General features: G+C 40.2%; 4 protein-coding genes across 4 annotated transcripts; 2 read left to right on the top strand and 2 right to left on the bottom strand.

Moving 5' to 3' along the window:
• Positions 1-3,144: 3,144 nt before the first annotated feature.
• Positions 3,145-18,149, top strand: LOC140241355 (uncharacterized). Its single transcript, XM_072321089.1, has 2 exons — positions 3,145-4,708; positions 17,188-18,149. Exons 1-2 carry the CDS (start codon positions 3,145-3,147, stop codon positions 18,147-18,149), a joined length of 2,526 nt encoding a protein of 841 aa, XP_072177190.1.
• A 351-nt stretch (positions 18,150-18,500) lies between these two features.
• Positions 18,501-26,267, bottom strand: LOC140241354 (UDP-glucuronosyltransferase 2B7-like). The gene is made up of 6 exons (XM_072321087.1): positions 26,239-26,267; positions 24,348-25,143; positions 23,754-24,001; positions 22,745-22,960; positions 19,888-20,092; positions 18,501-18,557 (listed from the first exon to the last, which is right to left on the bottom strand). Exons 1-6 carry the CDS (start codon positions 26,265-26,267, stop codon positions 18,501-18,503), a joined length of 1,551 nt encoding a protein of 516 aa, XP_072177188.1.
• Positions 26,268-27,675: 1,408 nt separating this feature from the next.
• On the bottom strand, positions 27,676-35,524 carry LOC140241589 (transient receptor potential cation channel subfamily A member 1-like). The gene is made up of 5 exons (XM_072321322.1): positions 35,221-35,524; positions 34,297-34,446; positions 33,477-33,704; positions 32,382-32,597; positions 27,676-31,484 (listed from the first exon to the last, which is right to left on the bottom strand). The coding sequence occupies exons 1-5, from the start codon at positions 35,495-35,497 to the stop codon at positions 30,997-30,999; spliced, it is 1,359 nt and encodes a 452-aa protein (XP_072177423.1). The 5' UTR covers positions 35,498-35,524; the 3' UTR covers positions 27,676-30,996.
• Positions 35,525-37,900: 2,376 nt separating this feature from the next.
• LOC140241662 (26S proteasome non-ATPase regulatory subunit 4-like) lies at positions 37,901-52,212 on the top strand. The gene is made up of 11 exons (XM_072321405.1): positions 37,901-38,000; positions 42,046-42,186; positions 43,449-43,560; positions 43,881-43,967; positions 44,427-44,495; positions 45,224-45,285; positions 46,026-46,194; positions 46,895-47,003; positions 48,742-48,894; positions 49,531-49,622; positions 50,336-52,212. The coding sequence occupies exons 1-11, from the start codon at positions 37,975-37,977 to the stop codon at positions 50,510-50,512; spliced, it is 1,197 nt and encodes a 398-aa protein (XP_072177506.1). The 5' UTR covers positions 37,901-37,974; the 3' UTR covers positions 50,513-52,212.
• The last annotated feature ends 3,938 nt before the right edge of the window (positions 52,213-56,150 follow it).

Raw genomic sequence — 56,150 nt, 5'->3', positions numbered from 1 at the left:
TTGTAATAAAAAAAAAAAGAAATTGACAAGAAATGGTTTGGTTTTTCTGTGAATTTATGTGTTTAGTCCTTTTTTATGATTTTTTTTTAATGAGTTTCATGTGTCCGTGTGTGGTTATGTTTTTATACTCAGCTCTTGACTGGAGTAATCCTAGCCTATATAATTCACCAGGAAAAAAAAAGTTAGAAGTCCTCTACTTGTCTGACGTACTGACCCCCCCCCCCCCCCCTAATTATGGCTGATGTAGACATTAACATAGAGAACAGCGCCCATACCGAACAGGTCTATAATGGTGATTTGAAAACGTGCGACATAGCCCTTTATATAGGTCAATCACCGACTTCTATTTCCATCTCTCTATAGAAAGGTGAGAAAGAAAATAGTCACCGGATGACTGGCTAGGAATTGAAGCGTGACTGGCTGGCATTTATTTTGGCGGATAAATGACCATTCCTCCTCTTAGTACCAAACCAAGGAAATTTAAGAGACGGAGTTCCGACTGGCTGTATTCATTCAAACAGTTGTCAGTTTTCTATCGATGTACAAAAGAATTCCACAGGTACATTATGTGCCTTTGATGATCGATGTTCGATGTCGCCATCTTTGATGAGCAATCTGAGGATTCATTTTAAACGTTAACATAATGTTGGCTATATTTTGCTCGTTTATTTATCAAATGAAAGCAAATCTCACTTAGTGATAAAGCATATAAAACAAAAGTCAATTCTGTCAAGAAATATTTGCAATGTGTAAATCAGAGCTGTATCATGTGAAAGTGTCTAAAACTGTACCCTCCTGGAAAGCCGATTTTGTCACTTATCCACATAATTCCGACAAATAAAACTGATATAGAACAATATCAAGTATAATTCTTTATTAATAGATATATCGGATTGGAGCCCGGGCATGGCCAGTCGAGAATTTTTTGTTTCTATTTCATCATTTGCGCAATTTCTTTTCTCGCATCCACACCCAATGGCCCAAATTCACGAAGGTGGTACAAATGTAACCATGGTTTAAACCTTGGACAAAAACCGTGGAGCGCCAAGTGTCGCACGGAATATTTTGTTACGAAATTGGTCATTTCGTCAACAAAATGATCTTTTCGTTAACGAACGAAATTATCATTTCGTGGACGAAACGTTCATTAAATTACAAAATGTTGTCATTTCGTTACAAAATAATCATTTCATCGACGGAATGACTGATTTCGTAACGAAATATTCCATGCGACACTTGGCGCTCCATGGTTTTTGTCCATGGTTTAAACCATGGTTTCATTTGTACCACCTTCGTGAATTCGGGCCAATGTCTTTATATAATCACCCAGCTTTTGTTAGTAGGGGTAGCAAAAAGTAATTGCCATCACAAAGACATGATTATCTTCCTTAGAAAGTGGCTGGTGATTATGCAATGAGACGCGAGTTACAATTGTCTTCTTATCTACCAGATCCAGATTCGCACATGCTTCATATATTTTCGAGTGGCGGCATCGAATGAGGGTTCAAAGGAAATAAGGCAGATGTGACTCCATTTTTTTGAACCTCTTTGACCAAACACAGCACCGCACGGGAGCACACGATGAACTTAATAGAGAGAAGATCACTCCCTGGTCACTCCTTGACATAAACATGAGGATCGGACATGATGTTCCGAAAACGATTCAAATCCGTGAACGTTCACAGCAGACAAGACGCACTGCAAGAGATTGAGAGCAGTGCTATACGCCCGTTTGTCAGTACAACGTGATTTGGGCCCCATTTCATTAAAAAAAAAAAAAAAAAAAAAAAAAAAAAAATGCTCTGATAGTTACTCTTGCTAGAATAGAAAAATGTCATGGTGACGTCAAGAATCCAGCTTCCTGATTGGCAGTTGCTACATTTTAGCAAGAATTGCCTGATTCCCCAATGACTACTGAATGTCGAACGGACGAGACTGCGTTCCGCGGATTCTGAAATGCGATCTGAAAACCTCTTAGTTAAATCCAAAACTATACTCTGTTGTTGTCAAGTTTTGTCCGCTCTTTGTTTTATTGTTGGTGGTGTGGTTTTAATTGCGCTGATGAGGAGAGGGCCTATGCGCGTAGCTTTCTATAAACAATCTTTAAACTCCCTACGGCGATTGCTTCCATTATATCCAATAAGCAGATACAGAAATTGTGACGAGTGATTTATTCTAGAATTATGTTATACCTTCTCTGTCAATCATTTGTTTAAGTACACATCGTTATGATTTGGTAATGTCTTGCCATGCTTATCTGGCTAAAAGGGCTCTAATAAAAGATCTAAACACACACTTACACAGAGAAAAAGGAAGCACTACTGAGGAGTCATTCTCTCGTTAGGTAGGAATAATCAGCTTCAATTAGCTTGCTGGGTCGAGGGTTGAGTCAGAGCTATCTTTGTGGAAAACATCTCACCCGTGTTGCCATGTTGCATCCACAACATAAGCAATGAAACGGCCAAATTTCAGGCGGTCTGGCGTCACAATCAGCATTTTTGTGGATTCGTCAGTGTTGCCCTATCCCACTCTCGATCCAAACTCTCCCTCTCAATCTTTTCTACGATATCTCTATCCGAACGATGATAATAAGCGATTTGGCTGAAGTACCTCATATAATAGCAAAACCCATTGACGCTTTTTCTCATTTTCGGTCCATCGCAACTGCAACTCAAGCTTCTCTTTTTCCCCACAAAATCGATTCCTCTGCGGCTGAGAGCTGTCACAAAAGACGTCTGCTCGTTTGTTAACGCGCTTTTGCAGAGGGGCCAGCTATTTCGGCACCCCTTTTCTCGTCCATCCCTCGGCATTGTGCTCGGCCGTCGAGTCGAATCAAGAGTGTGGACTCTCTGATTGCCTCCTCTTCTCCTCCCAGGATCTCACCAAATTTCCTTTCTTTTAGATGCACTGGAAAAGGAGATAAATTAGCCTCTTTCTCAACTGTCATGAAGGACTTGATGTTTTCTTGGCATTGCTGATCTGAAAAAGCGGCTAAAAATAGGAAGTAGCCAGAAGTTACAGAGCAGGAGAAGCCGAGTCGTCAGGGAGATGAGCTTTGTTAAGACATTTTCATCAATGGAAATTACTGTGGACTTAGTCCATGTAGTCTAAGAATATATAACGACACGTTTGGGGACATTTATCATGGCGGAAGTCTCTAAGAAAGAGACGAAAGATTCTGAAGAATGCGAACCGAGCGACAAAAATGACGTTATTCCCTCACTGGACGATGCAATGACAATATTTGCCGAATACGACAACGTCGTGTCTCTGTACACCCAGACTACGAGTGAGAAAGAAGAAAGATCTGTCACCCCTGATCTTGAACTTCTCGTCGAGAGCGGCAAGCTCTATTGTGAAAAGCTGCCAGAGGGTGGAAGTGGAGAGGATAAAGCCGTAATTTTGTTTACTAATTCTCTCAGATGCGTGGATCAGCTAGCAATCGATTCTCGTCGCATTCAGGCGAATAACATTCAGAATACATTACCGCCTTCGGTGAAAGAGTCAAGGAAAGAGCTTGAGACCACCTACGACAGCCCGCTAAACCTGGCCCAGGTCCCGGCAGAGGACAGACACTATCCGGACTGCCAAGTTGCCTGCATTCAGACTGACGTGAATCCAGACAGAGAATCCAGCGATGTGATGTTGAGGAGGATCGGCGTAGAACCCGGTCCTTTCGGAGAGCAATTGATAACACCAGGCCCCAACGAATCCCGGCAAACTCCAGCTGAGTCGAATAGTGACGGAAATAATGTCAAAATGGTGCATACGGACAACGTGGATCTAGGAACAGGAAACACCGACAGAGTTCTTCACGGACCCGGCAATGGGATGACTAAAAGGCGACACTCTTCGGCTAACATGGCGGGGGATGATCTCATTGGTTTCGCTAAAAAGTTGTCTGCAAAGGGATCAAATGAAAAAGACTTCGTCAAATCGTCCCCAAGGAATGGCATGGATAAGAATTTTGAAAACGGACTACTTTCAAGTGTTACGAAGAGCAGTACCAACAACAACGATTCAGACTTCATAGATTCTATGTCAAAGAAAAGTCCAAGGCCTATAATCACTCCCCCGAATCACAGGTCCGTGTCCTTGCCAAACACGCCAAGGGATCCACCTCTCAACGACTCCAAGCCAACCCGTCGCCCTCGCCGCTACTCGCTGGCCGACATTAGTAACATGGGTCTGAGCGTCGTCCAGGACCAATCGTTTGCACGAGAAATCCGACAGCACCAGCTACTGCTGCAAAACAAACACCGTCAACCACCGATATGCGAGCAATCCGACGAGGCCGACGTCGAGGAGACAAGCGAATCAACTTGTGCACCGTCAAAGACTGCGGACTTGACGTCGCCCGATGAGCGAGCACGCTACCTACAGCGGCGCCGGGCGTCCCAGGGTTCGATCCCGCACATCCTCCCAAATCTGCATCTTCCGCGATCACCAAGCATCAGCAAAAGTTCCTCCTTGGAGACCGTGTCGACGGCGCCACCACTGATCAGCGTCACCGTGGATGAAGAGGTAGTGCCGTCGTCTCTAAAACAATCTAGCGACGACTTCACGATGTCAAATGCCGAGAGCGAGAGACGCCTTGCCATGTATCGACGAAGTAGAAGACGGTCGTCGTGGGCATGTACCGGAGCTCATTCGAATGTCAAACCCATCTCAACACTGACCCTTCTTCGAGAGACCTCTTACCACGGTGGTGAGTATATTCTATGGTATAACTATGAACTTACGTGTTATTTGCGCGTCTATGAAAAGTGGCTTCTCAATATAGTTACTCCGGCTGATACCAACACACTTCCAACAGATTAAGCAATTTGAATTGAAAGTATATGAATTGTATTTTATTCATTTTACTCTGACCCTTCTTCGAGAGACCTCTTACCACGGTGGTGAGTATATTCTATGGTATAACTATGAACTTACGTGTTATTTGCGCGTCTATGAAAAGTGGCTTCTCAATATAGTTACTCCGGCTGATACCAACACACTTCTAACAAATTAAGCAATTTGAATGGAAAGTACATGTATATGCATTGTATTTTATTCATTCATCGTGTAGTGCCCAAGGCATACCCCACTTGTCTTTTTATTGCATTGCTATCGTTAACCCAACCGTCTGACTGGAAGGTAAGAAATAATTCTCACCTTTGGGATTCTGTCACTTCTGGTGCACATTCAAGCTGTTTTATTCTTTTACATCTGCATTAATTTAAAAAGAATGATTCTAGCCAAACGTTATGAAGTATAATTCAGATTGCGTAGCTTGCGTGTCGAGCAGCGTTTTGTAACACATTCTAGTTGGAGAAATTGCCGCACTATCTTCACTACTTACATCTTATTATGGCATAGCTTTCACGCTTTCAATTTTGCCAGATGGATCTTTGTGGTACTCCTGTTTTGTAACCCAAACATGTGTTATCATGTCTTCCGTCTTTTTCACGCGTTGTTTCAAAGCCATGAACATCCAAACGTAAAAGTGCACTCTTTTTTTAATATCTTTGTCAAAATACAATTACAATTCAGTCCCTTTTCGTGCCAAAACTAATGTAATATGAATATACATGAACAATCTTCATATTGATAGTTATTGAGAAAGATCGAAAGTTTAATTGCATTTTATGAGAAATAAGTATTAGGGTTATAAGAGATGATTAAGATAATAAACAAAAGAATTACAGCAACCCGATGAAAGACTCGGGATTACTTGAATTACTTGAATGTCCTTAAATCATTATTTATAAAGCAGGGCGGATCCAGGAATCTCGTAAAGCGGCGCCCCCTTTGATCACAAAATTAAAGGGGCGCCCCCCCCCCCGACTTGATGCGTCACTGTAAAGATCAGCATTGCAAATTCCCCTGCCCCCTTTAAAAAAAAAAAATAATATATATCCTGAAAATTAAAAAAATAATATATATCCTCAAAATGAAATGGTGTTATCACAGCTAGTGAAGCTTTGCCACAAGATGAATACTTGAGGTTAACGTTTTTTGAATCGAAGATGAAAACTGTTATCTTCTTCAATCTCTTTAAAAGAATCGACGATAGTGGGCTTGTTAAGTATGCACAGTATCCGGCATATGATTCGCGAAGGAAAACTAACAATAAAAAAAAGAGAAAAATCTCGACAGAAAACATGAAATTGATGACACCCTTATCCCATACAATTAAAAAAAAAGATTCAAGTCTTTTCAAGTCAGGAACCGACTGAGAGGAAACGTGATTGGTTCACAGAACTCGACCTTGCAGAGTTAATGTGGTTGTCGATATCAGAACTGCCTTGAATACACGGCAGTTACAATACTTCTTGTATGAATCATTCTGCATCTGCTGGGCTATGGGTGTTCGATAGAGTCTGTTATTAAGAACCACAAAAACTCTGATTGATCCTTTCCAGAGACTTACTGAAGTTCTAATATTATGAAGGGATTAGTCCTGACTGTGTAACATGTCCGGTCCTGTGCACTGCTCTGTGTGGTTTTTTTAACCGCACAATAAGTAGACCGGAAGGCCGACTATCTTTAACTATAAATTTGACTCACTGGTCCGTGATAAGGATTGACAGCACTTATTAAGAGAAAGTTCTTCCGGTATAGACAAATTTAAAGCCAAATTCTTTGTAGATGTTTCGTCATAAAAAGAAAAATTCCAGTTTATGAAATCAAAGTTAGACTTACTAATACGCAATTTTCAAAATAATAAAGGAGCAACTGATTTGGACAGACCAAACGCTGATTGGCGATCGGATACGTGGTAACATTCCTTGTAATATTTTTCTCACTTTCAAAACTAAGATAACGTAATGATTACAAGGAAGAAGAATTTGGACCCGTCGCTTCTGATCTTCAAACAGGCTTTTTAAAGTCATTTCATTACTGCTGGAACAGGCATGCTTAAAGGACAGCGTGAATTTATGCGTGATGCATGCATGGGCAAAACTGGGAAATATTGGACAAAATTAGCCCTATTGATCGCTACGGTTTGAGGGACACAGATACAACATACTTATTGAGTACTAGTATATCACGAAGTGTGGGGCAGATGAATCGTGGCGTGGAAACGTTATGGAATATGGCGAGGCGTAGATGTCTGATGTGTTACATTGCACGTGTAATGGCATGTGCTGTTTATTTCTTTTAAAAAAAAAAAGAACAAGGAACAATGATGACGACTTATATCACTTGCGATTCAAAAGGTCTCTCTTCTCTCCACAATACGTCTAACCATTGAATACAATGTATTCACGGTTATTCAGTTGGTCGTATTTTCATGCAAGACGGAGAATGAACAGCGGATGTATGCAAATTACTCGCTTCATCGAGGAGCAGTTATAAGCATTACTTACGCCTCGAGTGTCATTTTTAAAACCCTTTTTGTCGCGCTTGATGACAAGAGAATACAGAAAAATCAGTATAGTCTTGTCCCGCAGACCGTGAGTGAACCTTATTACCCAGGAAAACTGACGTACACGGTTACCGCAGTGTTTCGTAAACCACCGGACAATCCACTTTTTTTTCTTTTTTTCTTTTTTTTTTTTTTTTTTGGGGGGGGGGGGTCTATATTTATTTGTATTTGATGGTAATATGTATAGTACTACTAGAATATTTTTCTTTTCCACAGCATGGCGTTTCTTCCAGAATTACGAACCGATGTTTGTTTTGTATACATAATGTTTTTTTTCTGCCTTTCATCTGCATATTCATATGTCTTGATAACTGTTGTATTAACTTATGAGTTTTTGTTTGGTATTTACTTCGTTCAGTTCATCTAGTTATACAATCTACGTAGGCCCTACTTATTCGTTCATGCTTCACTAAGTGATGACGCTATAGCAAGACCGATTAAACCGTCGTACATCATCATGCATGTATACTAATTGTTCCATAAAAATATAATAGAATGAGTTGAATACAGAAATAAGAGGAAGTGTGAGTAAAATTCCTTTATAATAGATACGTGAACTTGGGAAAAAAGAAGAAAACAGAATAGATGCGAGTTGATATTTTCGTCATATCAGAAGCAATGTGGCTAATTTCATCAGATGTGCGATGCGACTTTTACGGACAGACCACATCACTTATACTTCGATGACATCGTAACTATCATTTATCCCCTCCTAATTCCATTCCACATGGAGTCTGAGAATGTTGCTATCTTGAGAATCTTCGAGTGATATCGTCCTTATCTTTTTTTCTTTCTTTTTTAATGGAAATAACCTATTAATTGACATGCCATATACCTGGGATGTATATAATGAGCAGTACGCTCCCCCCCCCCCCCAAAAAAAAAAAAAATCCATGTCCCGTCATAGACCAATAAAAGACGAATCTGAATGTATTTAAACATAAATAAATGCAACCATTCTAACATCCAAATGTTCCACGTTAGGCAAATGGAAACAAATTCAATATTGCCAGCTGATTGCGTTCTCCGAACAGTTAAATGTTAAAAGCCAGTAATTTCTGTTGATTTCTGCAGGAAAATAACAATATTTTCTGCATTCAGAAACGGAAGAAGTCTGTCCTAAACATGGGCGGGGGGGAGCGGAAGATAAGTTGGAATCATCGCCAAGGGTCTGAATATCAGGCTAATTCGATCAATACGAAGCTACTCCGACTTCTTGCCAGTCCATTAACCAGTAACCACCCTGTTTCTGCCAGTAGCTTCTCGGATCGATGTTGTGCAGCTAACTATTGTGATCAAATCACAAACTCGTTTCGATCGTGACACATAGGGATTATCGACGGGATTAGAGGTATTCTTGCCCGGCTGAATAGGGAAAATTTATCGCAATGTCGTCGTTTGCAACAATTTCGATTTATTCCATCTTCACGGGCGAACTTTTCAAGGCCTCGATCCGTGGCGTTTTACTGGAATCGCATCGGGCCAGACCAGCAGACGCCATTTTGTTGTTACGAGGATAATGAATAGATTATCAGTACAAACTGTAATTATATCATCATAATTGAAAAGGGTTGAAATATTCTTCTGTCCAGCTATATGAGACTTCATTGATGGCTAACATGCCATATGATTTGGCCACAAGATGGGCAAACATTTGACCTTATTCCATCGTTCTTTTGTTTGAGTGAATATGGGGAATAACGACAAACGAATGAGCTCAAATTAAAATGTTCAACTGGGGGAAATCAACAAGCGAGCGAAGCTTGATTTAGCATGTATTTTCTTTGCACTGATGATCACGCATAATTTGAGTTTTGATATATTAAATGATTTGTGAAAAACTATAACAAGTTTCGCTAGATTCAGCCAAAATATCCTAAACATTAATAAACGCGAAGAAAGAAAGAAAAAAATAACACAACAAATTTTAGATGATCTATGTTGTTGCTTTGTGTGTGTTTTTGTTTTTATTTTTTTTCCTCTCTCAAATCTGACAGAAATAAGATATATTTTCATTTTGTCGTCAAATAAGGCAAAAATGTAAGTTTTCAACTTAAAAACTTCCTGCAAAGTATGATACGATTCCAATGTGGATTTTCCCCCTAATAGATAGATAGATAGATAGATAGATAGATGATAGTCTTTATGTAAAGGCAAATCATATTCATATCTGAATACATAATCATAATGAAGTTTTGAGAGAGATTTATTAAAGTCCAAAATAAGAACACACATTGATAATGATAATAACAATAATAATAATAATGATAATAATAGTAATAATGATAATAATAATAATAATAATAATAGTAATGACAATAATTATAATAACAATAATAATAATAATAAATAGTGATAGTGATGATGAAAATAATGAATGACTTTATCTATTACTAAAGTATTCCACTAACTTCCATAAGTTAAACAACATGTCTGATATTCAATGTCCTTCCTGTACGTATTTGTAGCGAGTGGTACGGTTTATTCAATGTCCTTCCTGTGGCATAGTGGATAAGACTCCCGACTCCCGACGGAGGACCGTGAGTTCGAATCCCGCCCAGTGCTTACATCCTTGGACAAGATGTTTTTACCCACAATGTCCCTCTCGACCCAGGTGTATAAATGGGTACCTGGCAACGCTAGGGTAATAATAATAGCAGGGCCCTCTGGTAGAGCAGTGGCAGCACTGAAGAGGCTACCGTGGGTAAATAAGACCTTAGTATTATTATTATTATTATTATTATTAGGTGATCCGAGTATCCTCTCAAATCACCTATTTTATCTGTACTGCTTCTTTATTTCTTTCTCCTCAAATGTTGTGCAGAGGTTAACTCAAAAACTCCTTCGACTATCAACTTAAAACTTATGTCATATATTCATCATGTCATAGAGACGACAGACCTGTTTTTGTTTTCTTTGTTCTCTGCTATATGTAACAGCAGCAGTGAAATCAAACATACAGATAAGACGATCGAGACCAGGGAAATGTGAAGTTATTGTCTTGTCCTGACTAACATCCCAAAGTATACTCGTCAACATGCTTACTACATGTCTTGAGACTGGCGACTGTAATAATCATGTTATGAAGTCATCGTGGATGGCTTTGTAGTGTCCTGTAATCCACCCCCACAAATCATTGCCTGCTGAAGGAAGGTGACGTGTCAGCTACCTCCATCGTAGAGTATGCATGGAAAATATTTAAAGATCCAATTCCGAGAATCGATGGCATGATAACTGTTACAGTTTCTTTCAGAGCTTAACAATAAATTGTCATGAATCGTTATTAAGTTTGTGTACAGTCGGGGGGGGGGGGGTAGGTATTGCCATAATAGCACCGGCCGTCGCAAAAATGCGTGCGTTTATATTTTATGAGACGACTCGCTTTAGATGTGTAAAGTACATTGTATCTATAAAAGAGGACGCCACATTGTTGAAGCATCATGAGCAGACACTGAGGCATAACCGACCTCCTCATCCCATTTTCCTCTCGCTCCCTTTTCACACTCTTTCACCCGCACTCTCTTTGTCTCATATTCACTAGATGTCCTATAAATATCTCTCTCAGATACACATACACATGCCTTGTGCCCTGGTGGCGTCGCACTGTCCCGAAATTGGCACAAGATGGCAATACTGACATGACTGATGCTGAATTATCAATTTCGTGCGAAGTTGGCCCCGAACATTGTCAAACGTATAGTACCTACACAAGGTCACACGATGGTACCCGAACCACCCATACACGAAGGCAAGCCATACGAAGATGTGAATATTTTTTGCAAGAAGTTTACCCGATGGACTCGCGCATGAAATAACACAACGCATTGCTACTAGAAGGTTTTGCCACCGCTCTCGAAGTTGCTGCTGGATCCTGAGAAACTCAATACCTTTTCGAACGACCCAATGCTTATACGCTCATAGCCGAACATGAACTTATCGTGTGTCCATCTTTGCTTACGATTTATAGGGACGGGTTGTTGTTGTTGTTGTTCATTTTCCATCTGTGAAGATGGCTGGATAGCCCATAATCAGCTACACTAAGCTGGTCTTCCATGGGGTCCAGTTGGATGTGGGGTGGGACCACTTCACCGGGTTAGACACCCTGCTCTTTGCGATGAATGAATGAAGCGGGATCTTTTACGTGCATGAGCTGTGACTCTCTCATACACGGGACCTCCATTTTATGTCCTATCCGAGGGACAGAGTGTTTTGCCTCTTGCTAGAGGGGACGGTATGTTTACACACAACATTGCTCAGTCCAGACTCGGGTTCGAACCCGGGCCGCGTGATCGTGAGGCAGACGCGCTACCGACTGAGCCAACTCACCGCCTGCTGTGACGCCTGCTGTCAGGAAATGGGTTCCGAAATAGACATTTTCTGTAATGTATTACAATGATAATGGACGATAATTTTCCTACAGCCTAGGGAAGCACTTCGCACACCTGCTTCACCTGTTCCCCTCCATTTAAGTTCCATTGGCAGAAATTCACTACTATTTGTTGTTATAGGTAGAGAAAGTCAAAGACTGTGATCCTGATGCAAGCTTTGTGGTTATTAAGGGCTTCTGTGAACAAAGCATACATAGACTTTGAGTACTCTATCGAAACCTATGCCAGCTGCGTATCCCCCATCGTTTCCTGGAAAGTTGTTCGATCACAGTGCTTTTATAACTTTAGTCATATTATCTAAGCAAAGGCCTATGAGAAAGGACTCCTATTGTGTAGGCCTACCCATTCGTTTGCTCTCTTCTAACAAAGACCCATCCAAGTCATTTATATTATTATCATCATCATAATCATTATTATTATTACCATCATCATCATCAACAAGAGCAGCAGCAGCAGCATCACATAAAGGGACAATCACACATCGCCGGTTTAGATGGCGGTTCACGGCGGTTTGAGAACCGCCGTGAACCCTGTCCCAACGACGGCAGAAAGCACTTAAACGCGATGTCTGACTACGTTCGCAACACGTTTTGAACACGTCGCTTACGCGATTGGCGCGGTAGTAACACGGATCTCCCCAAAAGGTGGAGGAGTCCATACCAAGCCCATGTAGTTGGATGCAATCAGAGCTCTTTTACCTGTATTTAATGGGTTACAACAAGGAGCGTATTGCTTTGTTAGGTAAACACAATCTAAAAGAAATTGCGAAACGTTGTAACCCCCTGTGTATTTACAGATTAACATAATGATGCAATAAGTAATTGTCTTCAAGTTACAACATGCTTTTTTCTCTCTCTCTTTTCACTTTTAAAATACTTGTATCTGTATTAACTCTCATTAAAAAGACATATCAGAATCCAACATAGTTTACAAAGTTTCCTGTTCATTTGCAGGTTTATGTATCAGGTGATGTACAAGTACATTGTACTTGTTTCAACATCTCTTTTCTTCTCTTTCTTAATCAAGTTTCACATATCTCTAACAACAGTCAATAAAAAGACATACATATAAAAGAAGAATACAGTATATCTACCTAGTTTCCTGTTTATTTACAGGTTCAAATAACACTATAATGGTGGGACTTTTTTAGTTTCAACATTGCTTTTCCCTCTACTCTCTTAAGTTTCAACATATCTGTCAGTATTAAAATGCAGTCTTACAAAAAGGCATACATAATCACGAAAGCAGAGCCCAACATAACTTTATTTACAAAAGTCTTCTGTGTATAACTCAGGTTCACGTAGGTGGCCATCTTTTAAGCTGTTAAGCTTTAACAAAATTATGAACACACCTTTTAATGTAACTGACTGATGTACTATTCAACATACCTATAACCAACTTTTTGAACATTAAACTTTCTTTGTTACTCTATGTGTTAAAATTTAAAAAAAAAAGTAATGAAACTTTGGCATTCAATATATTTACCCGACCTTGTACTATGGGTTCATCTTTGCTTTTTTTTTTTCCCCTCATTTTCTATTGCTCCGCCACGAAGTGTCGCCGGAGGCATTATTCTCTTTTAAGTTCAACATTTGTTTTTACATGAAAAGTTATGGCGGTGTTAACACTGTATTATCACGGATCTTGCGGTTCAAACACGGAGGATGCCGTTCTTTACACGGTGAACGGCGTTTTAAACACGGTCCATAAACCGCCAAGACCGCCACAAAAATGAATAAATAAATAAATAAATAAATAAACATGTTTAATTTTTCTGGCGGTTCCCGGCGCGGTTCTCGGGGTTTATGGCGGATGAGTGACGGATGACCAGGGTTTGTGTATGGTGTGAACACGGTATTTGGCGGAGCACGGCGAATTGCCGAACCGCCATGAACCGCCATCTAAACCGGCGATGTCACTCCCTCGTGAGGGGATAGCCAACATGAAATGCTTCCCTACATTCTCCCCGTTCGTTTAATGAGTGATACGCCGAGGCCGAAGAATTGGGTCTACAATTATGGTGACCGTGAAGGGGCATCATCAATCTAAATGTTACAATGGGGGTTTGTCACTTTGCGAATCAACAAGTGTCTCGGTATTATGTTCTGAGAAGTTGGCTCATTGTATGTTCAATGACGTCATTGAGCATTCACAAACAGGAAGAAAGGGAAAACAAAAGCAAACGTCTTGTTGTGTGGCTTCACTAAAACCATGCCACCCTATTACAGTGTTGTCACAGGTATCGTGGCAGCTCAAACAAAGCACAGCTAGCCTTGGCCTGGATACGCTGTGATTGAAACTCGCCTTCGCGTCACAGAATGATCAGATGCTATACTTTCGTCTCGGCTGCATATCATACAGTACATGCTTATAACATGCGCGCGTGTGTGTATGTGTGTAAGTAGGTGTGTTTGTATGTGATGTAGTTTTAAATATTACACTTTGTGATATGCACTTATTAGTCGAACACATGACTGTATGAATTATCAATCTTGATATACATCATTTTGATAATATGAATGAAATCTCAATAAAGATTATGGGACACTAAAGTTAATCGGCCCACGCCCTAGAATGCGAAAGTTTCGTGCAATTTCATTGGACAGTGATATTGGGCACAGCAACGACACTGTGAAAATTAGATGATTTGATGATATCCATACACTTACAATTCATATTGCGAAAGACCGAGTGGTTTCTAACTACGTGATTACAATGAAGCCACTACTTTGATTACAATGTAGGATCGTTGTAGTTGCATCATGGGCCCTGTGGCAGGTCCACGGTTGCAATAAGATTGTCTTCGACACGCTACTGATACCGCTGGAGTTCAGATACTGCTACATCATGTGGATGGAGATTATGACTATATGAGTTTGTTCTGTATTCTGCACACTCCCTCTATACCTCGAGCGGCGTTTTGTCAAACTATGTCGCAGATAGGCCTAACTGTCAGATAACCGGCTATCATTTTGTGATGTGACAAGAATCAAGAAGTCCGTCAAATCTATCGCCTGCATGTGTCCGGAAAATATTTCTGTTACTTTTGCCCCTTTTCTATCCTCTTCCTGCCTTTCTTGTTGAACCCAGCCTAAAGTCAGCTGAAATTGCATTATTTTTGCGACCGGATGATGAGAGTTTGGAATGAATGGAGTGTTTGAAAAGTTTGAAAAGAGATTGATAATATGTCAAAAGCAGGTTGATTGTGAGACGGTATACACAAACACCTGTCTGAAGCCGAGGTATATAGGGTATAAGTGCTATACATAGTCTGCCTTTCTATGGTTTCCTTTGGCCGGGTTCCGTATAATGAGTGTCAAGAATATAAAAGGGGGCTGAGGAAAATAGCCAGACGTAAATAATCACCACAACAATAGTTGCACAGTCATGATCACTTGGTGGAGACAACATGTAGTGTTAATAAAACCACGAGGGACGAAGAGCTCTCGCACTAGCCCACCTGCCTGATAAAAATTTCAACTTGCATACGCCAGTTCAGAGTTAGCTCAAGAGCACCCTGGGTAACAATTAATGATCTTATTTTTTTCTTTTCTCTGTAGACTAGGTATTTCGCTCGTTTTCGAAGCGATAGTGCCTAAGTTTGTCCGACGTATTTATGGATCCATCAATCATGTTCAAACAAAGGATGGACTTGAGTGTGGCCAGAATGGTCCGTCAATTAACGCCCTGGAAAGTATCTCTTTCATTGTATTGCATTGAATATATTATTAGCAATTGCCTTCTATTGATATTGCTGAATGCCACTTTTGCTCTCAGTTGGTTTGTGCTGGCCAGGATCACTTGAATATTTATTATATTCCAGATGCTTATCTCACTGAATTTAAACCAGCATGCCGTAGCTGTTGGTATGAATTAACTTTTTCTGCTCATGTGCAACATGTACAAAGTGGAACCCTGAACTGGCTTAATTAAGTTGCTTGCTTGTCATTGCACACTTTTTGTGTGCCTTTCCGTCTGCCTCAGCTGAAGATCACATAGCATTGTAGATGCCTGAATTTCTTGTATAGTCATTTTTTTTTTCATGAAGGTTTGTCCATTTGTTTTGCTTGCTCGTCATTTTCACATTGGTCATTCACTTGCCACAATTGGTTATTCACACATAAGATTGGGATGGTTTATAAAAGTATAACATCACTTTTTAAACAGGTGAATATGATGAAGACAGATCCACTGGCAGCGGTCTCCAAAGAATGTACTTTTCAATCGGTAGTAGGTCACCTAACTCGAACAATAAAACCAATTATGTTTCTCATGTCAATCTATTGATTTTTTGTGTTGTTGTTGGGACTTTTTTTTCCGTCGACAAGTCAAACCTGGTGTAATAGCAGAAATAGAGGTCGTGAGCAGGCATGACACCTTTTGTCTAGGTGTGATTTAATTTGCTGCTGACCTCCCTTGGAGGCTGAGAAAACCCATCGTGAGCAAGACACCGGCATCTTTCTTGATCAATGCATTGTGCGCCTGACGGGGGTATTTCGCGCGAGGCGATTGAGTTTGGGTGTGATTTGCGTCATTGTTGATGAGGCGTCGTTATTAGAATTCTTTGCCTTTCTTAAAAGCCTCTATGTACGATGAGTTGACCAACGCAAATGCACGAAGGTTAGCATGTTTATCATCCCCGTTCCCATGGCTACTGAAAGTTTAGTAGCGCCATGGAGAAAATGACATGAACATTTCATTACCGTCACGACCTTTTCCTGTTTCAGGTTCCAGAAGTAAAAAAGACAAAGTATAAGCTCTTGTCTTTTCGAGCTCCTTGGTTCTCGAAGGCGAGATCTAAGATTTCGTTTCTCGATTTCTCCGGTCCAAGAAGGCAAGAGAGTGAGTTGTGAGATTTCGTCTTCTCAATTTCTGGGCTCCGCGAAGGCGAGATCTACATCTCGACTTCTCGCTTTCTCGAAGACAAGATCTCACAACTCCTTTTTTTTTCACCTTCTCTGACCCAAGCAATTGAGAAGACGCGACTTCATATCTCTCCCTCTCGTGTTCTCGGACCAGAAAAGTCAAGAAGACGAGAACTTATACGTATTCTCCCTCCGTCTCCCCTCCCCTTCTCTCTCCCTCACTCTCTCTCTCTCTTTCTCTTCAAAGATGGAACCAGAGGGATAAAGGGGTTAAAATGGCCTCCATAATGCTGACATCCAAATGCAAGAATTACGGTTCTCCTTCATAGTTATTCACGTCATTTTTTATTGTTGAAACCACAATAATAATCATAATTTCTCGTAGGCCTAGACTAACCATAATTTATGGTGAAAATCACAGTAAAATCAACTAAACAACACTCCAGCTCACTAAAATTGTGTAAGGTCACAACATTATGTAAGTGATGTGTTTTATATCCTCTCTTTTCACTTGTTACAGGATCTGAGCCATCGTTGAAGGTGTCCCACGACCCCTACAGGCTCACTGTTCATTTCATCACAGACCCCGGTCAGTCGGACAAGCTTCGCAACCTTCTCCGGCCTCTGACGAAGGCGATCGTATCTCGACTCGCCATCTTTAACTACGCTGAGCGCAGTGTGAACGCACCCGTCCTTCCACCCGATGATGATCAGAACAGTATTTTGGCTCTCGCCATCGTCGTGTTCATCGAGGAGGAGGTCGGTGCCGATCGTCTGGTCGGCGCCCAACGGTACCTGCAGCATGAACCATGGGCACTGCACCACCGTTCGGAGCTAGGTCCCAACGCGGCACCGTATCCTACTAACAACCAGGACTACTATGCACACGCTGACAACATGCCGCTCTGGGCAGTCCGACAGGTACACTGCGGCAAGGATCGTCTGCGATGTCAACTCTTTGTCTCCGACGAACACTGGATCGGCATGATGCAGCTGTACGCCACCCTCCTCGGCCACGGGGTCCAGTACCGAAGAGAAGATTTCTGCTATTTCGTGGTCTACGAGAGCGTCGAACGAAATCTCGAAATCCAGTTGGCTCTGAAACGATTGCCTGCCGCCTATACGCCGCTTCCCTTAGAGGACGTCATCCTGCAATTCAAAGTCGACGACATCGGCCTACTCGTACCACTCCTGCCCAATGTCTGTAGTCCGATCAGCGAGAAGCGATGGCAGACGACCGACTTGGACGGCAACAAGATTCTCCTCCTCCTTCGAAAGAGCGACAAGAGCGGAAGGTCGACCCCGTGTCGCTCTGAGGCCGGCGATGTTTCCGTGTCACCTGCGTTATCTGGCGTAAGCAGCAATGGCAGTGACGAATCCGTGTCGACGTCCGATAATGAACGACATGGACAGACACGTCAACGTGGTAATCATCGCCATCTCCGTAACAGACGTAACAGAGACTTGACGACTACTGTATGATGAACTTTAACCTCTCGATGCAACACAAAACGTCATATTAAGATTTCGCAAAAGCGGATTATCAGTGGTTAGTACGAAAGATAGCGCTGTGGATATTTGAATATTTTAGACTATTTTTTATCAATTTCATGCCAATTTTCATTTTGCTGCTACTACTGATCATTGCCTTAACTGTTGTATTCATTGTCCCTGACATATTTAGTTTGGTAACTTTTGACACACAGAATTGGCTATCAGAATCAAAATTATATGGCAATTTGACAACGCATGATGCTACAGTAAATAGATATATAACAAGTAGTGAAATATAGTGAAATATACATAAATCCACCAGCATTAAAAGTGTGTGTCTTATTCTGTGGAACAATGTAAGATCGTGTTGTTCACAATGAAGTTTGATGTGATTGTCTGAATGTGAAGATGTGCCAAGAGTGAATGACTTGCTATGCAATTATGAGAAGCTAAATCATTTAGCTATGACATGAGACTATCGTCAAGTCCATTTACAGATTAAATTTGTGAAATTTATTGTGGGCCTTGTGCAGAAAAGCCAATACTCTGAAAAAATCAAAACAAGTTACACTGAACGAGGATGGTACCATACGAGACTCATATATTTCAGAAATATAGCAATGCAATCCCAATACAATACTGCTTGATTAACAAGTTCACCTGTGTAGAATTTATTCGTTTTTTTTTCTTTTGTTCCGCTCCCTTGAGCCCCACCCATGCATGAGCTGCCAAGTCATGATTCTTGTTCATTGTGATTTGTTATAAATTTTGAAAGCATTCTTATTCCTTATCCCAATCACTATAGATTCTGAAACTCTGTACTAAGTATAACTAATCTACAATTGTTCAAATGTACAAAAGTCTCAAAATCATCCGGAGGTCTCCTTCAAACCCATAATGTTCAGATTCATCCCACGAGTTATACAGCCCACGATCTAGACATTGGAAAAAAAAAGGTTCATGACCCATACACCACAAGTAATACAGCCCACAAGACATACAGCCCATGAGCTAGACACCAATTAAAACATGCCCACTAGCTAGATACTAAGTAAAACAGACCCATTAGCCAGACAGTGGGCAAAGAAGGCCCATGAGCATGACACTAACCAAAATGAGCTCAACACTACTTACAAAATGTCCCATAATGTAATATGGGCCCGTGGGCTTATAACTTTTGCCTAATATCTATAGCTCGTGGAGCGTATAGCAAGTGGGCCTTTTTACTTAATGATGTCGAGCGCGTGGGCCTTGTTCATTTAGCGTCTAGCTCTTCGGCTGTATGACTCGTGAGCTGTATAATTCGTGGGCTGTATGACTCGTTGGCTGTATGACTCATTGAGTGTCGAGCTCGTGACGTGCACCCGATTATTCACTGTAACTCCTCTGCATAAAAATGCATCATCCTGCAGTCTTGAGTAGTGACTAAAAGCTTCGCATCGATGTGATATAATGGTGAAAGAGATATTCAAAAACGTGGCATACGATTGAAATTCCCTCCATGTACAGATCAAAGTATTTCACTTTATACACCAAACTCTTTTAAAGGTCATTCAAACAGAAACAAATAGTACAACTCCAATAAACTTTACATCTGAACATATCCATTCATAGTAACTACAAAGCGTCAACATAAAAATCAATTATATTTTGCCTTGCGTTCTTTATGTTTAAATAGACTACTGTATCGGCCGAGTGTAAAAGCTGATTTCCAAGAGAGATATACTATTATCAACAAGATGAACAGCAGGGAGGATAGAGCATCTAGACACGCGTATTTAAGGAAGTTAATTACTGATCCAGTTCCCGACTGCCTGAGATGACTGCCGCCATTTTGCATGACGTGCTCTACCCAAAATGCAATTCGTTCCCCAGCCGTTTCAGGCTTTGAGCGAAATTTCTTGGATGCGTGGAGGGCTTGTTCTTTGAAGCTGCAACAAACCGGAAGATGAAAAGTCTGATGAATTCTGATAATTTCAAATACAAATATAATAGGAAGGAATACTCTCACAAACAAACACACACGCGCTTTTTATGGTATTCTTTATTTAAATTTCGTTCAATATCAGCATCATTTTCACGACCAAACGAGTATAGACAAAGATAAGCAGCTGTATTCTTCTCAATTTTGTGCTGCTGAATCACATCTTTGTTTAACATGTAATAGAATATATCATGCACATCATACCGTGTATACAAAAGAGATATAAATTCTGCATAAATCTCATAATACAAAACACACAAACCGATGTCTAGAGGTAAGAACAGAACATTTCTTGAAATCAGACTCCTAACGACAATGCAGCATGAAGAGTTGGATAGTTTCCTTGTCATTGCTTACGACAGCAAGGGAGGAAAAAGAGAGGATGACGAAGACATTAATGGAATAGTCTCGGTTACTGTACAGCTGATTGGAGTTTAACCTTTAGATGATACCAATAATCAGGCGCGCCGGAAGCAGTTTTGGATTGGGGGGGCAAACATTGGAGGGGGCTCACGATAGACCATACATAATGTTACACAATATACACATACACACACACACACATCTATATATCAATATACACATATATATATATATATATATATATATATATATATACATATATGTGTGTGTGTGTGTGTGTGTGTGTGTGTATATATATATATATATATATATATATATATAAAGTGGCGTACGGTGGGTCGAAACATTGGGGGTGGGCACCTTGTGGAAAAGTAATTTTGACGGTGTGTATGCATGTGCGTGTGTGTGTGCGCAATAATGGGACTACAATACATTGCGGAATGTGATACATTCAACAACGCAGTCATTGAGCAACATTGTAAGTTTTCCTTACATGGATTATGGAATGACGGTGTGAAACGACAAATTATATACTGTCAGTAACATCAGGAGAATTGCATAACAATAAAATGCGAGCGAGCGGAGCGAGAGAGCTTGAAAATTTTGACATTTTACAGTCCCAAAACTGCCGTTTGTAGCTATATCTTTCGCTTTGGAAACTAAGGGGGGGGGGCATCGGGCGCAACTGCTGGCAATTACTGGCGGCAACATTAGGAGAATGGCATAACCATTCAATGCGAGCGAGCGAAGCGAGCGAGCTTGAAAATTTTGACATTCTACAGTCCCGAAACTGGCGTTTGTAGCTATATCTTTCGCTCTGGAAATTAATGGGGGCGCATCGGGCGCAATTGATTGCTGGCAATTACTGGCAGCAACATTAGGAGAATGGCATAACCATTCAATGCGAGCGAGCGAAGCGAGCGAGCTTGAAAATTTTGACATTCTACAGTCCCGAAACTGGCGTTTGTAGCTATATCTTTCGCTTTGGAAATTAATGGGGGCGCATCGGGCGCAACTGCTGGCAATTACTGGCTGCAACATTAGGAGAATGGCATAATGATTCAATGCGAGCAAGCGAAGCGAGCGAGCTTGAAAATTTTGACATTCTACAGTCCAAAAACTGCCGTTGCAGCTATGTTTTTCGCTTTGGAAATTAAGGGGGAGGCGCACCGGGCTCAACTGCTGGCAATTACTTGCTGCAACGTTAGGAAAATGGCATAACGAATAAATTTGACCATTAATTTTGACATTTTACAGTCCCCAAACTGCCGTTTGTAGCTATATATATATATATATATATATATATATATATATATATATTTTAGCTTGGAAATTAAGGGGGGGGGGGGCGGCCCAGGCGCAACTGCTGGCAATTACTGGCAGCAACATTAGGAGAATGGCATAGCGATTGAATGCGAGCGAGCGGAGCGAGCGAGCTTGGAAATTTTGACATTTTACAGTCCAAAAATTGCCGTTTGTAGCTATGTTTTTTCGCGTTTATTTATTTATATACATATCTATCTTATTTCATCTATTTTTATTTATTTGTTTATTTATTTATTTATTTATTGTTTTGGGGGGGCTTTTTGTTTTTGCCCCCCACTTTTTGGATTGGGGGGGGGGGGGCGGCCGCCCCCCCCCTGCCCCCCACTTCCGACGCCTATGCCAATAATAACGAATTCTCATATTACTGAAGAAGTGGGAAGTCGTTATGATTAATAAGCCAGTTCGAAGTTAGCTCATGGCACTTCATTGATACGAATGACCTTTCTTTTTCTCAGGCACTTCACTCGTTTTCAAAGCGACATATATGCATAAAACTTTACGGAACAATTTATGGGATTCATCAATCCTGTTCAAACGAAGAATGAACTTGCCTAGACCAGATGATGACCAGAATAATCCGTCAATTAATACTTGGGAAAGCATCCATTTCATTATTTTGCATTGGATGATTAATAATCTCTTTCTATTGATATCAAAATTGTATATCAAATACTACTTTTGCTGTCAGGTGGATGCGCTGTCAAGCAGCATTTATAAGTATTAGTATTACATGAATAATCATTTCATCACAGATGCTTATCCCAAATGAAGTCAAAAGCCAACATGCCTGGTGGTACGAATGACCTTTTTTTTCTGCTCATGCGCAAAGTAGAACTCCGAACTGGCTTACACTGTAATCACAAGATAGGCATAGATATTGAGAATGACAGGAGAAAGACGCAAGTCACACCTCTTGTTGGTGGCGAGCTCCAAGATAGCTTTGTGGACTTCTTCGGTAGAAAACGACTTGACATCGATCACTTGGGCCATGCCTAGTCGGACCAGCTTGGCGCAGTTCTCGTTGTGCTCCGAGTAAAGGGGAAGGCACAATGTCGGCACTCCGTGGTAAATGGCTTCAAAAGAACCACAGCGCCCTCCCGTGGTAACAAACACCAAAGTGTTCGTCCTTCCTGTGACGAGATTACACAGTACTAGTAACCATCAGTAAAGGAACAAGAAATTGTCCTCAATACGAAAGTACTTTCTTTAAGTAACAAATATGCACAATCCCACTTGACAGTGGACAACATACCCACTACCATACAGCATTTCAGAACATTTATCTGATGAATACAATGACGAATGATACAGGGCCGGCGGAAAGGGGGGGGGGGGTGGGGGGAGAGCGAAGGGGCTTGGGCTCACCCGCACAAATATTTTTTTTTCACGATACGTAATACCACCTTTTACCCCCCCCCCCCCCTACACACACACACACACAAACACACAAACGCACAGTTTTTTGACCCCGGAAGTGGCACGAAAAAACAAACAAACCGTGGTTTAAAAACTTTTTCCGATTGCAAGTTGCACCAGAGCGATTTTCGCTGAGGGTTTGTTTGTTTGTTTGTTTGTTTGTTTGTTTGTTTGTTTGTTTGTTTGTTTGTTTGGGTTTTTTTTTAACGCTCACTTTCGAAAATGTGGCGCCAGCAGTGTGACATACAGTTTTGGCTTTTTTCTTTGTTTCTTTCTTTTCTCGATCTTCAAAGGGCTATGTGGTCTATCACAAAGATGATCTTGTATGGGTGGGTATACTAGGTGAGTCGCTGATTTCAAAGTAACTTTTTTCCCCTCTGTTTGATTTAGCTCTAGCAATCAAAGTCTATGCTAATGTAAAGTTTACGTGCGTGTGTATGCGCGTGCGTTGTTGCTGTTGTTTCACTTTAAGAGTTAAGAGCACTTTACACTGTGGTTAATACACACCAAGCAGGTCGTTCATATCGTTGTGTTCGAGCCAGCCCGTGAAGTGTATCGCCTGGACGGAGCGGTTTTCGTCAGCATCCAGCCGTTGAGGTTTCGACCTCCGCCACACCACCTGGAAGGGCACCCTTCCGAGTCCGGCGACGAAATCATTCTGCAGTTTCGTTGTCATCAGACCCTCGATGCTGCTCACTGCCACAACGACGATGCCCGTCGACTCCTTCCGACTCAAGATCGAATTCAGTTCCTGAAGAAATTGGATTCTTGTTATTTTTATCATTAGCCACTGTCTTGTTACGTATTGTTAATCAATAAAGTATTAAGATTGTTAAGATTGTGCACCTGCTTCACACGGAATTATGCCTAGACATCTTTTGCTGATTAATTATTTGTTTGGTCTATAGGCTAGCGGCAAATGTATATTTTGTGAACAACTTTACTCGAAGTTAATGAAATCTCAGATAATGTATGATGTCTAGATGTTATTGCCGGTTAAGATAAAAGACTTCTGAGTTCTCTTTCTCACAGCTACATAGATTACAAGAGTGAAATGAATCAAATAGAAACAGAGCTTCTTGTCTGAGACTTCTTACTTCGTTTTGAATCGGCTTGGCAGATCGAACACCGAGATCCGGGAGAAGAATGACGTTAGGTGGGATGGGAAGGGCGAAGTCGAGGACGGGGTCACTGTTGCTGAGCCAAAGAGAAGCCGAACCGTAGGACGCAGAAAACTCCGAATGACTATCTAATGATGTCACATTGAAATTTCTGGCAAGTGTGACGTACCAGCTAAAGAGTCGCTGATAAAAGATATGGACACTCAACTGGTGTACGAGGGCTTGGATCCTTTGAAAGTAAGAGCGATCGTGCATGTAGGCCATCGTCTGCGGAAATATGGCAGGAGGAAGCATTTCCGGCGAGGTTACCAGAAAATGAGCGAAGGGGATGCCGCCAAGAATGTCTGCTAGTATCTGGTAGCATGGTCCGAATGACTCCCCAATGATTAGGTCTAGATCTAGTTCTCGCAGCTGTTTCATCGCCGTTTCGTTGCGGAGTAAAACGTCGCATCCGATCCACTGCGGCTGCAGAAGATTTAAAAGTTGCTGTACGCCGATTTCCTTCCGAGTGCTCACATGGAAGTGGGAACGACACTGTGTCGAGACCTTTCCCGAGTTGATGAAAATTTTCTGGTAATCTCTGAGTTCATCGTAAGCAGACGTGTCGTTGGTATGGGTGACAACAAACGAGACGTTGAAGCCGTGAGCGTAGAGTGCGGCACCTAACCTCAGTCCGACATTGAAGAGACTCGTTTTCACCCCGCAGCCTTGGAACATCAAAAGAATATTTCCCCTTGCGTGTGATCCTGACGCATTTAACTCTGCCGCACCACTGTATGATGAAGAAATTAAGGCTAGAGACAAAATCAGAATCAACATGACAGATACTGTATTTGTTGCCATGTTTTGAGACACGCACGGCGTCATGCGAATGACGGAACTATACGAACACACAGATGTACGTTCCTATAAGAGCATTGATACTTTCCATATTCCTTCGAACTGAAGTAACTGCACGATGATTGTTCATCAGACTCCTTCAAGTTGCAACCTCACAAATTCGTTGCCATCTATATCGACAAACACGAGGACTCAAGGAATATGCATACCAACAGCTTAGATTGTGTGCTTCCCTTGGCATATATGTTGCAGAACTGACGACAGTATATCACTGCGATATAACCCGCTCTATACATCCTATGCAAAAAGAAGGAGAAAAAAAATGACTTAAAACTCTGCATATCTTTTATGTTGGATCCAACGTAATCTTCGATCACTGCCTTGCGAAATGCCCGCACATTTCTGAATGATCCAACACAACGCAACTATACCAGCAGAGTTTTGCAAGTTTCTTTTGCTGTACGAGGTGGAGTGTTTTCTTGATGGTAGGCCTCGGTAGGGCTATCCCTCCTTGAAAAAAAAAAACAACAACAACAACAACAACCCACAGTTGTGATGATAATAATAATAATGATAATAGATACTTAACAAAAATACAATATTATGGATTTAAAAGATATAAACGCTCAAGATTGCTGAATTGCAGAAAGGCATTTATGAGGTATTCATCATCTTGAAGTGAAGGTTGTGACTCGAAGTGGGTGGAGGCAATCAAACTTATCGGGGAGTCGATAACTGAAGGAAATTGTCGCATATCTGCGATATACACTGGAAAAGATCTTACAATACTTTGTATTTCCATCATACTTTAAGTAGGCTCCATCATATGTACTTTTTTTAGCATTTATTTTCAGATTCCAACTTTCATAGATTGACCACCATGTTCTGTTTGTCTGCAATATTCTATTACGCTTCCTAACTGGATAATACGTGTTATTTTCATTTTGTCATATTTGATGTACTTTTTACTGAGAAATATATGAAAATAAATTGAAATTGAAAATTGAAACACTAGCGCGCCCTCTACCTTGCAGAACCACGCATCTCCTCCCCCATTTTAGCGTTTTCACACTAGATGCGTCACAAAGATTAAATTTTTCATACTTTCGAAAATAAAATGTACAGCTAGATTGGATTATTTTACTTTCTTTGATAATTTTTGTTGGTCATGAATCAAAAAGCACAAAAACGGGTAAATTTCGATCTGTTGCAATGGTACATGTACTTTTAAAGTGAATTTTAATACTATTTTGATGAGTACATATATAAACCACTTCAGCAGTTGATGACATTTGTAGCCTGGATATGAACAAAGTGCCCTGGCCTCACAGCTTGGAACGTTTTTGCAGCGAGAGTAGTAAGTTCCTAAAAAGTAATCTAATCCTCCAAATTAAACATTCTGTATGTGTTCACTTCTTCATCTGTACCGTAGGCCTATGTCCCCTCCCCCCCCCCCCAAAAAAAAACAAACAAAAAACAAAAAACAAAAACAACAAGACCCTCCACAAATAGTGAATTTATTCAAATCCGATTTCAGGGTACGAAACTATAACTCATTACACACATCTTGAATACAGAAAACCCCATCCGATTTGCTTCAGTGGTCAATGAGAAATGAGGATCTTTGTAGAGCATGTCAGGAATCCCTTCCCTTCAAGTTCTGTCTGTGTTCACACATTAATATGCAACTCCAAGAGCATCAAAGTGCTAAACTTGTGAGATGACCCATGACATGCTTCACAACGATCCACATTTCTCTGTGACCACCTAACCAAATTGAATGGGATTTTCTGTAAAATATTGGTAAGATGTTATATGTCTATACCCTGAAATACGATTCAGACAGTTTATGACAGTTTAATCATACTGAAACTGAAAGTTATCAATGCGTAAATCCGATGGTCATTTTTTTTCCCTACATACTGTAGTCTAGGATATATGTCTGTATGGCACCAACTCTGCTGCTTTTTCTCCATTCCTAAGAATCAAATATTTGTGTAGAAGGAATGTATGAAGCCACATAATCATATGACATACTCCCACACACCAAGGAGGTAGATTCTCTAGTCCACCTCCCTGCACACACTATCACATATACCACATCATAAAGAGAGCATAATAAAACACAACCCTATTCTGACAAAACAACTTTGCTGGTTCAAGTTATACGTATTCCCGAGTATTTTTGTGTTTCACTGAGTAACATGTCAGAATACTATAACATAAAGTTTGCAATACACACACACACACTCGCGCGCGCGCACACACACACACACACACTCGCGCGCGCGCACACACACACACACACACACACACGCAAACACACACATGCAAATACTCACACACATGCAAATACACTAGCTAATGGATAAACATAAAGCACATTACACTGTATACATTTTCATCATGAACACTCATGGTCAAGCAAACATAAAAACAGAAGAAAAAAAAAAATCCACCCATTTACTCTGTCATAGAAAATCTATAAAGAGGGCTCACAAAATTTATTTTTTTCCAAGCCACACACAACAACAATAATAAAATCTTCCATTCACTAAGACAGATATGTCAGTTTTAATAATTTCTCTTTGCTATTGCACAATACAAATGTATTCCCTACATGACTGCCCGCTACAACAGCCAACTTTCTCTTATGGGTCATTTATGAATACATCCTCAGTATCTTTTCATTGCAAGTCATACCAGTACTTCTCGGGCTTAGCGAGAGAAAGTCCACCCCTAGTCAGCCTGTAACATACAGAAAAAAAGAATATAATGTCATTTGCTTTCATGCTCCATCGTACTGACTGTGCTGAACATTGTAAGGCCAAAAGATATAAAGACACTTATGTGCTTAATGATTAAACATCAAATATTTTCTGTCATTGTGGACACCGTAGGTGACACATGAATGCAAAATATTCTGGCTGAACTTAATCTATCCAAACACAAATTCTGCTCTAATACTGTATACTAGTAAGCTGTTATTTTCGCGGACAGATATTTTCGCGACACCGAGGCTATTGTAAGTGCACCATTAGTCTAGTGTACTGTGACATTTTTGCGTATTGTTAAATTCGCGGTGCAGCAGTGTTTCGTGAAATTCGTGAAAATTAAATCCTCGCAAAAATAACAGCGTAAGAAGTAATCTTTAAGCCTTGGTCATCAAGGACATTAATACAACACAGGCTTTAAATCATTTTGTTTCCTCACACTTCACTGAGCATCATCTAAATTTCACCCATACATGGCAAAGATGGAAACGTTATCAAATCTTGTCATGCTGCATGCAGCCATGCACTACTATGCGGTCTTGGTCTACATTTCTACTTGCTGTCATCCTCAATAAACCTCACTTTTAATTTTCTCTTTTTTTCGTGCGTTTCAAGGTTAGTTTCTCATCTTAAGACTTCACATATCGTTGCTTGGGTGACAAGCCCTCATATTTACAAAATGCCAAATGTTCAGGAGAGCAAAAAGAAAAATATGTCAGCCAAAGCACTATATCAAATGGGATAGCCTTTCCCTTGACATGCCGTGGTGGCTTCATTTTTGGGGTAAGACAATTAGTATTTGGACAGGACATCACTTAACCGATTATCTGACCATTAATCCAAAATAGTAATTTTCACCAAAATTTGAGATACAAGGTCTTGTCACCCAAGCAACAATATTTTGGCATGTGTAAAGTAATGAATTTTATGAAGACTCTATTGAGGTTTGACACTTTGAAGCCCACTTAAAATTTTATTCAATTTTTAAATTTCTAATGAAGTTTCAGTTGCACGTGGCAGCAAACTATGACTTAAAGGGATGGGACAGCTTCGGTTGAGATGGGGCTTAATGTTTTCAATGTTGTTTGATGATGATTTTTTTTTAGATGATGAGAAACTTCTGACAAAATATGAAACAGCATATAATTCTTAGGGTAATCCAAAGTTTATTTGATGAAAATTGGTTTTGAAATGGCTGAGATATCCAAATCAAAGCAAACTGAATAAAAGGTGGGATCCATCTTTAATTAGGATGGCTTTGTTTTACTTTGTTTTTAGACATCTTAGCCATTTCAAAACCGATTTTCACCAAATAAACTTTGAATTCCTCTTCGAATTGTATGCTCTTTAACATTTCATAGAAATGTGGGCTTTTTTTGTTAAAAGTTAAAAGCTGAATCCTCACCTTAACCAGTATTATATGTGAAGTCAATTGTTTCTTAGCCAACTGAGAGAAGTGAAAAGCCATGATGCAACAGACATATCATAAGATTGAAAAAAAAGAAAAAAAGAGGTGTATGTATGACGTTTGTAGCAACCTTCAGCATCACACAAAAATGTAGTGTGAGAACAATGAAAATTGCAGTTCCTTCTATCCAAGTATGACAGTGAAATACAACCATCTCCTGAATTTTTGTATATGAGCTTTGAGAAGGTGGGATATTTCAGTCATCCCAGTATGTATTAATAGATAGATAGATAGATAGACAGGCAGACAGACAGACAGACAGACAGACAGATAGATAGATATATAGACAGATGTCACAGTTATCATTTAAATGTGACACTATGACCATGCTTTGCATAAAGCCAATAAAGCGTCATACCATGCAAAACTATAAAGAACCCGTATATTAGACCCTGTAATGTACTGCAAACTGGGTTCTACCAAACAGGTTACACAGTGCCTCTATCAAGCTGACTTGTACACCATAATATTTTAACGAAAAACAAAAACAAATGTAATGATGAGTAAAGTTGAATACTTTGGCATATGATGGAAGGATTTCTTGGCATCTTTCAGAGGAGGTAGCTCCTTATATTAAGATATTCCTATGTCAATTTCCTCTTCCCTTCATATTATGACATCATGCCTGTATCAGAGTTGGGTGTAGTAAGTGTCAGTTTATCCATTGGTAAGGAACTAGAAGCTCTGTGAACTTTGGTTTCAGTGTGTCCCTGCAGTTTAAACTCAAACTGGCAAAGAATATATTGCCTCAAAATTTATCTACACACAATTTTTTATTACATTTTCTCTCTCTCTTTTTTTTTTTTTTTTTTTTTTTTTTTTGGGGGGGGGCTATGATGACATCATAGTTCACAAATCACTGGGAAAATAGCAAGTTCACGACATCAGCATTTCAACCACTGGTAGTTTGCACGTTTGAACCAATGTCATTGATTATGTGATGAACGCTTGCAAGATTTTATCAGTTGAAGTAGAATTTTGATGAAATTTCTACTACTTTCTTTTGTCTAAGTCAATGTGGACATGGTGCAGAAATCACACTTTGATGCATCCTCAGCTTGCATAATGACAAGACACTCTCTACCATAAAGTTTTCTACATTTTGACCACACCGTAAATCTTACCATGTATCTCCCCCACAAGACCTTTTTTTTTTTTTGCATCAACGATTTCAATTATGTCTCAGAATGTGTGCAAAGGTTTGTACATTGTATCAAGTGAGATTATCTACTTTTGTGAGTACAGTTTTGTACTTTATTCTTCTGATTTCGCTCACTAGCAAAGCCCCTACTTATACTCTGTTTACTGTAACTTCGCTCTACCTTTCTAGATATTTCACTTGCTCATGTGACCACTTTAGTACTAGCATGGTGCATCTAAGTACGACGGCTACCGCCATGTGTCCTGCAATGAAGCATCACACTGAGCTGGGAGTTTGATGGCAGATGTGGTTGTTGTCATGCCAACCACATTGGGTCTCCTGTCCATCTGCATTTCATGCAGAACATAGAGTAAGAGAGATATGTATGATATTCGTTCTCACTCATGATCTGAGTAATATGTAATCCTTGAGTTTCTCTGGAAGCCTCAGCTCGTTCAGTCTGTTGAGACGCCGCGGAGTGAGGAGGCGTCGTATCAGCAGGTGGCACTGGTGCTGTAGTGTCCGGGGCGCCCTGAAGAACTCCCTCAGTCTGGCCACCCGCTTCTCCGCTCCCACCTCCACTGCTCTCGCGAACGACACCTGCTCCGGCTGATCGGGAATCTCAAAAGAATGGGTGACAGCAAGTATGGCATCAAGGATGGTGTCGTCGGACTGGGAGTAGATTTCCTGCTGCAGCAGAGATACACCGTGGTATTCCACTTCAAAGTCTGCTCCGTACGCGATGAGAAAGCGGGCCAGGGCGGGGTCACGATGCGGTCTCCCCGGGTCACAGGTGATGTGGTCATTGGACATGCGGTACTCAATGGTGTGGATGTGTATATGCGTCGCTCTGTCAGGTTCAAAGGCTACAAAATGGAGCGGTCTCAGACCTTGAGAGAAATGAATCATGAACAAAGGTAAAAATACAAATGTACATACCTTGGCATCCACAAACTTTAATTTCCATCTATCAGTATTTCACCAAGAAACACTATTGCATCTGCAGTACTACAAGTCTGGAAGACTTGCTATACACTGGTATATCTACAAAAAGGTCTATCTTTTCCAGTATGCAAATGCAAGTCATAGATTACAATGCCACAATTGTTAATCCGTCTACATTAATATTTTCAGAAAAAGAAAGTGTTGGCCAGCGGAATGGGACTGAACCTTATATTAATGATATCATCTATGATATCTTTATACAAGTTTAGACTCTTCAGTATTACCACTGCTCTACCACAGGGTCCTGCCATTATTATCACCCTAGCATTGCTAGGTACCCATTTATTCCATCCAGGTTGAGAAGAATATGACGGATAAAAACACCTTGTCCAAGGACTTAGGCACTTGATGGATTCAAAATTAAGACGTCCCATTGCAAGTCAAGAGGCTTATCCACTATGCCACAGTGCCCCCAAATCATAGAAATATGAAATTCCTTTTTGACATGCTACCTGCTCCAACTATGACAGTTTTCTATTTGAATGTTGCATACTTCCCAGAAGAGACCAAATTTCACTATAAGACAATGCTTCTTTGATATTGTACTTTGTCACCTACCATGACATTGAAGCAAAGCATATTTGATTCAATATTAGCAACCTACTTAAGAAGGTAAGGAAGAGACATTCATCTAGCAAACCACAAAATTTCTACACAAACTAAAGAGATGATCAAAACAAATCAAATTGACCAATAATCTTCTTGTAGAGAGAAAAATAATATTTGACAATACAGTGAAAAGGTATATGTTTAGTCACTAAACCTGGTTTAATATAACTCACTTCCTTTGCCCATCGGAAGGTTCAGGTCCACCCCCTGGCTGTGGAGAATGAGGGCTTCCGTGATGTCCTGGGCGGTGGAGTCAGTCTGTATCAGTGCAAAGTGGAGGGGTGTGTACCCTGTGGGATTGGGCCGATTCACATCAGCCCCTCTTCTTAGGAGGGCCTTGGTGGCCTCCAGTAGACCCCATCTCACACAGTCATGGAGAGGGGTGTTGCCTGCAGCCAGTAGAATAACAATGAATATTACAATGGTCATAAAAATCAAAATCACAAATTATAAAATGGGCTTAAGAATGTAGCCAATCAGAAGTGCTGAAATGAGTCACATGTGAGCTCTTTATTTTCTCACTAACATGCACAGGGCTGCAGAAAATGTGCAGCAAAAAAAAAAATAATAACTGCACACTCACTGAATTCAAGATGCATAATTTTGCAGCACGCACTCAATCACTTATCTATACAGCTTCTAAGTTTGTGTTCAGGATGGGATCAGAGTGTTTGGAACATCTTCGAACATCCTAGCTTCTGAGCAAGTTCTACATGTAGCTAACAAATATTCACCCATAGTAAGGTACATGAAAAATGTAATTCATAGACCCATTTCATAAACCACACAATGCATAAATTTAAGTTTATGATGTTAGTGGAAATGCAGCTCACTCAGGCATTCACAATGTTGTGCAACATTCATTCTGCTGTCGTGCCTCATGCATGTTTCAAACCCTCTCGTGCGCTGCATCTCCACTAATGCAGTGCAGGTTCCAAGAGTGTGCAGAGATGTAACATCCTCTACAAAGGACACATCAATAATCATGCCTTCCAGAGGTAAACTCAAAACATTCTTCTCTGCCACCAGAAAATTTTTGACGTTTCACTGCTTATATGCATCCATAAATGCATTAGAAGTATCGCAAAATGTAATCATTTGCCAAGCACAAGATGTTCGTGCTGTGCTTCCTTTTGTGCATATTGGTACTAGCACCTTGTATGCCTGTCTTCAACCGTGTCATTTGATTTAGCAATCTTAATCATTAGTGTTTAAATACACTGTAGTATTACATGTTTCAGGAAAAGATGTGGGGGTACAATGCTCACCAGTGCCAATGGTCATGCCAGTCCCAAGCTTCTGCCCTTCAGACAGTCGAAGGATGGTTAGAATGCTCTCCTCGTGGCCCAGCTTGCAGGCCGTGTTGAGGCACGACATCCCGATCACGTCTCTCTGGTTGACATCCGCCCCGCCATGCTCCACTAGCTCCTCGATGCAGCCAACATGGTTCAGCTTGGCTGCCATGTGCAGCGGTGTGGTGCCACGCCGAAAGGGCTCTTAGATGAGAACCATGGACACAGTGGGATGTTGCTCATTCTGGGATGACTAAACTTATGGTGGACACTTACGCAGACTATAGGATGGACCTTATACTAAGCAAACAGATTTTGTTTGTTATGAGCTTGCTCTACAACAAATTGTCATTAGTTTATTATATCATATCTGACATTTGAAACATAGAGTAAACCTTTCCTTGATACTATAATGCAAAACCAAATTAATGAACAGATACTGATGTAGACCTTGATTCAATCATCCCCGGTGGTTCAGAAGTTAGATAACCTCCGGTCAACTGGATTTACCTAGAGACATTAAAAGAGGACAGTTTCACAACTCATCTGAGTCATATATTCAGCTTCGGTCCATGGTCTAACCACCAGGCAGAGCTGAGGAAGAAAAGGAGGGCGGGGCATAATCATATTCACAATCATATCTGAATGGTGACTGGAACTACACACACACACACACACACACATACACACACACACACACACACACACACACACAAACAAACATACACACACAGGCACACACAGAGGACACCCACACAAATGGAAGCAAGAAATAATGAGATGCATCAATCCTCACTCTGGTAAACTCCAATCTTGTTAAAGTCGCCCGTTTCTGCGTTGGCACTTGCCCCTGCATCCAGCAACAGCCTCACACAGTCTCTGTGGCCAGATTGGGCAGCGCAGTGGATTGCTTGCACACCATACTTATCCTTCCCACTGGTATCAGCTGTGAAGTTTTGGAGCAAGATGTCGTGAAAGTTGATTTAAGAGGTAATGCACATACAACAACAAACGAAAACTGATCTACAAAAAAAAGAAAGGATACTTCAAAGACAATGAATTTTGTTACCGTGGTATGTCATAATCAATTCTGTACTCTGGTATACTCTGACCTTGACCTTGTTCTTGATGAAACTAACCCTGAAACTAGGTTTCTCTATCTAGTGTGGGATGGGATGTGTGATGTGACAATAAATGAGGGGAGGGGAGGGTGTAGAAAACAAAAAGTGATGCAGAATCAAATCTTCATTCACAATGAATGTAGTGATAAAGAACTAGATCTACACTAATAATGTCCAATCTTCAGGCTGTCATTATTACCATTACACTGCATTAATGACATTACATTACACTGTATTAACTTTACATACATTTGAATAAAGGAAATATTTTAATTTAAACAAACAGTGGTAAATTACAAAACTGCTCAACTACGTTGTGTGTCTACAACAGGTCTTCTTCTTCCGTAAGAGTGACCACAATCAACTTGCTGATTATTCTGTCACTTTCGGGTCCATAACAAAGAGAGGAGTAAGTTAATGCCCGTTGTCTGCAGACCCTCCTCCCAAACTCTTCATTAAGATTAAAATAATTAAACTTCATCTGAATACGCGTACGGATATTATGAATAAACCACAGCACATGCACAGGCACAGACCGACCGATTTGGGAAGTAACATAGAAATGAATGAATGGGACTACGTTCACAGAGCTTGCCTACCTCCATTCTCAATAAGCAACTGAGCCATTTTCTTATTGCCGTTGATGACAGCGGCCATGAGTGGTCGTCTGAAGTTCTCACCACTCATTGCCTGTGCCACAGCATAGACTTCTCCCTCGGGGGAGGCTCCCTTTTGTAGGAGGTCGATCACGGCATCATCATCGTTCCCAAGGCAGGCATCCACAAGCGCTTTATCGAGTGCTCGTTGCTTGTTGACATCACGACTCTCCGCTAGCTCCTGGAAGAAATTCATGGGATTGTAACGTTTCTTCGACATATTATTGCTGGGTCAGGGCGATTGCAAATATTCTACAAATCTTCTTTAGCGGATATCCAGTACATAAAATCGAATACTAACGTGTTAGTAGATAAATACATGTATTATACCAAAATCCCAGAAATATTGTTGACTGCCGTGTGGGCTACCAAGCAGTGCAGTACAGTTGACGTGCGCTCCTTGTTTACGTTTGGCTTGGTCATCTTCCGGGTGGCGTTTTTTTTTTTTTTTTTTTTTTTTTTTTTTTTTTTTAGACGGCACAGATTGGGGCATGGCGCGTCTATGGGAAACACGTTGGGTTAGGGTTAGGGTTAGGGTTAGTGTTAGGGTTAGGGTTAGGGTCCCCAATCTGCGCCGTCTATTGATACTCAGTCCAATGAAGTGTATGGGAGCAGCTGGTAATGGCGCGCCAGCTGTTTACAAGCAATACATATATTTAACTAGGAAAAGAAAGAAAGAAAAAATAAACAAACAAACAAACAAACAAACCAACTGACGTAAGGCCATACAATTTTTCAGATTTTGTAGCCCGATTGTTATGCCAGACTTTGTTGTTGCCCTTGTTTTAATTTTGTCTGTATACAGCAGCTCGCTTTGTTTCTCTTTAACTTTGTTCTGATTTTGCTTTGCCTTGCTTTTATACTTTAGTTTGCTATAGGCCCTACTGTAGGCCTATGCTTTGTTTGACAACCATCTACGTAACAAGAATCCTCCTTCCCAACTTGCCAGCGCTCAAAAACCGCGGATGTGGGAGGAAACAGCAGGCCTCATATAATTACATTGTTCCTCTATATATCACCCCCATATCACCTATAAGTTAATGGGCCATACACATTTGTCTCTTTTTCCCGGATAATGTCCGTCGTTTGAACGCCGGCCGAGCGCTTTTATTCCTGAAATATTCTTACACCAGCTAAAGCTCATCTGATGAGTGTCTTGAATTTTATCACAGCAAACTCTGCGAATCATTTAAACCCATCTGAATATTGACAGAGGTTGTAGGGGAGGAGACAGTGGCCCAGGTGCCAGGGCCGGGTAATGTGGGGAGGAGGGCGGGGCTCCACCCCTTTAGCTTTTAAAAGATACACACACAAAAAGGAGGGTATCACAGTAATATCATTTGTCTGTGCTCCGAAACGATTCACGGGCTCTAACTGTCCTTGTATAGGCCTAAACGAGAACACAGCGTCATCTCTCTCTCCCTCTCTCTTTTTCAACAATTGCAGACAGTCAAGCATTGAGGGGCCTACCTATACAAGCGCCTCAAATATTCTAATTAGTCAAAGTGTTTTCTATACTTGTAGGAATTCACCTTAAGTTCAAAGTGTGAAGTTAGGCGTGCTGGTGATGGTGACGGTGAGAAAATGATAAAGACGATTATTTTCTCTTTGTTTTAATGTTAAGAACAATTTGAATACAATGACCAATATGTATATAGGACTGTCTATATTGTACTGCTAAACAGATGTGAGTATTTCTGGTCATCATGTAATGAAACCAGTTTGTAGGCTATAGGCTTAGGTTTGTTGAGTTTCCTGTTCAAGTTAACTTTAAAGAATGCAACAAAATGAGACCAAAAAAAAAAAAACGGAGGAGTTTAATCAAACTGAATATAATTGAATTTTTAGCTGTTGTTCATGTCACAAAAAGTATGGATTAGAAACAAATGTAGAAAAAGTACCGTAATGAGTTTCCCTCTTTTTCAGAATAAACCAAGTCCTTGGCATCGAAATAAAAATAGGCCAGCTATTGTAGAGTTGTGATTCATTTGTAGTAAGAGGGTTTTAGTCGGTAGTCATATGGTTGTTTTGATAACAAAATCGGCCTAAAAGGAGATTATCGATGATAAATCATTCCTCATGCGGTTGAAACTGACATCAATGTTCAGAAAACAAACAATATCAACCGTACACGCTTGTTTGATTTTACTCTAATCACCAAATTTCCAACATTAGCTTTATAATCTCATCAATGATGGTTTTGCGTTTTACTCAAAAGTTGGCATTTATTTGATACAAGTTGTGGAGAATTGTAGGCCTGCAGCAGGCAGAAACGTTAACTCTGCCGACAAAGGCTTTCATAATCATCGATCTATTATCTCTCTTTTTATGGACCTTTGTGAGATTTTGTGAAGTGCATGTAGCAGTGTATAGGCCCCTACTAGTCACGAAAGTGCAGTGAAAGTGCATCGAAGAGTGAGAAATATTACATAGAAAAGTTCCTGAAGAGGCTTTGAGTGACAGGAATCGCAGTAGAAGTAGAAGTAGAAGTTTAAACAATCATTATTTTCAAGATGTTCAGCAAAGAGCACTGCGTGCACTAGTCTTATAGCTACCATGACTGAATCTGATGAACATAAAAATTAGCAGCAGTTAGTTGATCCTGCCTGTAATTTGAAGGATAGCGCCATCTACAGTTGTCTTCGTCACTCTTCGCTCTCCTCATTCCGCTGAAAATTCAATCGAGAAAGATCAACAATGGTGCTTGAAAGTACCGTAATTTGGTAAGAAACACCACCTATGCTTTTAGAATAGATGAATATATGGTTCTTGATCATTGGAAGCGATTAAGTTTGTTTCTACAATAAAGCGAAAGCTTACCTTTTAATCCTTGGTATGTGTAGATAAGTGATGAAGCAATTTCGTGTAGAATTGTGTAGTCCCATATCTTGCATATCGTGTTAGTATCGAACCTATGTTTGTTAAGTAGTTGGGCCTATGCTCTGCCTATGATGGCTATGGCATGGCACTGTGCGGCATGGTGCTACACTGAACTTTATACTAAAGTGCTACAATTGTCCGTAAGTATCTAGGCCTAAGTGTAATAGATTCTACTTGTAGATCTAGAAATCTAGACTCTACACCCATAAATTCACGTGGAGTTAACAAGTTGTTCAATGCACGTAACGTATGCATGTGACTTTATATATAGACAATAGTAATGCACTTGTCAATGTAATGACTCACCCCACTACCCCCGGACATGGGTGCGTCATTTCCTCGTTTGGTCCGTCAAATTTGTGACCCAGGTGTCCGTCATTTTACCAGCTTTGTCCGTCAAATTTTTGACCGAGGGGTGCGTCAAAATCCCATCATTGTCGGTCAAATTTTTGACCGAGGGGTGCGTCATGGTACGTCACTTGGCTATGGAAAATAACACGCATTATTCTGAACCGAGGGGTGCGTCACTTGGCTACAGCCTATGGAAAACTGCACGCATTTTTGCACGCTACCAGTACCGTATACACGTACCGCGAGTGAAATTACGGTGAGCGTTTTCCCGCGGCAAGTGAAAATCAAAGTCGGGAAGCATTTTGGAATAAGAGGGAAAAATGCTTGCCAGAATCTGGCAAGCAAATAATTTAAAAGCCACCCTTTCTCCTCACATTTTCTATCCAACAAACCCATGAAATCACGCATAATCAATCTCAAGTCAAACCAGGGACTTGTTTAGCGATGTAACAATTTCTTAGTACACTGTGCGAATCTCTACGTACAGCGACTGGGCTGTGTATACTCGCGGGAATGCCGTGGCGTGGTGTGTACCTGCGCTGCAGTATGCATCCACCGGACTAGCAATGGCCGCGCACACACAGCGCATCTGCACACAGTCGTATGGATGGATTGCATGCACAGAATACATACTAGGCCTACTGTACGGAATATCGTAGCAGCAGCGTGATGTACGGTGAATGACGGTACGGTGCTTGCAGAGCCAGGGTAAAGGGAAACTTGCCGAAACTTTTACAAATTATGTTTACGAACCAAAAGAAAATGAAATTGCTTGAATAAAACGTATGCAAAAATCGTTTCAGTATTTTCGGGGGTGCGTCAAATATGCCGAGGATGTCCGTCAAAAAAGTGACCGAGGTGTTCGTCACTTTCAACGTGTTGTCCGTCAAAAAAGTGACTGTGGTGTTCGTCACTTGCAGCCTTTTGTCTGTCAAAAAAGTGACTGTGGTGTCCGTCAAAAACCCCGTGTGGTCAGTCAAAAAATGACCATGACGCACCCATGTCCGGGGGTAGTGGGGTGCGTCATTACATTGACAAGTGCATAAGGGTACTAGGTCTCGCGCAGGGACTTAATGATCGCGCATAGCGTAACTGCATATAGCAAGCAATATTACGCGTAGGACTAAGCGCAAAATTTGCCGATACGCCCATGGAATAAAAATACCTGACAACCGCTAAACATGAGAAGAAAGCAGGTAAGAAATTTTGATTTCAAACAAATTTTTCACTAAATTTCCAATTTTTTGGAACAAATTTTTCACTAAATTCCGATTTTTTACCTTATAATTTACCTACCTTAGCTTAAAATCTTTTTTTTAAGGATGTTGTAGCCTAGACGTGTCGTCTCGCTTATCTCGTTCGTATGATCGTAGCCGATAGAATTCGTAATTTGTTCGATCGATCGTTGATAATATTCTACGAAAGCCGAAGCACGCTACAGCCGCAGAGAGGGGCAGACACTTTCACGCATGAAACTACATAGGGCAGCTGTGCGATCTTTACATACCCCGAGAAGGTGAACGCATAAAAAAAAGTCCGACATACAAACGGCGACAGCGCACTACTCCGGCATCGTATCATCAGGAGATTCTGGGAGGTGATTTTTCTGCATTTTCGTGATATTCATTGAGAAATTCAGGTACGATTATGGAATAACTTCTATTATAAGAGCATTTCAAATTTTCGTGCGCGATATCTAGACCCCTCTCTACAGCCCAGTCGCTGTACATGGTACGTCGCGACAGGGCTGTACGAGCGCGACCACCAACCACTAGGAGAGCGACGTAATCGTATCACGATAGCTTTGAATTTTGATACTTAACATCATTTTTGTCACCTCAAACTCATCGAGTATACTCTTCAATATTTACTCTACATCTGATGCTATCAGTATTCAAATGTACGCAATGAAACTTACCGAAATTGATCATCATATCCAGCATGTCCACACGGTACACAATCTTTCATGCCAGGCCTAACTATACACAGCCCAGTCGCTGTACATGGTACGGCGACGTACCGGTTGGTGGTCGCGCTCGTACAGCCCTGTCGCGACGTACCATGTACAGCGACTGGGCTGTGTATAGTTAGTGACTCTAGAAAGCCTGTTCTTCACTTGTTAGCCCCATTCTAACATTAGTTCTATTTCCAAAACTTGAAATAAATTTACTTCTTTTTTTTTTGACAAAATCAAAGTATGGTGGAAATCATGTTTTTAAGCTCAATTTTCTTGAATTTTTAGATTAGATTTGTAGAGAGTCACTTCCTTGTCTTCACAACTCAGTTCGGGCAACCTCAGAATTCGGAAGTTTTCCGAAATCGAAAGTTGAATTTTAAACTTCCGAATTCAGAAGTTTTCGTAGATTTTCGGCTTTCGGCACGCATTGGCTAACAACGGCATGCTTCTTCTTACCTAACTAACCACTCTCGCCCATAATCACAATTCTCAACTGCTTTCAAAGGAACTCGCCCTACAAGTTTGACAGATATTCCACAATCCACACATCAAGGTATGTAAAATTCGAAAAAAACATGTTGATTTTGATATGAATTTCTGAGATTTTTCCTTGCTTTGTGTCGTCAGTCTCCCTGCCTCGCCCGAGTGCTGTGTAGTAATAGGAAAGCGTGCATGCAGCTGCATTGCTGACGGCCACTACTGCATCGGACACGTCCGAATTCGGAAGTATTGAGCGCGCTCTACGGCAGGCTTTGGCCAGGACTGCCGATATCGGAAAACTTTCGAATTCTGAAGTTGCCCGAACTGAACTTGGTGACCGACCAGAGGTTGCACACATTGATAATTTATTTTCATTGCTTGTCTGTCATTGTCTAATTGCATCCATTATTTGTGTCCCCAGTTTTTGTTTGAGAGGGCAAATTTGCTGACATCTTTACCTTTACCTTTACTGAAGATACAGGAAGATTCCACAGGTCCAGGTCTATCCTCTCCTGATTAGTCTCTATCATCAGCCCACTTATTGGTGGGTGGTTTCTTGTCTATGAGACTATTCAATAATAGAAGAGTTTAGTTAGGTCACTGTCACTTTTCTCTCGTGTAACTAAAAGTGGAGAACTCACTAATTATGTGAGTTTGCTTTCCCTCTTCAAATCCTGGACAACAGCCAACACTTTACATAGACCTAGAACTTGTAACATGTGAATTTAAGTCCCATCATAGGTTTTTTTTTTTGTTTTTGTTTTTTTTTGAAGGAACCCCCTATTGAATATCAGAAATTTTACCAACGAAAAGTTGATGGCATCAATCATAATTATATACTTTGTGATGCTGTAAAGCTAACTGTCTCTGCACCTCTTGTCATCGGTGATGGAAGGTTATATCTTGACCTGTGCCAAGATGGATTTCATGATCATGATTTCATGGTGTAATAATTTTTCTTCCTTATCTCCAAGAAATGTTATAACAGGAGGAGGAGGAGGAGAGAATGGAACAAATTCTCAGACAAAATTTATTAAGATCTCCATCCCACTTCATGTGTTTATACATTATCTATGTGCATTTATTTATTTTTCCAATAGTGTGGACACAAGTGAATTTATGCGGAATGGAGACTTCATACCAACAAGGATCCAGGCTCAGCAAGATGCCGTTAATCTGGTGTGCCTCTCTAAGACCAGATCTAACCCTGAGAACACAGTTGGTCTGATAACACTGTCAGAGTAAGTTGGCAAGTAAACGCCATTCTGTGAACAGCAGAAACACAGCCTAGATAAGATTGTTGTAGGGATTGATAAAGACGTTCTGTCATGAGATTAGTCTACACGAGATGGAGTGTTTAAAGGGGCATTCCAGACAATTTTCAAAATTTCACATCATGTAGTTCATAAATCGGCAGCTCCATGTATAGATTTGTGGAATTTATTGTGGTCCTTGAGCAGAGAAACGAATACTCTGAAAAATCTTAAACAAATTACACTGAACAATGTTGATGACATACAAGCCTCACATATTTCAGAAATGTAGCAGTATAATTCTGTTACAATATCGCTAATGCTTAAAGTTCATCTGTGTAGAATGTATACATGCCTTCTTCTTTTGTTCTGCTTCCTTGAGCCCCAACTTATGCATTCATATGGTGAGGCTGTCATGTCATCATCCTTGTTCAGTGCAATTTGTTTTAAATTTTGAAAACATACTTATTCCTCATCCCAATCACTATAAATTCTGAAACTCTTTACTCATTATAACTGATTTACAGTTGTTCAAATGTAAAAGTCTGAAAATCATCCGGAGATCTCCTTTAAATGCCACCAGATTGTCTTGTGATGTGCTTTTTTTTTTTAGTGAAAGTGCAATAAGATTCACATTAGTGGATTTCCCGGTCATAGAATCAGAGCAAGACATTTCATGTGATTTGTAGTGAATTGTGTGGGATAATCTCAGTGATCTCCTTTGCTGTCAGTATGTGTGGTTTTTATGAAGAGTGAGAACATCATAAAATCATTTTATTGTATAAATTCATTCTGAGATGTTACTGCTGATCAGTTTGATGCAGTGATCATCATGATTACCGGGTAGTCATTTCATTGACTGTGGATCCCTACAATGTTTTAAAATGCACTGTATATTGAAAGTGTGCTTCATACCCCACTCGTTTTGTCCCTGAAAACAGTATACAATGGACTCCCATTATAGCAAAGTCCTTGGGACCAGCAGTTTTCTTTTGTTACATTGAAATTTTGTTGTAACCGAAAAAATTAACAATAAAAAACTAGAGCGGATAATGTTGCGGTCTGAATGTTCATTTCGTTGTAACCAGAATCTCATTATTACTGTGTTTGTTATAACATGAGTACACTGTAGTACAACTTGGTTTTCTTCAAAACATTTTTTTGTGGACATAGAAATTGAGTTGACTTTTGAGCCAAACAAGCCTTAAATGAAGATTTGTTTCCCGCCTTATATTCATTCTATCTCACAGAGTGAAATGCCTTGTCACCATGACTACGGATGTTGGGCGTATTCTCGCAAGGCTTCATCAGGTCACTCCAAAAGGGAGTCTGAGCTTCATGACTGGTATCAGGGTTGCCCATGTGAGCATGTGTAGCAATTGATCCTACTTACATTTTTGTGATCAAAATGTACATGATTATATTAACGTGGAGATGATTTTTCAGATTACCGTTGCCTTTTTTTAAAAATTATGTATATCTTCTTCATTAAAGAGACATAACTCATTTAATTGGTAATAACATTTGATATAATTAGAAATAAAAACGTTCTACTGTATATAATATGATGCTTTGCGCGGTCTAGTACCGTCTTTACTTGTGGTTGTTTCCAATGTTCATTGTCACTCAATGCAGCCCATGTCTTATATCCCTGTTTTGCTTCAATCTCACATCATTTCCAGCTGGCACTGAAGCACAGACAAGGGAAAAATCACCGGATGAGGATTGTAGCATTTGTTGGCAGCCCGGTTGAGAATGAAGAAAAAGAGGTTTGTACTGATGATCTTGATAATGGCTGTAAAGGGCTCTCAGAGTTTACTCTAATCCCACTGATGCATTCATGTTTGTGCTTACAATTGCAGTTCAGAACTGCTCAAGATGTAAAAAAAGAAAAAAAAATGTTAGTATGTCAAGTGTGTAAACAGAGACATGTGTCTCACAGATATAAAGTTAATGATATCATTTGTCATTGCATAAATTCCATTGAGGTAAAACAGACGTGCCTCTGTACTCGAATGAGAAATGTGCCATTGTTGTTTTATATCGTGGACTTACACTCAACATTCTGCATTTTATGCATACTTTGCATATCAGTGTAAATCATATGGTGCTGTTTTTAGGACTGATCATGTCAACCACAGCTCTTAAACAAGGACTTTAGTCTCATTACACCCCAGAATATGAAATTTGGTTATGTGCTCTTTGCAACCTTTTCCTCCACCCTCTAGCTTGTGAAAATGGCAAAGAAACTGAAGAAGGAGAAAGTTTCTGTCGATGTCATCAACTTTGGAGAAGATGTAAGTTTGAATATGTGATCCATGATATCTTAAATTAGTACTGATATTTAGGAAAACTTTCTTTGGTATGTATTCATATTATTGAATGGACACTCTACCCATGTAGTGGGACTAGAGACATCTAGTACAATGTTATTAAAAGTTTTGATTGACAGTTGATGTACATGTAGGTGGCTGGTGTTTATCGCTTTTACTCTATAATTACTTTTCTTTCTGTATGTGTGTTTTTGTTCTGCTTGTGTAGTGCCGTTTGTTCACCATAGCGTGATGTGTTTTTTACAGTCTAGGTACTTATTTCTTTAATGTATCATATGGACTGGTATAAGCTTAATGCTCCAGAATGTATTGGTTGTAGCATATTTATTCTTCTTAAATGTTGGGATGGTTAACGTTTGAAGGAAAGTGAGTACTCGATATTCTGACACACGCATACATGTGCCAGACCAGTCTTCGGCATGTAAGAGTTTTTCTTCATATCTTGAAGCTGTGGTCCAGAGTTTTACATGCTATTGCAGTTTTGCTGAAGGTCTAAAATGCAAGCATTTTTTCATGAAAGCGTTTCATCACTTGAATACAGACTCTTGAAATCACTTTGTGAATGTGTGGAGAATATATAACAAGTCAAGTTCTCCCTCCTTTTCACCAAAGTGTTTGTTCTTGCCGTTTGAAGAGAGTGGTAGGGATATTGTTATTCTTTGTTTTCTGTCTTTTTTTTCCCCCCTAATCAGAGAGTGAATACAGATAAGCTGACTGCATTTATCAACACAATCAATGGAAATGAAGGCACAGGGTAAGTGGTTGTGTAGGACTTTCATGCTAAATGTGGAAAAGCAGATACATAGCACAAAAGGCAGAGACTTTCCTGTTAGCTTTCATTTCTTACAGTTATTACAATTTCCTAACCAGCAAAACTTTAAACCAAGTATTCACAGCATGTTCCAATTATAGACACTCACTGCTGGATAGGTACATCCTGCCAGGGTAGTACCAGAATTTGGCTTCACAAGAACTGGACTTTGCAAGCCTCATCAATCTCCTACCACCACAACAGCCAAACCTGTTAGAAGTGCAATTTTATTGCATGATTTGAGTGTCATAAAATTGTTTAGTATTCTTTGCTGATATTGTAATTGAATGACCACCAAGAGTATAATCGGTGAATTATTGTAATTGGCACAAATTCAAAAAAAAAAAAGTGTTAAGAATTTTGTGAGCATAAGGCAATCATTTACAAAACCAAATGTGCCAGGGGCAATGTGTGCACAGAGATGAATAGGAAGGGATGAAATGTCAGATGAAGAAACAGAAACCTCCATGGATCTCTTGGTAAACATGACTAATGTGTCAGAAGTTATGGCATTATTTGGCCAAACTTTCTCCCTTCAAGAACCATGCAATTTATTTTGTCTTATTTGTTTTATGTAATGTCTATTTGTATGTGATGCTGGAGTGAACTGCGCTTAAACATCAGCATGATTATAAGAGTGTTCTTAGTTTATTTATTTATCTATTTTGTCTGTGATCTGGAAGGTCCCACCTCGTCACCATTCCACCGGGAACTCTGCTCTCTGATGCCCTCATGAACTCGCCCATCATCGTCGGCGAGGATGGCTCAGGGGCAGTGCCTGGTCTACCAGGGGCCACTGGTGGAGAGTTCGACTTTGGCTTTGATCCTTCCACAGACCCCGAACTGGCAATGGTGAGTTCTTCAGATGTTGGTCGGTCTTATTCCTTTTGAGTCATCATCATAACTATGCTTCATTCTCTACAGTGAATCTGATATTGTATATACCCTCGTGTTCAGTATGTGTATGTGTGTATGTGTGTGTGTGCGATCTGCCTTCTTTTGCTATTTGTTATTTGCTGATACTAATTCTACTTGAATTAAATACTACTGCCACTCCACTACTACTGGAGTTTCCAATAAGCCAGTTCACGATTAACTCATGTGCACATTAATACAAATGACCTGTCTTTTTTCTTGGTTAATTAGGTACTTCACTCATTTTCAATGCATCATTATGCATTAGCTTGTCCGACATAGCAATTTATGACATTCATGTTCATACAAAGAATTAATTTGCATTTAGACTAGGTGACCAGAATCAGTTAATTTAAAAACCATCATGCCTGATAGTACAAAATAAAATGGACCTTTTTCAGCTCCTACACAGAGTGGAACTGTGAACTAGCTTATTGCTCATGTCAATTTTTGTTTTCTAACTCTTTCTAATCTCTCTGCCTCACAAAGTTGTAATAAATCTGAATGGGGAAGCAGAGATGTACAAATGAGTATGGACTTTGAGGGTCAGATGTTTAAAAAAACAAAACAAAACACAACAACAACAACAACAAATTGCACCAGCATAAGGATTGGATGGTGTTATCCCTTCTCCCAGGCCCTTCGCATCTCCATGGAAGAGCAGCGGCAGAGGCAGGAAGATGACACCAAGAAGCCAGAGGATGCAGGTGCTGACCCCTCCCTCAAGCCTGCTGTCCAACCCTCAGGTAGGTCAAAGGCTGAACTCAGCAGCAGAGTGTGTATGGAAGACTGTCTCATCGTTCAGGTAGTTTGTGATATGTGCCGTGATGGAGCACGCTTTGTATTCTCACACATTTATTTTACTTATTCAAAGGACATCTTGTCTAGGGACTTGTAAATTAACTTTGCAATATTGAAATTTTGTCCTCTCAGAAATTTAAACAAAATGAAATACAAAGAAACATTGAACTTTGGAGCTATGAAACAATTCTATTGTTTTAAGAGGAATTTGTTCTCTCAGTGTTCCTTACAGCGAGAATCCACTGGATCACTCAAAATGTCTACTCTTTTGTTCCAATATGATTAATGTATTATATATACTGAATTATATGTTCCTCTGTTCTTATCTACCAAGCGTAAGAAAATTATCCTAAAGTCTTCATATAGTATTGTACATGTTAGCAGCATATTGGATCTCTGGGTAAACAATACAAGAGAAAGTTCGTCATGTAGGATTATAGGCCAAGTACAGGGAAGGAATTAATGTACAACAGTGATTTATACATGTAAATCCATCTAGACACAGTAACTCATTACATCTAGTATATCCCACATCTTACATTTACAACTAGAGAAGCACTCTGAGAGCGCAGACCTCCGCCAAGCATGCTGCCCATTTCCACCCGCACTGATCTTGTTCTTCCACAGAGATCAGTGATTTCCACCCATACTTACTACATTGTGTGCTGAAAGCCGCCCGATTTCCCAATATAGAAGCCTTTGTTACGTCATAAACCCTCAGCTGCATGGCGCGCCTCGCCCTAGCAGAAACTAGAGCACTCACTGTAGTGCGCGCATGCAAATCTCAAATATGCGCAGCCTTAACTCGCAAGTTCATTGACCCTACCTGCCAAAATATCAAAAATCCTTCATAAATTCCCCCAAAATTATCTTATCTCTACCAAAAGTTAATCGTTTGTAACTTGTGTCATTCTCAACCTTTCCTGCAAGTTTCTTCCCAATCCGTTAACTACTTTTTGAGTTATTTTGCACACGGACAAACGAACAAACGAACTAACTAACTAACAAACAAACCAACGGAAACAAAAACATAACCTCCCCCCTTGGTGGAGGTAATGACAAGGCAATCCAGTATGTAATAGAAGTTAGGCAAACCTGATACAAGGACAAGAGGAGTTACTTTTGGCAGTCAAACTTGAGATATTTTTGAAATTCACTATTCAGAAGATAGCAATGAGATACAGTAAACATATGTTCCACAGCAAATTGTATGGATTGACTTTATGAGTTTTGCTATAGCAAACATTGGAAATCCGTTTTGATTTGGTTTTGCAGTGGATGAGCCTCATTATCATATGGCACATGCCTAGTTTCTGTGTGTAATGCGTGACAAATACAGGTACCAGGTAATACAAAATGACTCAAAGAAGAGCTGATTTGCTAAACACTCGCAATGGTTCACCAAACTTCTCTATCAACTTGAACAGAACCAAATCTTCAGTATTATTCCAGGCTTCGTATGACTTAAATGTCTCATAGGAGACAACACTTGCATGAGTGAACCTGATGCGAAGAAAAGTCTCGATAACTGTGGAAGAAGGATATTGATGCAAGGGCCTATAATTTCAACTACGACTTTTTCATGAAGCACAACATCCTCTTTGTATAAAGGTGTACATTTATTGCATAGAGATTGATGGAAAGTCTGTGTTGTTGTTTGTATTTTTATCTCTAATCTTGTAGATTCCGAGGAGGCTCTGCTGGAGCAGGCCTTGGTGATGTCCAATCAGGCCATGGGAGGCTTTGAGGACACGCCCACCCCAGACCTAGGTGCCATGACGGAAGAAGAGCAGATTGCCTATGCCCTCCAGATGTCATTGCGCCAAACAGTTGCATGTGAGTATACAGTGCGCAACTGGTAAATATGAACTGCTTTATTTGGAAGCCCTACTTTAGAGTTAACCAAATTCTATCTGCAGAAAATATTTTACTTGTAATTTTCACGAGAAGATTGGGATCACAATCCCCATTTATTCTGGTGTATACTGTCTGAAAGGCTGCCCACAAAAGAGGGTGCTCACACTGAATGGTATAGGGTATATTTTGCGATGTTTAACGTTGATTTGCTCTGTCAACTTCAGTTACCCGCACTAATGGTTTATGTAGTTTGATCACTTCATTTACGCATCTGTTTAAAAAGATATGTGTGTAAGAGATACAAATACATTAATGGCAAAAGTTCTCTGTTTTGTCATCTTTGTACCCCCCCCCCCCCCCAATGAAAAAAAGGAACAGACAGCAGTAAGTCATAATACATTCATTCTTGATCCTGTGGTGGATATGGGTCATATCCATGAGCCTCAGTGTGAAATTACATGCCGATTGTGAAAGAAGTATAGACAATCTTGTGAGGTAATCCTATGGAGGTAGAGGCTTCTGTAAGTAAGTGCATTATATGGTGATGAGTTGGTATCTTTTCCTTCCCCACCCTCCCCTCCCCCCCCCCAACTTCCTACCATGTCTTGAATGCAGCTGACCTGCCCTCGTCATCGGCGGAACCCCCCTCACAAGAAGCCACGCCCATGGAGATGGACACGCCTGCTGCAGAATCAGCTGCCTCCAAGGTATTGCCCCCTAAAATCAAAATCAGTCATTTGGTCCAGACTTTGATGGCATTTTACACAGTTTTGCCAGTTCTTTGTAATGTGTGACTTATCCAGTGTACTTTGCAAGATAGAACTTGAAGGGTAGAGAGTCAAAGGATTTTTAGTCATACAGAAAAAAGATAATTGCAAAGTTGTAATGGAGTGAAATGCAGATAACTCCCACTATAGCGAAGTCCTTGGAATGGGCAATTTCTTCAAGATAAACAAAAAAATCAATATGAGGGTATAATTTATAAAGATAATAATTTTGGGAAATGAATTTTTACTATGTTACAACTAAATTTTGTTATAACTGTGTTCATTGTAATGTGAGCACCCTGAGTCAGACGTAAGGAATAAGGTTCATGACCTCTGTGCTCGATGCCAACATTTTGGGTCTTTTTGAAGTAAAACTCCTTACGTGATTTGTATATTGTGTATTGATACAGGGATGATGTGAAGAAAGCAAAGAAACACACATGTATACTTTCATGCCTTCACTTTCAATGCATATTCTCACACACACATCATGGGTATAACTAGATGGGTAAATCTACACGTAAGTTTCATTCAGAGACCCTGTGCAATTCAGTTCAAGAAATTTTGCTGGATAAACTGCCAGCCTTGCCCCCCTCTTTATGTTCCCCCATCTCGATCTCACTCTGCCTTCTCCCCCCTCCTTTCACCTTCAGCCCGATGAGGACTTTTCTGAGGTAATGAATGACCCCGAGTTCCTGCAGAGCGTCCTCCAGAGCCTACCCGGAGTGGACCCAACCAGCGAGGACGTGCGGAGAGCCATGGGCAACCTGACGCAGCAGGACCAGCAGAAGGGGGGCGAGAAGAAGGAGGAGAAGGGGAGCAAAAAGTAATATTCTCATCATCACTGCATCAAAGTGTCGGCATTCTTTATTCCTATGTGTAACAGACAAAGAGTAGTGATGGCTTGAATAGACCGTAATGTGTACAGTAGTGATCTGATATGACCTCGTGGTATCACCGTAATATATTGACCGTGTTGCAAGTACAAAAAGTTGGCTAATATTACTTTTACACCTACTGTTTTTTGGGTATGGTATGAGTATTCAGGATTCAGTGCAACAAAGCCTTTTTTTTTCTTTTGTTTTGTTTTGTAATGGATTAAAAAGACACTGTTTGATATCGTGATGACTCAATTTCAGAGATTGACAAACCTTGCTGATTGAGCTGTTGCATGGGAAAAAAAAGTAGGTGCAAAGAAAAGTTCTGAGAATTTGTGCCTGTGACTCTCAAGAGAGCTGTTCTCATTTATATCACCGTGTGAATGTTCCGTTTACTGAATGGTTTACCGTATAAGCCATGTATTTCACTGCGAATTTCGCCAGCTGGGTGCTATTCACAAATTTAACAATGCGCAATAATATAAATCTGATTCCGACATGAATGTGTCATGCTTGCATACATTTCTCCATTCATTACAGTACTCACGAGTCACAAATTTAATCCCTTGCAATATTGTCGGGTTGTCCTGATTTGCAACAAAATTAGACTTGTTAGATATTTGGCATGTACAGTACCATTTGCATTATCCACAGTGCATGCTGCTACAGTCATATGCTTGGGAAAGTTTTCTCCCTTATCAAAATTCCTACTCCTTATCTTTTTTTACTTCAACTCCAGTTGTGAAACTGTGCACAACATCACATTATTTGTAAACAAATTGGAAAGTTTACAGAGTTGAATATTTGTTTTGTGTGTCGTTGTACATTGTGTCTCCAGTGTACTCGCTGAATACCTGTGGCTTAATTTTTGTTGCAAGATTTTGCTGTCAAGCTTGTTGAACACTTCAAAGGTCAGGAACTGCACTCTGGCACATATTGTTGGGATAGAAAACAGATAACAATGATGATGTGACTTACGTGAGATATTTTTACATATGGTTGGAATTTTCTTCTTCAGAGTACACTTGGGACATTCAAAAGGCTGACTGTTTGAGAGGTTCTCTCATGCAAGGTTGAAAATCTGCACTTGTGTGAATTCAGGCCTTTTGATTGAGATTTAGTGGAAAAATGGTTTGCCCATTCCTTAGACTTTGAAGTTATAGAAGGAATTAATGAAAAATTGATGGCTTTGATCGTTCAGTTTGATGAACTGAACTACACCAAGCAGTCGGCATTCTCCTGGAATCTCAAGAATTTTACTGGGGAAATATTGCACACATATTCATTGCTCATTTAAGCGCAGTTGATTTCAAAGCTTTGAGATGGCCCATCTGAGTTGTGTTACATTTATCATTATGAATGCATGAACGAAGAAGAAGAAGAAGAAAAGTTCTGTTAACATAAATCTCTGTAGAGTTCCAAAACCATGCAGAAAGGGGTACGTACATGATAGTCTGTACATATGGACATACTTGTCAGTGTTGTGTATGTGAATTATTATCATGTAGAAGAAAAAAACAACAACAAACAGAAAGGTAACTCACTAATGTACCTGCTCGATTAGCAGCAAGTTTATGCATGTACATGTAAATGAGACGCAAGCATATTATATGTCTTCATTTCCCACAGTAAAGTTCATCAAAACCAGTTAACACATTTGAACTTTGAACTGTGAACTTTATTTTGTTTCATGATTGTCACATGGTACTATTTTTTTTTCTTTATTTATCCAATTTCTTTATTTTCTTTTTTTTTTGTTGATTGTGTATATTTAGTATTCTTTCTGTGATCTCCTTGCCGTGGTCATGATGCTGATGCTGATGCTGATGCTGATGTTAATGATGATGGTCTTGTATGATGATAGTGATTACTATTATCATAGCCCTGCTTTAAGAGATCCTTTCAAACCAGAGTTACCGCGACACTGTCCGTTCAATCTTTTTTTACCCTGCCTGTTAAATGGTCCTTGCAAAATGCAACTCGAACATTGTCGCAGTAACTTTTGCCAAATTCTACCCTGGCCAGCTGGGGGTAATTACCCTGACATTACCTCGACATGCCCCCGACATTACCCCGACAACACTTCAGTTGAAACGCTCTCGCTGTATTATTCATTTTGATACACTCAACAAGTATGCGCAATAGTCCAAACAGAATGACACACCTCTCGCTGATCACATGCATGGATTCAAATCACACCCCCTAAAATTCGCGCATGAATGAGTAGGTTGTTATGAAAACCAACCCAGAGAAAGTTTTCGGTGTGTATGTGTTAAAATTTTACTCCTCACATTACACTTCACTTTCTCCTGTGGATTCATCGCCAAGGCAAGGGATTTTGTTCTCCAGACGTTGTCTTGATTTTGTCCGGGTAAGGGTCTGTTAAAACAGGACTTATAATTGATAATTGCACTGTAAGCAGTAAATGGCAGTAGTATACAAGAGCAAATGGTTATAAGTGTGTGTGTACAAGATTTTGCACAAGGTGAAATATGAGATGCTCTATTCAACTTGGTTTTGTCTCGTTGAAGCAAGCATCTCATCTTTCAGCGAAAGTGAAATCGCATTTAATTACATTAATAAGGACCATTTACTGTGCATGGGGACTACCAAGTGTAGTTCAAGCCAAGACCTGAGGATGGAAAACAGCCACTTTGCAGGGCAAGGCGTATTGGAAATGTGGGGGTCTGATGAACAGCCTATTCTGTGGAAGACATAATACCATGTATACATACAGACACCCAGAAGACAGCATTTGTACATTTGTTTGCATTAGCATTCATGAATACTGGATATGCAATATACAGTAGTCCATAGCAGTATTAGGACTCAAATTGTTCTGTGAGTACATCCTAGTGTATTACAAATAGTGTGTGTGTGTGTGTGTGTGTGTGTGTGTGTGTGTGTGTGTGTGTGTGTGTGTGTGTGTGTGTGTGTGTGTGTGTGTGTGTGCGTGTGTGTGTGTGTGCGTGTGTGTGTGTGTGTACGTGTGTGCGTGATGTCCTTGTGTAGGCTTATGCATGTGTATGTATGTATGTATGTATGTATGTATACATACACATCAAAACAAAAGTTCAAAAAAATACTTTCTAAAATATGTTGCCAATCTAGATGTCGGTATTGAGGCTTTTGATAAAGGTAAAAAAAAATGGTATATGACGAAGGCCAGGAAAGAGCGCATCGGAGGGATAGGTCTTCTGTGTGGCTTGCAAACCGTGAGTGACTGTCAGAACATTGGAGCCACAAGTCCAGCAGAGATCGCAAAAGCTAGAAAATTCTGGATGAGAAACTGTACAGTGTATAAAGCTTTATGCCAGCAATGAATATTGATGGTGATGCTGCTGATGATGATGATGGCAAAAGTGATATTATAGAGGCCGCTGAACCGGGGGAGGGGGCATGGGGAGGGGTGCCGGAGAGACGCAAACACACACAAATAGAACCACAAACAGAGATCCTTCCAGAAAAAAAAAGAAGGAAAATTGAAAAAATGATTGAAATACGCAGCAAAACCCACGACTTTCCAAAGGTTCTGCCAGAGGTGAGATTGGGGTGGGGGTATATCCTTGACACATCCTTAAAAAGCTTTCTTTGATCCTTGATTAGTAGTGATGATGATGATGATGATGATGATGATATTTACGATAATTATGATAATAATAATTAATGAGAAATTAAAATGATAAAATTAATACAGAAAATAAAGGTAATGTAATATGTTAGAAGAAGTAGTAGGAGGTAGAAAAGACAAGAAACAAGAAGCATTTGTAGATACAACTGAACCACTTTATTTGTTTTTTCTCTCGGAAACCTGTTGGACTACAACGCTCGCATCAGTATCACCTTCTTGAAAATGCAGGGAATATATCGAGCACAAGGACGAGGGGTCCTTTTCATGAAGTCATCATATAAATTTCAGAGTGGCCAAAGTCGCTAATATGTAGCCATGAGCGATTTTCAAAGAGAAGTAAACACTTAACCCATTTCATGAAGTGTCACATAAGTGTGTCTTATGAGCGAAAAGCCTCTCTTAGACTTTAATGAAACGGATCCCATGGGCACCCCATTCCCGACCCCATAAAATGCGGAGCATGATTCTGTCCCTATCCCAATACAAAGCAGGCAGGCTCAGTGTTAGAGGACATTAACCCAGATATATGTGTGGATATAAATAAAAGACATCTATGAACGTTTGAGGAAAATCGAGCGATCCGTTCAAAAGGGGCGCACGTCACGAGACCGACACCCACGAGTCATACAGCCCACTAGTCATACAGCTCACAAGTCATACAGCCCACGAGTCATACATCTCACCAGTCATATAGCCCATGAGTTCGACACTAAGCCAACAAGGCCCTCGAGACCGACACATAATACGCGCCGTGTTGTATCTGTCCAACTCGTGGGCTGTTTTTACCTAGTGTCGAACTCATGGGCTGTATGACTCGTGAGATGACTGATGTATGACTAATGGATCTGTTTTCAATGTCGAACTCGTGGGCTGTATGACTCGTGGGTGTCGGTCTCGTGGGATGACCCCTTCAAAAGTTGTGAACTCTTGAAGTTTTGGTGCAGTCATTGCTGGATTAGAAGACTGCTACAGTTTGTGACGTCACGAATGAAGAAGGATATTAAGAATTTTTTTTTTCAATGAAAATTACACATTCCTTCGACATGTTACTGTCACACTGTTAAGGGTAAAATTATTCCCCCTGCTTTCTGAAAGAGGTAAGTGGTGCTCTTTCATTTTGCTATAGAGACATGAAAATATGTTGTAATTTTGAAATTAAATAATAATTATATTGAATTGTTTATATTTTCTTTATATTTTTGGCCTGCAGTGACATCACAAACCGTTGCAGTTTTATCATCCAGCGATTAATGAAATGAAATGAAATGAAATGAAATTTATTTACCAAACAAACATCGTCAACATAGTCAAAACAGTCAATACATAGTTAAAGTACAGTTCTGGTAAAAACAAAACAAAACAAAAAAAGGATCGGCAGTAGCGTGCAGGATAGTCGAGGCCAGTTCTTTTAAATAACGTATTTACAATATTCACAGGAGCAATGCTCTAGGTATAGATATTTACAGGTTTTCATAGGGGATTATTCAATGCATTATTATTTCATAAGAGATACTTTCGTAATGGTTTCCGAAAAGCGTTACGGGTGTTCATCTTTTTTAAGTCTTGTGGAAATCCTCTCCAAATTATACTGCCCGCATATGACATGGAGTGTTTACCAGCTTCAGATCTGATTTTTGTTGGTTTCTAATTCATATTTCGTTATGGCAATGAAACTTTATAATTTCAATCCACACATAGTAGGCCTATATTATAATCATTTGGGTGAAAAGTTTAAAACTACATCCCTTCTTGTGGTGAACGTCACCCAATCACCGTTGATGCTCTTTATAATTATTCTTTATCTTATTCTTTATCTTATTTTAGATTCGTTTTTCCGAAAGTTCCCTATCCGAACACGTACAATTGATAAGTTTATCACGGGGTTCATCAAACCGAACCTGAAGTAAGGGTCTTTTAACCGGGTGTAGGTATACGTCACGAGTTCGACACCCACGAATG

This window comes from Diadema setosum, chromosome 18, assembly GCF_964275005.1.
Source record: "Diadema setosum chromosome 18, eeDiaSeto1, whole genome shotgun sequence".
NCBI lineage: Eukaryota > Metazoa > Echinodermata > Echinoidea > Diadematoida > Diadematidae > Diadema > Diadema setosum.
Note: the sequence above shows the minus strand (reverse complement) of the source record. Positions and strands in the feature narration are given on the sequence as shown.

Excerpts from the sequence above, each read along its gene's own strand:
- LOC140241662 (XM_072321405.1), top strand. The coding sequence starts at position 37,975 with ATGGTGCTTGAAAGTACCGTAATTTG. Across the intron at positions 47,004-48,741 it reads GCCTGCTGTCCAACCCTCAG|ATTCCGAGGAGGCTCTGCTG; the intron begins GTAGGTCAAAGG and ends CTAATCTTGTAG. Across the intron at positions 48,895-49,530 it reads ATTGCGCCAAACAGTTGCAT|CTGACCTGCCCTCGTCATCG; the intron begins GTGAGTATACAG and ends TCTTGAATGCAG.
- LOC140241354 (XM_072321087.1), bottom strand. The coding sequence starts at position 26,267 with ATGGGGGAGGAGATGCGTGGTTCTGCAAG. Across the intron at positions 24,002-24,347 it reads CCAAGCCGATTCAAAACGAA|GAACTGAATTCGATCTTGAG; the intron begins GTAAGAAGTCTC and ends CAATTTCTTCAG. Across the intron at positions 18,558-19,887 it reads TGTTCATCTTGTTGATAATA|ACAATCACATCAAACTTCAT; the intron begins GTATATCTCTCT and ends CTTCACATTCAG.
- LOC140241355 (XM_072321089.1), top strand. The coding sequence starts at position 3,145 with ATGGCGGAAGTCTCTAAGAAAGAGACGAAAGATTCTGAAGAATGCGAA. Across the intron at positions 4,709-17,187 it reads AGAGACCTCTTACCACGGTG|GATCTGAGCCATCGTTGAAG; the intron begins GTGAGTATATTC and ends CACTTGTTACAG.
- LOC140241589 (XM_072321322.1), bottom strand. The coding sequence starts at position 35,497 with ATGTCGAAGAAACGTTACAATCCCATGAATTTCTTCCAGGAGCTAGCG. Across the intron at positions 34,447-35,220 it reads GTTGCTTATTGAGAATGGAG|CTGATACCAGTGGGAAGGAT; the intron begins GTAGGCAAGCTC and ends AAAACTTCACAG. Across the intron at positions 31,485-32,381 it reads CCTTCCGATGGGCAAAGGAA|GTCTGAGACCGCTCCATTTT; the intron begins GTGAGTTATATT and ends ATTTCTCTCAAG.